This window comes from Aquarana catesbeiana, linkage group LG13 (genome assembly GCF_042186555.1).
Source record: "Aquarana catesbeiana isolate 2022-GZ linkage group LG13, ASM4218655v1, whole genome shotgun sequence".
Classification (NCBI taxonomy): Eukaryota; Metazoa; Chordata; class Amphibia; order Anura; family Ranidae; genus Aquarana; species Aquarana catesbeiana.
The window spans coordinates 195,294,141-195,366,229 of record NC_133336.1 but is presented as its reverse complement, the minus strand read 5'-3'; the positions used below and the strand labels follow the sequence as shown (position 1 = coordinate 195,366,229).

General features: G+C 42.3%; 1 protein-coding gene across 1 annotated transcript; it reads right to left on the bottom strand.

Annotated features, from left to right (window-relative positions):
• Nucleotides 1–35,818: 35,818 nt before the first annotated feature.
• Nucleotides 35,819–63,373, bottom strand: LOC141116647 (low affinity immunoglobulin gamma Fc region receptor III-A-like). The gene is made up of 4 exons (XM_073609039.1): nt 63,321–63,373; nt 59,933–59,953; nt 39,558–39,812; nt 35,819–35,994 (listed from the first exon to the last, which is right to left on the bottom strand). Exons 1-4 carry the CDS (start codon nt 63,355–63,357, stop codon nt 35,819–35,821), a joined length of 489 nt encoding a protein of 162 aa, XP_073465140.1. The 5' UTR covers nt 63,358–63,373.
• Between the last annotated feature and the right edge of the window lie 8,716 nt (nt 63,374–72,089).

Genomic DNA, 72,089 nt, shown 5'->3' with positions numbered 1-72,089 from the left:
TGACATGTCTGGTCTCTCCCACCCAGGGTCAACCTCTCTTCATTTCCTCACCTCTCCCTCCCACCTATCCCCGGAGTCACTCAGGAGTCAAACGAGGCAGTTGCTACTAGGAATCCCAGGAACTCAGGCCGTGGAGGCTTGGACGCATGTATATATCTTGAAATCCCAGGTAAGCACTAGTTGTGTGGGGCGCTCATCCTCCCTTCTGATCCATGCACTCTGACACACTGATACCCCCCCATCCCCTCTGTATAGCCACGCACAATGTGCAGGGAATGAATTCTCCAGTCAAAAGACGCAAACTATTTAACCTATACAAATCACAAAAAATAGCAATTCTTTTATTACAAGAAACTCACTTCCCATCCTCATACAATCCCTTCTTCCTACATGGCCACTACACTCAGTTTTTTCTCTCCAATGCTGACAATAAGACAAAAGGGGTTGCTATTTGCTTCGCAAAACATCTTAAATTTTCTTCCACAGAAGTTATTAAGGACCAAGCGGGCAGGTTTCTTTTAGTAAAGGGCACGATTGAGAGATCAATGCACTCATTTATTTCTTACTATGCCCCGAATAAAGGCCAGGCTTCCTTTATCTCCACAATGATGTCCACACTAGGCCCAAAACTTGAAGGGAAAATCATAATGGGAGGAGACACAAATCTCCCTTTTGACATTTCACTGGACAAAGCGGGCTCTGGTCCTCCTCGTCCTAGAAAACCTCCAAAACAAAGCACTAAAATAGCCTCCACACTGTGTTCGCTGGGCCTTGTGGACATCTGGAGGGAAATGAATCCTAGGTCCAGGGACTTCACTCATTATTCCGCCCCGCACCACCTCTACACAAGAATCGACCATATTTTTATTCAATCACAAAACATTCCTAGAGCTCTCAAAGCAATTATGAGGGACTCCCCTATATCTGACCACTCGATGGTTGTCTTATATATGCAGCAATCTCCCAACCCAGGCAACAAATTTATATGGCGCCTCAATGAAGGGCTCCTCAGTGACCCAATACAATGTTCGATCTTAGCAAAAGAGATACAGGAATACTTCCGTTTAAACGATACTGAAGAGGTCTCTCCGGAGACGCTGTGGGCTGCTCATAAGGCAGTACTCAGAGGAAAAATTATTCAAATCTCCACCAACGTACAGCTGATATCAATAACCTTCGGTTAAAATTCCAATCTCTGTGTGGAGCCCACAAACGGAACCCCACCAAAGATTCTCTAGAGGCGCTGGAGAATGCAAGGACTTCTCTAAACCTGGCCCTTACCTCCGAGGCTGAGAAACAGCTCCGGTGGTCAGGTGCCCGCTTTTATCACCAAACTGGCAAAATAGGAGCTAAATTAGCAGCCAAATTGTCACCAAAACCGAGATCGATCACCTTCCCCAAAATTCGCACCCCATCAGGCGATCTCACCCAAAACCCAAAACGGATAATGGAAACATTCCACGATTTTTACACTTCACTATATAAAAAGGAAAAAGTATCATCTAATCATTCCATATCAGAATTCCTAGACAACCTACCCCTTCCCAAATTATCTCTGGACCATTCGGAACTTCTAGAGGGTCCAATCACTGAAACCGAAGTACTCGCGGTAATTAAACACCTGAAACAAAACTCAGCCCCGGGCCCTGATGGCTTCTCCGTTGGCTATTATAAAAAATTCGGTCCCATATTAACCCCGTACTTAGTCAGATTCTTTAATTCCCTCAGGTCTGACTCTCCCCTGGATAAAGCCCTAAATCTTGCCTTCATTTCGGTCATTCCAAAACCCGGCAAAGACACAACTATGGTTGCTAATTATCGTCCTATCTCCTTAATCAACAACGATTTAAAAATCTTAACTAAAGTTCTCTCCAACCGTCTAGCGTCCTGTATAGCTCTCTATGTTAATAAGGACCAGGTGGGCTTTATTCCGGGGAGACAAGGACCTGACCAGATCAGGAGAGCAGTCGATATCATTTCTTTACTCAATTCTCAATGGGATGGGGGTCCCCCACAACATGGGTATCTGTTGTCCGTTGACCTGCAGAAGGCTTTCGACACAGTTACCTGGCCATACCTATTCCAGGTTCTAGATCGGTGGGGTTTTGGTCCACGATTCTTGAGCATCCTCAGGGCCCTGTACTCTGGCCCAAGTGCACAGGTCAGATTGCAGGGCTTTTACTCCGAGCCCCTTACTATAGAAAGAGGAACTAGACAGGGTTGCCCTCTATCCCCCCTTCTATTCGCCATAGCCATGGAATCCCTGGCTGTTGCGATTAGGAACCATCCCGACATTAAAGGGGTGATGTGTGGCAAACAGGAGCACAAATGTGGCCTTTTTGCGGATGATTTATTACTCTTCGTGACATCCCCTCTGATCTCCACTCCTAATATCTTCTCTTTACTTGATAAATTTGGTGAAATATCGGGTCTGCGAGTCAATGTATCCAAATCCTCCGCCCTGAACATTACGGTCCCCCCCAATACCCTAAGTAGCCTACAAAACCACTTCCCATTTTCATGGAATGAGGTCTCTCTCCCTTATCTGGGAGTACATCTCACGGCAAGTATAGCCTCCCTCTATTCCTCCAACTACCCGGCCATCTTCCGCAAATTGATATCGGACCTTTCCCTCTGGGATAATCACAACCTATCCTGGCTGGGCCGTATTAATGCGGTCAAAATGACTCTCCTCCCACGCATACTTTACTTATTCAGATCCTTGCCCATCCCAATCCAAAAATCGCAAGTACACCCACTCCAATCCAAAATCATAAAATTTATTTGGAGCCCGAAGGGAAGTCGCTGCGCTCAAAATATCCTTTTCAGGTCTAAATCACAAGGGGGTCTAGCACTTCCCAATATTTGGTGGTACTATCAAGCAGCCCAGTTAGCTCAAATCTCCGTCGTATACTCAAAAGGCCCAAAGCCTGATTGGGTTACAATGGAACGTCAAGCAGTCCCTCTCCACACAATTGACTTTTTATTGTGGTCTCCTACTAAATCGAGACCGCCCATACTAGCCCCCACGTTGTCTCATTCTCTGGCCCTATGCGACCGACTTTATAAAAGCCCCTCCTTGATTTCCTCCCTCAAACCCCTTACACATATTTTTCATAACCCCGACTTTCCGCCAGGAATGAACATCTTAGCGTTTAGTTGGTGGCTGAATAAGGGATTACTCAGAATAGGGAACTATTTCTCCTCCACAGGTCCTCTCACTCTGGCTTTCTGCACTAGCAAGCTGGAAATGCCTCAGGCTGAACGTTTTCGCTTTATGCAAATACAAGATTTCCTTCATTCCCTCTGGCCAAACAAATCAACACCCCCCTCAATATCTAACTATGAGTCTTGGTGTGCGGGTGCAATGGATCAGAGAGGGGGGATTTCCGTCATATATGCATCACTGGCGTCAGTAGCATCCAAGCTTCCATACGCCTTATCCTGGGAAAAGGACCTGGACTTTTCGTGGGAGAGTGATCAATGGTTTTCCTGCTTCCAGCGCTCTTTTAAAGGTATATTAAATGTTTCTCTCATGGAGGGTAGCATTAAGGTACTCATGAGGTGGTAAAGGGTTCCTTCTCTTCTTGCAAGGATATACCCTGATGCTTCCCCGCTGTGTTTTAGAGGCTGTGGCCATGTAGGAACAATGTCTCACGTATGGTGGGCTTGCCCCCGCATACGGAGTCTATGGAACAAAATTTTCTCGGTAATACGTAAAATAACCTCTGTTCATATTCCCCAATCCCCAGAGATAGCTCTACTGAATATGAAAGTGGAAAAAGTAGATAAATATACACAGAAATTGATATTCTTCATCCTTCTGGGCGCCAAAATCACAATTGCCTCTTGTTGGAAAAAACGCAGGGTTTCTTTTGCAGCGGTGAAGCATAAAATATCCTGGATTATGGCGCAAGAGAAGATTGTTAGCATTATACAGGACAAAACCCATATTTTCGAACTAACCTGGAAACCTTGGGCTAACTTTTGCCATATCTCCTTATGCCCTGGCGTTAGTTTTTCAGGGCAACAGGCTCTCTGAGTGACTCCACGGATACTCCTCCTCCCTTGTGATTTTCCTCTCATCCCCCTCCCTTCCCCTATCCTGGTCCCCCTTCCCCTTCTCCTACACTCCCTCAGATTCACGGTTTTAAAGTAGCTGTAAGAAGTTTGACCTGGTCTCTTACCTATTAATACTTACCGGGAGAGTTTAAATAATACCTTAATGATCCCCGGGCTTCATGAGGCTAGGGCTTGTCTGTAGTATATAGCTCTCCCTCTGTTTGAGGATACGTAGCTAAGGTGGTTTGACCACTTGACAATAGAAACCAATGAAGCAGGGAATACATTGTTCCTACAATGGAACAAAATTATTTGACGCCTCTGGTGGGGGAGGCTGAGATTGAGGGTTCGGGAGGGTGGGGCGGTCCCTCGCCCACAGTGTGTTCCTATTTGGGGTGGGTGACGGATAGCCTTGCCTGCTCCCTGAACCCTTGTGTATACAAGATAGATCCTTCTTTTACATACCAGTATCCCTCTCCCCCCAGCTCTGCTATAACCCTGCCTCCTCTGGTCTTCTGACCCTGCGGTAGGATCTTCTTATCTCGTTCTAGCAACTGGGACCTGACATCCCAAGCTGATTCGCCAGTCTTGTTTTAAGGATTTGCACTAACGTTGCTTTATTTTATTTCTTTTACTTATAAGCCCTGCATTAGGAGGCTAAGCCTCAGATTTTTTTGTACTTCTAATTTCCCTTCTACCTTTATTCCATGTAATGTTTGATGCAAATTTTGTGTCTGATATATTTTTATTATTAATAATAAAAATGTATTGAAAGAAAAAAAACAAAAACAAAACAAAAAAAAAAGAAAAAATATTGTTGGATTGACAATGATATCAAGCTGCTATCAATTATATAGTGGTCAGAATCCCCTAAAAATTAAAACATATAAAATAGATTGATGCGCTCTGATACAAAGTTCAATCAATGTGACAAAATCATTTTTTGTGCTAAAAAACCAATGGGAAAAAAATTGCTACCAAATCGCTAAAAAATCGCATATATATAAAATCGCAAATATATGAAAAAATCGCAAATATTTAAAAACTGTGTTCCTCCAGTTATACAAATCCACTGGAAGTGGTGCGATATCTCCAAAGTAAACTAAGCAACAATTGTGTATAGATATACTAAAAATGCGTTTGCAAATAGTAATCAATCCAAATTAGTGCCAATAAATAAATAAATTAGATATATTCCCTGTGATAAGTGTTGAATCCTCCGTAATAAAAAATAAATAAATGATATGCTTATAAAGGTGCAATATATATACAAGTGATGAGTATAAATATATAAATAGTGCCAATAGAATCTGATTAAATATAGATATTGAAATTAATGAGATAGGATAAGTAACAGGTGACAGTTCAATCCTCAGTAATCTGGGATATCTGGATTCCTGCAGTACTTATTTGTTCACCCTCTGAGCTATTTCTTCCACAGCCACAATGAATGGTAATTTTCTCAGTATCAAGTGGTTTTATGTAAAATAAACAAAGAGAGAAAACATTGCGCAATATTGTTACAATAAAAGTTCACAGGCAAAACAGCACAGTGATACACTCACATGTGCCTGACTTGTTTTAGGCATGCAGATAAGCAGATAGGCAGATCTCAGCTGGCTTATAAAGACAAGGCTTACTACGCAAGCTGCTGCTGCTTGATACAATGTATTCAGCAGACTGTGTCCTAGGCTCCTCCCACGCGTTGCATCACTGACACGTGACTTTCTCAAGGCACGTGTCAAGGGATGATGAGGTCACTGACTCAACGTGGGTGCCTGTGAGGAGAGAGGAGAAGGAGGAGGAGGAGGCACATCACCAACGAGGCAGGATGCATTCCAGGGGCCAGCCTAAGGGCAGCACACTGACTGCATCACACCGCAGAGTTCCACATGTGCAGGGCGCTGCTGTCTCTGCACGTTATTCCAAAAGTTCTTTGGTGTGGGCCTTTTTTGAGATGAGTGCATCAGATCGCACCGCTGCTATTTGCAACATATGTCTCAAGCGTATCTCGCCTGGCCAAAACATCTCCCGCTTGGGCACCACATGCTTGACCAGACATATTTTGACCTGCCATGCATGCAGTTAGTTGGCAAGCGTACCTAAAAGACCCACACCAAAGAACAAAGAGGACCTCTTCTTGCTCCTCATCAGCTGGGATCTCCAACCCCACTATACCTTCAGTCCTCTCTGAGACCTGCACTGAGAGGAATGAAGGTGTAGAATGAAGGCAATTCAAGTTCTCTAGCGGCATGTGGAAGGCAATGTCTTGGCCTCGCTGGACAGGGCGGTCAGCGATAAGGTGCATCTTACTGCTGACTCATGCTCCAGCAGGCATGGACAGGGACGTTACCTAAGTTTCACACCACATTGGGTGACTCTGCTGGCAGCTGGGAAGGATGCAGGACAAGGTGCAGTAGTGTTGGAGGTTGTTCTGCCACCACGCCTCCAAAATGCCACTACTGGTGATTCTGACACACCTCTCTCCTCCACCCCCTCCTCTTCTTCTTCCTCCATGGCCTCTTCCTGTGCTTTGTCCTCGGAACCAACAGTGCTCTGTTCAAGGGGCTACGCAAGTATGCAGGCCAAAAGATTCCATGCGGTGCTTGATATGTTGTGCTTGGGGGGCATGAGCCACACTGGGGCAGAGATTCTGTACGCTCTGCAGGGGCAGGTTCAGAGGTGGTTGACGCCACGCCAACTTAAGGCAGGAATGGTGGTTTGCGACAATGGCACCAACCTCCTCTCCGCCCTTCGACAGGGACAACTGACCCATGTGCCCTGTTTGGCTCACGCCCTTAACTTGGTGGTGCAGTGGTTCTCGGGAAGGTACCCGGGCTAACAGGATGTCCTGAGGCAGGCCAGGAAAGTCTGTGTGCATTTCTGCCGGTCATATAATGCCAGTGCTCAGCTGGCTGACCTCCAAAAGGAATTTAACCTGCCCAAGAGCCGCCTAGTCTGTGACATGCCCACCAAGTGGAACTCAACGTTGGCCATGCTGCAGCGGCTGCACACGCAGCAGAGGGCCATCAATGAGTACCTGTGCGAATATGGCACCAGGACAGGGTCAGGGGAGCTTGTTTTTTTTCCCCACTCCAGTGGGCCATGATCAGGGATGCATGCACTGTCCTGTCACCATTTGAGGAGGCCACGAGGATGGTGAGCAGTGACAGTGCATGCATCAGTGACACTGTCCCCCTTGTCCACCTGTTGGAGCACACGCTGCGTGGAATAATGGACAGGGCACTTGAGGCAGAACAGAGGCAGGAAGAGGAGGACTTCCTTAGCTGTAAAGGCCCCCTTTATCCAGACAGTGTGACTGCGTGCCCGCCGATCACACAGGAAGAGGAGGAGGAGGAGGATTATGTCAGCATGGAGGTGCAGCCTGGCACTCAGCATCAGCAGCAGTCTTTAAGGGATCATTTACAGTCCCAAGAAACCCTTGGACTTGTACGTGGCTGGGAGGAGGTGGCTGCGGATCATGTCGTCCTTAGTGACCCAGAGGACTCCGGACCGAATGCCTCAGCAAACCTACGCTGCATGGCCTCCCTGATCCTGCAAAGCCTGTGGAAGCATCCTCGTATTCATGGTATTAAGGAGAGGGATCAATACTGGATGGCAATCCTCCTTGATCCACGTTACAAGGGTAAGGTTGCGGACCTTATCTTGCCGTCGCAGAGGGAGCAGAGGAGGAAACATCTTCGGGAGGCCTTGCAGAAAGGTCTGTGCAACGCGTTCCCAGAGACTGGGAGGTTACAAACTCCTGTTCCTGGAGAACGTGTTGCTGAGGCTTCGGTCAGTCAAAGAAGGAGCGGTGGAGAAGGTGGCCGTCTGACCGATGTGTTCAGACAATTTTTTAGTCCGCAGCCCCAAGGTATGATCGGTTCCAGCAACCATCGCCAGCGTCTGTTTTACATGGTGCAGGAATACCTAGGGGCAAGATCTGACTTGGACACCTTTCCCACCGAAAATCCTCTGGGTTACTGGGTCTTGAGGATGGATCACTGGCCAGAGCTTGCACAGTATGCAATTGAGCTACTGGCCTGTCCTGCATCCAGCGTTCTTTCGGAATGCACATTCAGTGCTGCTGTAGGCTTTGTAACCAATCACAGGGTGCGTCTGTCCACCGACTCGGTTGATCGACTGACCTTCATAAAAATGAATCAGTCTTGGATCACCACCAGCTACCAAGCACCTGATGCTGATGTAACCGAATAATTTTTTTTAAATGTCAGATCCCTTCAAGACTGCCTATGCTGATGCTGAGTGACTATCCTGTTATGCTGAGTGTTTGTCCTCTTCCTCCTCAATGATCAGGCTGATAGCTTGTAAGAAAATTTTTGGTTCTGGGCGCCGCCACCAGTGGCCAAGGCCCAATTTTTCAGCCCCTGTTTAACAGGGGCGTGTAATTACAATTTTTGATGCAATACTTTGCAGCAGGGCTCATTCCTGTGCTCCAACTAGAGTAACTGGGAGGACTTACAGTGTTGTGGCACCAGCACCACCACCACCAAAGGCCCAATTTTTCTGCCCCTGTTAAACAGGTGCATGTAATTACAATTCTTGATCTATTATTTCACAGCAGGGCCCGTTCCAGCGCCCACCAAGAGTAACTGTGAGGACTTACAGTGTTGTGGCACCAACACCACCACCATCACCAAAGGCCCAATTTTTTTGCCCCTGTTCAACAGGGGCATGTAATTACAATTCTTGATCTAATATTTCACAGCAGGGCCCTGTGAGGGCTTATGCCGCGTACACACGGTCGGACTTTTCGTCTACAAAAGTCCGACAGCCTGTCCGACAGACTTCCGGCGGACTTTCGGCGGACTTGCAGCAGATTTTCTAACGAACGGACTTGCCTACACACGACCACACAAAAGTCTGACGGATTCGTACGTGATGACGTACACCGGACTAAAATAAGGAAGTTCATAGCCAGTAGCCAATAGCTGCCCTAGCATGGGTTTTTGTCCGTCGGACTAGCACACAGATGAGCGGATTTCGGGGTCCGTCGTAGTTACGACGTAAAGATTTGAAGCATGTTTCAAATCTAAAGTCCGTCGGATTTGAGGCTGAAAAAGTCTGCTGAAAGTCCGGAGAAGCCCACACACGATCGGATTACCAGCCAGCTTTAGTCCGTCGGCGTCCGTTGGACTTTTGTAGACGAAAAGTCCGACCGTGTGTACGCGGCATTACAGTGTTGTGGCAACACCAACACCTAAGTCCACAATTTCTGCAGAGTATATAGGGCAGGCCTCTAATTTAAAACATCCAACTTACAAACGACTCTTACTTGCAAACGAAAGGAGACAACAGGAAGTGAGATGAAATCTACCCCTAGGAAGGGAAATCCTGTAATAGTTAATATGGGAAAAACTTTTCTCCTTTCCACTGATGCTTTATCACCAATCCTTGTTTCACAAAAAACATTTGTCATTGGGACAAAAAGTGAGGTGAAATTTTCTGAAGAGGAGCACAGACAGCAAAACAAATGTCACAGGGGTGATAACCCTTCCCTATGTTTTCCAAAAAGCCTAAAATAGATTTTTTGTCTGGAGCTAAACACGTTAAAAATGTAACAGTTCAAAATTACAAACAGATTATACTTAACAACAAACCTACAGTCCCTGTCTTGTTTGCACCACCTGTATACTGCTGTTCAGAGTATATAGGGCCTGGTGGCCCCACGCCTTTCCTTTTTATAATTTGGGTGCGGGGTTCCCCTGAATATCCATACAAGACCCAAAGGGCCTGGTAATGGACTGGGGGGTACCCATTCCGTTTGTCTCACTGATTTTCATACATATTGCCAGGACCTGACATTACATCAAAGCTGCAAGCAGTTTTAAATGACTTTTATTCCTTTAAAAATGTCATTTTGTGCAGGGACTGCACATTTTAACCACTTCAGCCCCGGAAGGTTTTACCCCCTTCCTGACCAGAGCACTTTTTACAATTCGGCACTGCGTCGCTTTAACTGCTAATTGCGCGGTCATGCAATGCTGTACCCAAACGAAATTTGCGTTCTTTTCTTCCCACAAATAGAGCTTTCTTTTGATGGTATTTGATCACCTCTGTCGTTTTTATTTTTTGCGCTATACAGGGAAAAAGACCGAAAATTTTGAAAAAAAATGATATTTTCTACTTTTTGTTCTAAAAAAATCCAATAAACTCAATTTTAGTCATACATTTAGGCCAAAATGTATTCGGCCACATGTCTTTGGTAAAAAAAATGTCAATAAGTGTATATTTATTGGTTTGCGCAAAAGTTATAGCGTCTACAAACTAGGGTACATTTTCTGGAATTTACACAGCCTTTAATTTATGACTGCCTATGTCGTTTCTTGAGGTGCTAAAATGGCAGGGCAGTACAAAACCCCCACAAATGACCCCATTTTGGAAAGTAGACACCCCAAGGAATTTGCTGAGAGGCATGTTGAGCCCATTGAATATTCATTTTTTTTGTCCCAAGTGATTGAATAATGACAAAAAAAAAAAAAAAAAATTACAAAAAGTTGTCACTAAATGATATATTGCTCACAAAGGCCATGGGCATATGTGGAATTGCACCCCAAAATACATTTAGCTGCTTCTCCTGAGTACGGGGATACCACATGTGTGGGACTTTTTGGGAGCCTAGCCGCGTACGGGGCCCCGAAAACCAATCACTGCCTTCAGGATTTCTAAGGGCGTACATTTTTGATTTTACTCCTCACTACCTATCACAGTTTTGAAGGCCATAAAATGCCCAGATGACATAAAACCCCCCCAAATGACCCCATTTTGGAAAGTAGACACCCCAAGCTATTTGCTTTGAGGCATGTTGAGTCCATGGAATGTTTTCTATTTGGACACAAGTTGCAGGAAAGTGACAACTTTTTTTTTTTTTGCACAAAGTTGTCACTAAATGATATATTGCTCACACAGGCCATGGGCATATGTGGAATTGCACCCCAAAATACATTTAGCTGCTTCTCCTGAGTATGGGGATACCACATGTGTGGGACTTTTTGGGAGCCTAGCCGCGTACGGGACCCCGAAAACCAATCACTGCCTTCAGGATTTCTAAGGGCGTACATTTTTGATTTTACTCCTCACTGCCTATCACAGTTTCGGAGGCCATGGAATGCCCAGGTGGCACAAACCCCCCCAAATGACCCAATTTTGGAAAGTAGACACCCCAAGCTATTTGCTGAGAGGCATGGTGAGTATTTTGCAGCTCTCATTTGTTTTTGAAAATAAAGAAAGACGAGAAAAACATTTTTTTTTTTTCTTTTTTCAATTTTCAAAACTTTGTGACAAAAAGTGAGGTCTGCAAAATACTCACTATACTTCTCATCAAATAGCTTGGGGTGTCTACTTTCCAAAATGGGGTAATTTGGGGTTTTTTTCTGCCACCTGGGCATTCCATGGCCTCTGAAACTGTGATAGGCAGTGAAGAGTGAAATCAAAAATTTACGGCCTTAGAAAGCCTGAAGGCGGTGCTTGGTTTTCGGGGTCCCGTACGTGGCTAGGCTCCCAAAAAGTCTCACACATGTGGTATCCCCGTACTCAGGAGAAGCAACAGAATGTATTTTGGGGTGTAATTTCACATATTCCCATGGCATGTTTGAGCAATATATCATTTAGTGACAACTTTGCGCAAAAAAAAATAAAAAAAATAAAAAATTGTCTCTTTCCCGCAACTTGTGTCACAATATAAATTATTCCATGGACTCAACATGACTCTCAGCAAATAGCTTGGGGTGTCTACTTTCCAAAATGGGGTCATTTGGGGGGGTTTTGAACTGTCCTGGCATTTTATGCACAACATCTAGAAGCTTATGTCACACATCACCCACTCTTCTAACCACTTGAAGACAAAGCCCTTTCTGACACTTATTGTTTACATAAAAAAATAATTTTTTTTTGCAAGAAAATTACTTTGAACCCCCAAACATTATATATTTTTTTTTAAAGCAAATGCCCTACAGATTAAAATGGTGGGTGTTTCATTTTTTTTTTTCACACAGTATTTGCGCAGCGATTTTTCAAACGCATTTTTTGGGGAAAAAACACACTTTTTTACATTTTAATGCACTAAAACACACTATATTGCCCAAATGTTTGATGAAATAAAAAAGATGATCTTAGGCCGAGTACATGGATACCAAACATGACATGCTTTAAAATTGCGCACAAACGTGCAGTGGCGACAAACTAAATACATTTTTAAAAGCCTTTAAAAGCCTTTACAGGTTACCACTTTAGATTTACAGAGGAGGTCTACTGCTAAACTTACTGCTCTCGATCTGACCTTCGCGGCGATACCTCACATGCATGGTGCAATTGCTGTTTACATTTGACGCGAGACCGACGCTTGCGTTCGCCTTAGCGCGAGAGCAGGGGGGACAGGGGTGCTTTTTTTTTTTTTTTTTTTTTTTCTTTATTATTATTATTTTTTTTATCTTATTTTTAAACTGTTCCTTTCATTTTTTTTTTTTTTTTAAATCATTTTTATTGTTATCTCAGGGAATGTAAATATCCCCTATCATAGCAATAGGTAGTGACAGGTACTCTTTTTTGCAAAAATTGGGGTCTATTAGACCCTAGATTTCTCCTCTGCCCTCAAAGCATCTGACCACACCAAGATCGGTATGATAAAATGCTTTCCCAATTTCCCAATGGCGCTGTTTACATCCGGCGAAATCTAAGTCATAAAATGCTCGTAGCTTCCGGTTTCTTAGGCCATAGAGATGTTTGGAGCCACTCTGGTCTCTGATCAGCTCTATGGTCAGCTGGCTGAATCACCGGCTGCATTTTCAGGTTCCCTGTTGAGACAGGAGAGCCAGAGAAAAACACGGAAGACGTTGGGGGGGGGGGGGCATTCCCTCCCACTGCTTGTAAAAGCAGTCTAGAGGCTAATTAGCCGCTAGGATTGCTTTTACATGAAAGCCGACCGCTGGCTGAAAAGAATGATACCAAGATGATACCTAAACCTGCAGGCATCATTCTGGTATAACCACTCAAAGTCGTGAATGGCGTACCTGAAGACAAAAAAATGGTTAACAATAAAGCACAGTAAACGGTAAGGTATAAAAAATTGCATACCTGAAAAGCAAACATGATAAAACATAATAACAATAAAACATTGCAGAATAGAATACAGTAAAAAAGAGCAGAACAATAGAGAGAATAGAGAGAGAAAGAACAATAAAACGACAACTATTTTTTTTTTATTTTATATTTTTGTATGTGTTTTTTTATTTTTTTTTTTTACACTTTTTTTTGTAACTAACTTTTATAACTGTAACCGGTTCCAGGTTCGGGTCTCTCAAAATGCGATGGCATCTTGGGAGACCCTGTGAAAGTGCGCCTAGTCTGTGCAATGCTGTACCCTACGCTAATAGTCAACTAGTGCATGGTAGCGTTCAAAATATTCACCAATGCAAAGACCAGGATTGTCAGGACAGGAGGGACAATAATAGCGGGTGTCACGCCTATATCCGCGCTTGCTGCAGACACGACATCTTTTTTGGGGGGGTTCGCTGGGTAGGGGTACTCGGGAGAACATAAAGAAAATGCCTCTCATGCAGCCGACTGCATTTGGTTGGGGATGTGAATGGGGGAAGTACGGGCGCTGCAGAAGCGGTGGGTTCCCAATTAGGATTGGCGAATGCAGCAGGAAGGGCACTATGGGCACGACGGGCCTGTGTTTGTCTTTTTGGTGGCAGCGGGACACTACTTGTGCTTGCCACCTCACCAGCTTGAACTGCATTTATGGGACTCGCCACGTCACCAAGTGTTACTGCAGTGCTGGTTTGACTACGACCGGGGTGTACTAGGCCGCTGGTGCTTGCCAGTTCACCAAAACACTACCAAAAAAACTGTTAGCGATCGCAGGGATCAGGCCTGACTCTGCGAACGCTGCAGTTATGCGTTTAGTGTTTTGTAAGTGACAGTGATCGATCGATACTGCACTTGGGTGGGCTGGGCTGGGCTGGGCAGAGGGGCAAAACGCAGGTGCTAGCAGGTATCTGGGCTGATCCCGCTAACACTGCGTTTGTGGGAACCCTAAACTGCTGGGGACGCTAGTATAGATCTGATCAGATCAGATATTGATCCGATCAGATACTATACCACTAAGGGAGGTGTATGCTGCGTGCGTGGGTGTTAGCGGTACTGGCGCTAACCTGACGCTGCCTGGGGCTGGTGCTTGCTTGCCAGTTCACCAAAACGCTACCAAAAAAACTGTTAGCGATCGCAGGGATCAGGCCTGACTCTGCGAACGCTGCAGTTATGCGTTTAGTGTTTTGTAAGTGTCAGTGATCGATCGATACTGCACTTGGGTGGGCTCTGCTGGGCCGGGCGGAGGGGCAAAACGCAGGTGCTAGCAGGTATCTGGGCTGATCCCGCTAACACTGCGTTTGTGGGAACCCTAAACTGCTGGGGACGCTAGTATAGATCTGATCAGATCAGATATTGATCCGATCAGATACTATACCACTAAGGGAGGTGTACGGTGCGTGCGTGGGTGTTAGCGGTACTGGCGCTAATCTGACGCTGCCTGGGGCTGGTGCTTGCCAGTTCACCAAAACGCTACCAAAAAAACTGTTAGCGATCGCAGGGATCAGGCCTGACTCTGCGAACGCTGCAGTTATGCGGTTAGTGTTTTGTAAGTTTTTTGCAAATTCGGATGTATCCAAATGTCCCGAATTACAATAGTAATTAATATAAATGAATCTGAAATAACTTAATAAAATTTTGGCCAGAATTCAAATCAAATTTGAAAACAAATTCAAAATATAAACATATTGCTGAATATTGCTGTCTTCCAACTTTTGAATTTTGAAAAGAATAGAGTAGAGTAACACAGAATAGAATATAAAAGAATAGACTATAAAAAAGAATAGAATAGAATGGAATAGAATAGAAAAAAAATAGAACAGATTAGAAAATAATAAAATAAAAATAGAAAGAATAAAGCCGTCTTCCGAAATTTGAATTATGAAAAGAATAGAATAGAATAAACCAGAATAGAATAGAAAAGAATAGAGTAAAACAGAATAGAATATAATACAATAAAAATGAATAGACTAGTAAATAAAAGAACAGAATAGAAAAGAATAAAATAAAAAAAATAAAATAGAAAATAGAATAGAATAGAAAAAAATAATAGAACATAATAGAATGGAATAAAATGGAAATAATTGAACTGTCTTGCAAAATTCAAATGCAATAAATTTGAATTTGAATCTCGATTCGATACTGTGCTTTTCGGTCAAATTCGAATAAACGGAAATAAATGAAACCCGAAAAAGATATAAACACATTAAATTAATTTAACGAAACAAAATTATTTAAATAACACATTGAAATGAAACCATTCTTTTCATTCTGCACTTGTCTAGTGCTGACAGCAATGATTTTAGGGTCATCCTTCATGGTTAATTCTAAACTCTTGATCTGTAAAAATTTGGGGTACCAGCATTTTTTACCATATCACAGGTGTGGGCTTATAGCTTCGTATGTTTGGTATCTATTTGATTGACATAACCCCATCTTTTATATGTTTCCAAAAATTGGATAACATATTGTGTGCACTAAAATGAACATATTTTTACTGTAAAATTATGAAATTGAAAGTTCTACTATTTTATTCTCCAGGGTCTCTGCTTTCAGAAAATGTATAATGTTTGGGAGTGTAACTAATCTTTAGGCCTAAAATGTGCATTTGAAAAGGGTATAATATATTTTTTTAGCTATCCAAAGGGTAGATATGTAAAGATCCCATGACTTACTGTGTATGGAGATAAAAGCTTCATCTGTGTAAGGTACATAAGTATTCCAAGTATTCGGAGCTATTTCCTTTGTACATTTGTATCTCCCGATGTCCGTCATGTTTACAATTCCTACATGAAATTCAGATGTTTCGCTCCAGTTTTGAATGACAGAATCTTCCTTGTAGAACATTGTATATTTTCCAGTGTAGTCAGAACGATGGTGACATCTCAGAGTCAGATCATCTCCTTCATGAACATTGAGAGGAACCTGCAGGATCACCAGGTCTGGAACACAGAGAAGATCACATGAGAAGATGGAGGACAGACGTAGAATTGTTCCCACAACCATTTGTAGTATAGATGTATAGTAGATGCCTCCTGTGTGTAACCTCCAGGACTTATCATAAATCTTTTATTTATCAATTAGTCTGAATTAAAGTGATCCCATCACTAGGATAACAATTTAGGAGAAAAGGCTGTAAGAGAAGATGTCCAATACTTACCATATATACTCGAGTATAAGCCGAGTTTTTCAGCACATTTTTTTGTGCCGAAAATGCCCGCCTCGGCTTATACTCGAGTCAAGCACTTTTCTGCAGCAGAGAATGACATTTTCCGAACCGACTTTGGGGCACCGTATCTCGGGGCCACTTGGTGCTAGGAACCCCAATTTGGTGTGCAAACCCAGTGGAACTAGCACTACAACATACTGTATCTGGGGTTTCTAGCACTAAGTGGCCCCGAGATAAGGGGTCCCAAAGTCAGTTCAGAAAATGTCATTCTCTGCTGCAGAAAAGTGCTTGACATTTTCTGAACCGAATTTGGGGCCCTGTATCAAGGGGCCACTTGGTGCTAGGAACCCCAGCTTGGTGCTAGTTCCACTGGGTTTGCACGCCAAATTTGGGGTTCCTAGCACCAAGTGACCCCGAGATATGGGGCCCCAAAGTTGGTCAACTGTGTCCATCTGCAGCAATGTCATTTTGGGACCCTTTGGGGGGCATCTAGGAACCCTTAACTACAGAGTTTGATGTTTGGGGGACCTATGGCTGCAAATGGGCACTGTTGACCCTCTTTTCCACTTACAGTAGCTGCGTATTTCTCACCCTAGGCTTATACTCGAGTCAATAAGTTTTCCCAGTTTTTTTGTGGTAAAATTAGGTGCCTCTGTCTATATTCTGGTTGGCTTATACTCGAGTATATAAGGTATCTGTCTGGCAGGCAGTGAGTCCAATCTTCTCTTCCAGGTGTTGCTACATGTTGTATTGGCCAGCAGGGGGCGCCCCAGAGGGCCGCAAGGGGCTTTACCGAACACGACTGGAAGTGCCAGATAGCAGCAGTGCCCATTGCTCTGGAACAGCTAAATAGTGATGAACCAAACTGCCCTGGGCTCAGTTCAAGCAAGCTTCAGCAAGATTCAGCAAGGTTCTGCAAGTTTCAGCAAGATTCAGCAAGATTCAGCAAGGTTCTACAGGGTTCAGCAAGGTTCAGGAATGTTCAGCAAGGTTCAGCAAGATTCAGCAAGATTCAGCAAGGTTCTGCAAGGTTCAGCGAGATTCAGCAAGATTCAGCAATGTTCTGCAAGGTTCAGCGAGATTCAGCAAGATTCAGCAAGATTCAGCAAGGTTCAGAAAGGTTCGGATGCTGAGCCCCATTGAGATCAACAGGAGTCAAATTTGTCAAATAAAAAATGCCAAGTTTTTAGTCTAAATGGCAAGGGGGTGTAAGAAAATATCATGGGGTTGAGCACTGCATGGGGAACATGTACAAATACAAAAACTATTTTTAAAAGTTTCATTTGGGCAAGAGCAGTGACTTTTGTTTTTAAAGCACTGACATATTCACCGACATTTCCCTCCCGTTTTCTTATTTTAAAGCAAAAATAAACATTTCTCTTTTTTTTGTTTTTAAACGAGCCTGCTCCTCTACTCCTACCACATGCCCTGGCCGGTGGTTGTGGGGGTCTGTGGGTGAGGGGCTTATCAGAGTGTTGTAGCCCCCTTTAAAAAAAAAAGAATAAAAGGACCCTAAAATACCCCCAAAAAATTAAAATTCAGAAAAAAATCCCCAAAAAGTCTGTCGTTGTAAAACATCATCAAAAACCTGACGTCATGGTGCACACATCAGATCCTGACAGTACTTCTAGTTGAATGACTGCTCCATGAGCTGTCACCAGCAATATAAGAGAAGAAGAGGGGGTAGTGGTAATATTTGGTCAGATTCGGCCAATGTTATGTACAAATATGCCCAGTGTCCATATTTCTGCAGTGATGTCACCTCTGTCCCCGCCCCTTTGGTTACATGTTGGAGATTCCCGGTGATGTAAGCGGTTCCGAGGAACACAGAAGCACCCCCTGCTTCCTTATCATCCACTGACCATGGGAAGCTGTCATATATAGAAGAATAACAGACATGTGCATAACAAAAAAATAGTTTTGCTTCGATTCATTATTTACAGTGTAGTTAAATTTGTTTAGTTTGTTTCATTTATTTGAATTCAAATCGATTAGCATTTTCAGAATTCGGTCAAATTAAACTTAATTCAACCGAATTTCGAAAATTCAAATCGATTCAATTCGAATTGCATTCAGTTTCCAATCGCATTCCATTCCAATTGCATTTGCATCGAATTCTATTCTAAATCGAATTTACTGTATTCTGTTCAAAATTCTAATTTTGGAGGACTTCTTTTTATTCTATTCTATTGTTTATTCTATTCTATTGTTTTATTTTCTTTCTATTCTAGTCAATTCTATTCTTCTATTCCATTCTAATTTATTATTTTCTATTATATTCAAATTTGAATTTATTCTATTCAAATTTGGAAAATGGTTCTATTCTATTATTTTATTTTCTATTATTTTATTTTCTATTCTGTTCTTTTCTATTCTATTTTATTTGAGTTTGAACTTATTCTATTCAAAATTCTAATTTTGGAAGAAAGTTATATTCTTATTATTTTATTCTAGTCTAGTCTAGTCTTTTTCTATTCTATTTTTTTCTATCATATCCAGATTCAAATTTATTCTATTTGAAATGGGAATTTCAGAAGATGGTTATATTCTTTCTATTTTATTCTATTTTGTATTCTATTATATTCCTTTATTTTCTATTTTATTCTCTTCTGAAATTTGAATTATATTCAAAAACTATTCAAATTTGAATTTCGTCCAAAATTTTGTTTCGGTATTTTGGATTTGTTTAAATGCATTACTATTGTAATTGTATTGTACAAAAAATTTGTCCAAATTTTAATTCAGAATTTTACGAACCGCATAAAGTATAATACCATTCAACTGGATCAACTATAGGATTGGGTATATGGGATTGTATGATATTTTTTATTTTATTTTTATTTTTTTATATATCTATTTTTTTATGCTTGAACTAGATGGACTTGTGTCTTTTTTCAACCTGACTAACTATGTAACCATTTCTATATATGATCCTCAGTTCCCACCAACAAGAAGCTGAACATGCAAACGTTTTGGCATTTATCCGAAAGGAGCAAACCATCATCTTATCTCTAACTAATACCGCATACACATGACTGGATTTTCTGACAACAACACCGTGGAATTTTGTTCGAAGGGCGTTGGTTCCAACTTGTCTTGCATACACACAGTCACACAAATGTTGGCCAACAATTATGAACGTAGGATGTTCAATAGTCGTGCGCCACCCTTTGGGCTCCTTCTGCTAATCTCGTGTTTATCTTGTGTTAGTAGAAGTTTGGTGAGTGATGATTCGCGCTTTTCAGCCTTGTGCTTTTCAGTTCGTTCAGTTCAGGTTATGCTTGCCAGTTCATATCTGTTTTTCAGTGCAAGCTTATCAGGTCGTATCTGGGTTTCAGTGCTTTCTAACTTAGTGCATTCTGTTAGTTCATTCTGAGCATTTACTAGATATGTGGCGTTCTCATCTGAGAGATCGTGCTATTGTTGGGCTTGGAGTTATTGCTATGACCCAATCCCAGTCCAGGAACAGGGTTAGGAGGAGTTCTTGGACCGAGAATTGGTTGCTTAATCATGACCAATTCTGCCATATGCCTTTTCTCCAGGAGAATAATCCTGATGATTTCAGGAATTATCTCCGGGGGGTGACGGACCCCATCTTTCACCGTCTATTGGCTTTGCTGTCCCCTTATATTACGAAGCAGGACGCCTGCATGTGGCAAGCCATCTCTCCCAAGCAAAGGCTCGTTGCCACCTTGTGGTGCTTGGCCACGGGGAGAAGTCTCCAGGACCTGAAGTTCACGACTGGGATCTCGCCCCAGGCTCTGGGAATCGTTATTCCAGAAACCTGTTCTGCCACCATTCAGGTCCTGCAGAAGGACTATATTAAGGTAAGTTTTATCCATTAACATCATATTCTATGTATTTAATGTTTGCTAATGTTTTTTATTAATTTCTTCATTCCATAATTACCATGATTGTAATATGCTGTGAATTTCCTCTTTGTCCTCATGCATGCTGTAAGCTTTTAATTCTCCTTTTTTGTCCTTCATGTATTTTTGCCTTCACTAACCTCCCCAGCATGCTATCCCGAGGCCATACACACCTAGCCTAGTAACTTAACAATGTATTTTGTCAGCTCCATTTTAGTGCTTAACCTAAACACCCCCTAAAATGTGTCCATATGTTATTGTTGTCCTTAAATTCAGGCAGAGTGCAAGAGGCTATTTTTTTGGGGCCCAAACTCATTTGGAACCCTCCCTCCCCCACAACCGCTAAGTCAACCGATACCAATCCTCTATCTGCTGACTTTGCCAAACCCATGCACACTTTACCTCTTTTGTGGTCATATTTATGGATGAATTCACCAAAGCATGTAGTGCAAGTGCCTCTCTGAATACTTTCAAATGGTACTGTGTAAAGTTTTGTTCTATTATCTTGATAGGTAATTGCAGAATGTAAAAATGTGCTTCAACTTGGACAGTGTGTATTCATATTTTTGGATCATGACACTTCTTACCTGTCCAGTGGGCTGCCAATGGTGTAAGTAAGGAGGGGCTGGCCAAAGTAACACACATTATTTATGCATTCAGCTCTCAATGAAGTGGAGAGGGTTACCTGTCCAAAACATCTACCCACCCCCCCACCATAAAATGTTTCCAATGAGCCATCAGAGGGATTGAGGAATTTGATAAGTTGACCTTATACTTTTGTCTTTAACCACTTCAGCCCCGGAAGAATTTACCCCCTTCCTGACCAGAGCACTTTTTGCGATTCGGCACTGCGTCGCTCTAACTGACAATTGCGCGGTCGTGCGACGTGGCTCCCAAACAAAATTGGCGTCCTTTTTTTCCCACAAATAGAGCTTTTTTTTGGTGGTATTTGATCACCCCTGCAGTTTTTATTTTTTGCGCTATAAACAAAAAAAGAGCGACAATTTTGAAAAAAAAAGCTTTATTTTTTGCTTTTTGCTATAATAAATATCCCCAAAAAATATATAAAAAACATTTTTTTCCTCAGTTTAGGCCGATACGTATTCTTCTATATATTTTTGGTAAAAAAAATCGCAATAAGTGTTTATTGATTGGTTTGCGCAAAAGTTATAGCGTTTACAAAATAGGGGATAGTTTTATGGCATTTTTATTTTTTCTATTTTTTTTTACTAGTAGTGGCGGCGATCAGCGATTTTTATCGTGACTGCGACATTATGGCGGACACATCGGATAATTTTGGCGTGATTTTGGGACCATTCACATTTATACAGCGATCAGTGCGATTAAAATCGCATTGATTACTGTGTAAATGTTACTGGCAGTGAAGGGGTTAACACTAGGTGGCACTGTAGGGGTTAAATGTGTCCTAGGAATGTGTTCTAACTGTAGGGGGGATGGGCTAGCTGTGGCACACACTCTGCTCCTGATGACAGGGAGCAGAAATCAGTGACACTGTCACTAGGCAGAACGGGGAGATGCTTGTTTACATTAGCATCTCCCCGTTCTTCCTCTCCGTGAGATGATCGCGGGTATCCCCGAGACGATTGAGTCCACGGGACCCGCAACCCGACTCATGGACCTCCCGGCCGTGTACGCAATGGCACGGCGGCAATTTCAAAGGGACTTACAGGTACGCCCTTTTGCCTAGCCGTGCCACTCTGCCGACGTACATCGGTTAAATACTCATTTAAAAAAATGTAATGTAACTTATGTTGGCCAAGAATGTTTGTGTCTAATCTGCTTGCAATGTTATGTGCAAAAGTAATAATTATTTTTTTCTTGTTTGACTCCACAGTTTCCTTCAAACCCACAGGAATGGCAGACTGTGGCTTCCAAGTTTCATCACCAGTGGGACTTTCCCAATTGTGGTGGTGCTATAGATGGGAAGCACGTAAGGATTGTACCATCACCCAACTCGGGGTCTTACTACTATAATTATAAGGTGTTTAGTAATATTGTGATGTTGGCGGTGGTGTTGGCCAATTATGAATTTCTCTACCTGGATGTTGGGAAGAATGGCAGAAACTCTGACGGAGGAGTGATCGCCCAGACCGAGTTCTACAGGCGTCTTCAAAATGGCACATTGCGGTGGCCACCTCCGGAGGAGAATGTCAAGGGCCTCAATTTTGTATTTGTTGCGGATGAGACCTTTGCTCTGGGGTTTTTAATTACCGGCTGGCACATGCCAGGTCGAATATAAACCTGGCCGAATATAAACTTAACCACGTTGTGTTGAGTTGCTGCATTCTGCACAACTAACTAAGAAAGAATGCAGCCAGCTATCTAGCCTCCGACTGAGGCCGACTTTTCATCAGAACCTGCAGCAATGACGGTGCTCGAAAGTGGCCGTCCTGGCTTATCCCCCCCCAAAGTGCCCGCAAAGTCAGGAAAAAATATGTAGAGTACTTCGTGGGTAGGGGGGCAATTGCTTTACAACAAAATCTTGTGGATGTGCAATAAAATTTTTTGGAAAAACTAAACTCATATTTCATTTGAATTAATGTCTGTGTTTCTTATCTGTCTCCTGGGTTCTCAAATGGCCTTTTAATTTTGGCCATTTTCTTCAATAGTTCAAAAGTAACTTATTTGATACATGAGGTGACAATCTCTTCTTCAGTTAAATATTATGTTGTGCTGTGATTGTGCTACACACACACAATGTAATTGTTGTTAATGCATTAATGATAAAAATATTCATCCTTTTCAACTCCATGAATTAATTGCTTGGAGTCCCTAAAATGGCCTGATTTTGGCACATTTTACAGCACAGTGGAGGTTATTTACTAAAGGCAAATCCACTTTGCATTACAAGTGCACTGCAAGTGCACTTGAAAGGGCATTGTGAGTGCACTTGTAGTACAAAGTGGATTTGCCTTTAGTAAATAACACCCATTGTCACTGTAACTACACCAACTTAACAAACAAACTGGTATTGAGCATTAAAATAAGAAGCCACACATTGTTGAGTATAAAACATTTTACTCCAAGTACATTCACATGTGTGTTATAAACGGTTTTGGAAGAAACCAACATCTTGGTGTATAACATGTATGTTTGACATAAATTTGCCTTTTTGGGGCTAAACAGGCATGTTCAAAAACATAACATACACACCCCCAAGTCAGGAACTTACAAAGTTCTACTTTGCTAAAGTGAACACCATATGAGACATTAGTATGTCAAAACTGTGTTGATATTGCCTTCATCAGATGGGGTGATCTCATCCCTCTAAAAGCCAAATTTTGACTCAAAATTTGGATTTCCCTCATGATCCCATGCCTAAAATGTGTGTCTTTTTACTACATCTGTTTTGTTAAAGCCACAAAACACACAGTGTGTCAACATGTGCTATCTCCCATCATGGGATATCAATGTACGCATTTTGTGGGTGCAACCCCTTCCTCCAAACTAAAGTAGGTGAGAGGAAGGGGTTGCACCCCCAAAACACGTCCATTGACCCCACATGATGGGAGCTAGCACATGTTGACACACTGGTGCTTATTTCAGAAAGGACAATCCACTTTGCCCTACAAGTGCACTAGCATTGCACTTGTAGGGCAAAGTGGTTTTGCCAGTGTGTCAACATGTGCTAGCTTCCATCATGGGGGATCAATGGACATGTTTCGGGGGTGCAACCCCTTCCTCTCACCTACTTTAGTTTGGAGGAAGGAGTTGCACCCACAAAACGCGTACATTGATATCCCATGATGGGAGATAGCACATGTTGACACACTGTGTGCATCTTCAAAATTTGGCCTTGCAATCCATTTAAAACAGGAAAAACATGTACACCATAACGACAACTTTAAAATGTTTTTTTTTTTGTTTAGATTTTGCCTAAAATATCTATGATGTTGCTCAGCCTTTTTGAACATCACGGATGTTTTGTTTCATCTTTTCCAAATCACGATTACAAATCATGATCTCACTGATCAGGATTTGTGCACTTGCACTGCTGAAGTGAGTTTCTTCTTCCACAACATCCACATCACCTAAAAATAAAAAAACTCACCATGTATTATAAATATGCAGGCATCCACCTATTACCTGAAGCTGTGGTCTCAGACACTAACCTGTTGTGGACACCATTTCTACCACTTCACCCAGTACTTCCTGAACATCTGCATCCACATCTTCAGGGTGTGTGGTGAGTTGCCTTTATTCATTCGGTGTGGGGTTACTGGTGTCCTCAGATGTCTCTATTCTTTTCTCCCCTATGTGAATACAAAAAAGGTATACTTTGCAGACAGATATGTTAGGCTAGAAATAGTAATATGAAACATTGCTGGGAAGTGTCTTCCAATTGTCTGTTTTGGCAGAGTTCCAAGCTTTTTCCCTTTCAAAAGCTGGAATACTTACCTGTTTTGTGCAAGTTTCACACATGGAGAGACCCCTAGTATCCACTGGAGCACATGCGCGGGACACCATAACAAGGTTGTTATGCTGTCTCACACTAGTGCTCCTGCGTCCAGATGTGTAAACAGCTGCTGAGTGTCCTCTTCTGACACTGAATAAAGTTATCATTTCATTATAGTTTCAAACACATCAAATGTAGTTAGCCTGCATCTGCCAAAAACGATGTATTAGTGGTTAAACGAACGATGTTTAATACAAACGATTCCTGTGCCCACGAACCTCAAACTTGGTAGCACATGGACCAGCATGAAAGTAATAATAATAATAGGAACACAGGACAAATACTAACTTTTTTGCAGCAATTTCTGATCTTTCTATACTGATCTTGCTCCCTCAATTTCAGGTCTGACCAGCGTTTCCTCAATTGATCCTTGGATCGTCTTACCCCAAAATTCCTGTGCAGACTTCTCACAACTTTAGCCATGATCTTGGCCTTTCTGACATTTGGGTTTCTGTAAGGTCCATGATTCCCATCATAGTCTGTCCTCTTTAAGATGTCCACCATCTCCACCATCTCTTCAAAGGACATATTTGAGGCCTTATATCTCCTCCTGGATGGGGAACTGCCTTGCTGCGGGCTTTCCTTGTTGCTGATAACAGCACGCACCTGCTGTATCTCCACCATGTGCTCTCCCACTGCCCGGAAAGAGAAGAGGCGGGGAATACACTAGAAAGAAGGACAGGGGCGGAGTTTCACGCATGCGCATTGTATATAAAGCCATACCACACGGGCGATGTAACGGACGTACATACGATCTGTGACTAGAGGACGTAGGATCGTTATCACCGATCATTCAAACGAAGGTACAATTGTAAATTGTGGCATCAGTGGTTAGTGGCCTATACTGCTTATAGATTAAGGCCTATATTGGGACAAGATTATGAGAGTTTAGCCTGACATTAGGGTTTGTCTTGTGTTGTGTCTTGCAGATAAAATGGTTGATAAATTTACAGCCCCAGATTTCCTGCCTGAGTTTATCGAAAAATACCGGGAGCTGCCATGTCTCTGGCAAGTAAAATGCAGGGACTATTCAAACAAAATAAAAAGGAGGGCAGCAATGGAGAAACTGCTGGAATTGGTGAAGCCTGTGTATCCCACCGCAGACATCAACTATTTGAAGTGCAAAATTGGTAGCCTGAGGAGCACATATAATGGTGGTACTACAACAGCCTGTGTTTTTTGTCCGACCAGACAGAACCCAGCCCATTGCTCTCAACACTTCCTTCCACATCAACTGAGGCTCCTGAGGTCCAACCTGGGCCTTCCACCCAGGAAGAAGATGTGGAGGAGCCCCAGGTATAGCATTGTTGAACATATTTATTGTCAAAAATGTAATGATGTTAACTAGATGTTATTGATCACAAATTTATGATTTAACAAAGTGGTTTACATATCAATAGACAGTAGTGGCCAAAAATGATTGGGACAATAATGAAAAAGGCTGGGGTCAGAATGATAGTCTTTTCTATTTGTTAACATTCAATTTGCAACAGTCATGAGCTCAAAATTGTTTGTGATTGATGACCAAAAAACTAAAAATATGTACCATTTTCATACACAGGAATGTCTCAGCCTCAGCCCAGAGGAGGACATGGCAAGCAGCCTGACAGAATCACAGGTTTCTGCCCTCCGCCCTCCAACAAAAAGGGCCAGGAAGTCCAGGAACCTGGACGATGCCATGGCTGCTTTTATTCGCAAAGCTACAGCTGCTATTAGCACGGCCCCTGATGGCCAGGAGGCATTTGGATGCCTGACAGGCAATAAGTTGAAACAGATAGAGGAGGACCAGCGCACTAGGTGCAAGGAAATAATTCTTCAGGCACTAAACAAGGGGACTAAGGGATGAAATCAACCGGAAAATGCACCTCTGCGAGTTGGACCATGCTCCTCCACCCCCTCCACCAACAACACAGCCACCCCACCCACCACAGCAGCATGGAAGGAAGGGTGGAAGGAAGTGTTGAGAGTGATGGCCTGGGTTCGGTGTGGTCTGGCAAAAAACGCAGGCTGTTGGAAGAGCACAGCCTCGGGACATATGTGTCATCTGCTGCTGTTCCTGATCTCTCTGAGTCCTGGACTGTATTGTGCTCCCTATTAAATGGACTCCTCAGGTTACCAATTTTGACTGTCAAATAATTGATGTCTGCCCTGGGGTACAAAGGCTTCACCAATTCCAACTGTTTCTCCATCGTTGCCTTCCTCTTTATTTTGATATGACCTTGTGCTCCCTATTGAATTAAATATTTTTGATTTGACAAATACTTGGCTATGTGTTTTACTTCAAAAAGGACAGTTTGTTTGTGAGTAGGCAGGTACATTTCAAAAATACAATGTCAAATTAATAAGGGACACCAACATATTTGTATCTTTGAGGTTAAAAAATACAAGATAATAATGGTGTTGTGGTAACTTGACACACAAAACAAAAAAAAATAAAAAAATTATTCTGGGGATCACTAGAAAAATAAAAAATTATTCTGGAGATCACTAGAAAAAAAACAAAATAAAAAATATTATTCTGGAGATCACTAGAAAAAAAAGCAAAACAAAAAATATTATTCTGGAGATCACTAGAAAAAAAACTGAAAAAAAACATATTATTCTGGAGATCACTAGGAAAAAAAAATATGTTTGTCAGAACTCTGTGAATATCACCAGCAAAGCAGCTTCATTATTATAACATTATAAAGAAGAAGAGAATGTGCTGCATTGGGAGATTTCATAATTTGCAAGACCGAGCACTTCTGGCTCGTCCTTGATTCCGAGCATGCGTGTTTGTAGTTAAGACTTTTGTCCGACAGACTTGTGTACACACGATCGGAAAGTCCGACAACACACATTTGTTGGCGGAAAATTTGAGAACCTGCTAGCCAACATTTGTTGGCGGAAAGTCCGACAACAATTGTTCGATTAAGCATACACATGGTTGGACTTACCGCCAACAACCTCACATCCAACATTTCCCATCGGAAAATCCGATCGTGTGTATGTGGCATTGGTATTCATCATCTTCTTTTACAGGGTTCTTCTATATCAAATGTTTTATCCTAGGTACAGGGCCATTGTAAGGGCCGTATCCATTGCGATGCACTTTTATATAAATACACCAATGAGCCATAACTTTTATATAAATACACCGATCAGCCATAACTTTTATATAAATACACTGATCAGCTATTAACATTGATTATCTTGTAACAATGGCATCTGAAAGTGGGTGGGATATATTAAGCAGCAAGTGAACATGTTGTCCCTGAAGTTTTTTTTTTTTAATTCTTTATTTATCATTTTTTATTAAACAAATGCAGATCAACGTTATTAACCATGATTACCACACATCATTGTAAAAAAAAAAAAATACAAAAATTACTCTACAATGCTAATACCCTCCCACCCCCCATACCCCCCCCCACCTGCAGGTGGATACAGCTGAACTAAAGAAGTTCTACCTCTCACATCTTACTCACCCAGAACCCGAACTCAGAGATTTAGCTGGTAATCTCCACTAAGTAACTCCATGATCTCTTGAAATTCCTCCACCCTGTCCACTTGTCCCTGACGTCTGTCCCCTCCTCGGTCTCATCTCCTAAATAGTCCTTGGATCCTATATTATATATTTTATTTATGCTAAAGAGCCAGTCTCGTTGGTTAGGGCTCTCCGGCCGCAACCAAGACCTTGATATCTGATTTTTTGCTACATCCAACAGAATTGGAACAATTGATGATAAACATTGCTTAATCGGCTTATTAGTTCCATGAAATAAACATATCCATGGATCTTCCACTAAGGTTTCCTTGGTTATTTCATTAATTAATTGTATAATTTTCTTCCAGTAAACCTTGATAACCGGGCACTCCCACCATATGTGTGCCAATGTTCCAAGGTTAGCGCACCCCCTCCAACATCTGTCGGAGGCATCCGGGTATAGTTCACTAAGTCTGTCCGGCGTGGCATACCATCTCGCTAAACACTTAAAATTAGTCTCTAACCGCATTGTATCTGCTGAAGAAGCATGTACCATTTTCAAAATCCTCTCCTCTGTGAATAAACTACAGTGTGACCCCAACTCCCTTTCCCATTTTTAATATATGGAGGCGCATCCAGTTCTTCCCTCGCAGAGAGAATTTTATAGAGACGAGAGATGACACTGCCCGGTTTGTCCCTACTACATAGCAGTTCTAATGGCCTGTATTCATCCTCTCCTCTAATTGGTTTTGGTAATTTCTCGACAAAGCGAGATAACTTCATGTACCTCCAAGCATTGACCACCATAAGGTCCGTCTCCGCTTTCAATTCCCGATAGGGGCGTATTTTCCCCTTTTTAATAATATTTTTCAGTTGGATTCTACTATTCTTTATCCAGTTCCCTCCCACCTCCCGCATCCCTGGTTCAAAAAATTTGTTGTCCTTGATATAAATCAAGGGTGAATTATAACTCCATTTGTTCTGTGAATGTACCTGATCCCATAGTTTAAGCGTGTTTCTTGTAAGTGACGATGTCTGAGTGCTAAGTGTCCTAAATTTTGGCGGATTCCAAATTATGTGACCTAAGACCGTGCTACTTAAACTGTGTTCAATATTCACCCACCTCCTATCAGTAACTTCCTTTGACCATTCTATCACCCGTGAAAGCACTACCGCAGTGTAGTATCTATTGAGGTCTTTGGAGGGCTAGACCTCCTTTTTTTTTTCCCCTATTCAAAACTGAGTGAGCTATTCGTGGCTTTTTGCCGCGCCAGACAAACTTCGACAACAACCCTCATAGAGCTCTTAGGAAATAACGAGGAAGGGGAATAGGCAGCATCTGGAATTTATGTTATTTTAGGGATTAACACCATTTTAGCTGCATTAATGCGACCGAACCATTAGATGGGCCGCTGCGATAACCTACTTGTTTCTTGTCTAATTTCATCTAACAAAGAAATATAGTTAATCCAGTACAACTTTTTTAATGAATTGGCCAATTTGATTCCAAGGTACTTGATTTCTTTCTTCCAAAGGAAGGGGAAGAATTTTGACAAGCTCTCTACTTCTTGTTTCCCCACGTTTATATTTAGGACCTCTGATTTGCTCGGATTTATTTTAAAGCCTGAGATATCTCCATACCTCCTCAATATTCCGAGCAAATTAGTTATTGTTATCCTGGGGTTCGTTATGTAGATGATCACATCGTCGGCGAATGCCGCTAATTTCTGTTCATCTTGTCCTACCCTAACCCCTCTACAGTCCACACTATTACGTATGGACGCTAATAGTGGCTCCAAGGACAAAATGAACAATAGTGGGGACAGGGGACATCCCTGCCTCGTACCGTTCCCCATTGTGAATGGCGTAGAAAGAACCCCGTTTACCCTTACGGAGGCAGAGGGATGGTTATATAGAATTTTCACCCAGTCAATAAACCTAGGACCGATCCCCATCGCTTCCATAGTTTTAACCATGAAACCCCAGTCTACCCTATCAAACACTTTTTCGGCGTCTATTGATAGGAATAGAGCTGGGGGTCCCCCTGTTTTTATGGATTCCAGCAGGAGTAGCGTTCGACCTCCGTTGTCCCTACCCTGCCTACCTGGGACAAAACCAACCTGGTCTGGATGCACCAAATTGCTCACTTTTTCCCTAAGCCTGTTGGCCAACACCTTTGCGTACAATTTCACATCAGCGTTTAACAAGGCGATAGGTCTGTAGCTTGAACAAAGCGTGTTATTTTTCCCCTCTTTTGCAATCAGTGATATAGTAGCTACAAGGGCCTCCTCCCCCATAGGGCAGTTAGGGCCCAGTTTATTCCAATACCAACATAGTTTAGGTACTAAAATATGTTTGTATTTTTTCAGATAAATGTTGGTGAAACCATCTGGATCAGGGGCTCTTCCCCAATGGCATAGTACTCAAAGCAGCATATGTTTCCTCTTCCGTTATAGGGCTATCTAAAACTAATTTTTCCTCTTCTGTAATCCCACTCAACTCTGCACCCTTCAAAAATTCATCTTCAAACTATTTAGTTGGTCTCCCCCACCCCTTTGTCTAATAAAATCCAGGGTTTCAAAAAATTTCCTGAACTCCTCTGCTATCTTTTTAGTGGCCACTGCTATTTCTCCTTTTTTATTTTGTATTGAAATTCCTGTCTCTTTTCTTTCTCAACAGTGGCGGAAGTATAGGGGTCGCTGAGGTCGCAATGGCGACTGGGCCCCATGCTGCAGGGGGCCCTTGAGTGCCCCCCTGTTTATCTTGATAGGAGGAGCGGCTGAGATCGATCTCCCGATCATCAGCCGAACTGTAATCGGCACTGTGCAGGGAGCTTGTCACACTGATCTAAAGTGAAAGCAGTGTGTGCTGTGCTCTTTGTCTCCCCCTACAGTGCAGTACCCGGCAGGAAGAGGTAAGGTAAAGCACTGCCGTTTCTGAAAAGGCTTTCTGTATGTGTGTATGTGTGTGTTCTTATGTGTGTTTATATGTGTGTTCATGTTTGTGTTTGCATGTGTTTATGTGTGTATTTATATATGTATATGTGTTTGTGTGTGTATATACAGTATATGTGTGTGTATATTATGTGTGTGTTTATCTATGTGTATGTGTGTTTAGATGCAGTGGTGGCCCGTGCATTAAGCGCGCACGGGCGCCGCCCTCTCTCTCCAGCCACCCCTCTATCACCAATAGATAGATTCATGCATTGCATAAATCTATCTATGGCCGCCGCTGCCACCCCCTATTCAGGCGCCCAGCCCCTTTTTGGGCGCAGGGAACCTGAATTACAGCGGCGGGGGGTGTTTTTGAAGCACCGGATTAGAGCCATAGGCTCTAATAGGCATCGAAAAAGGTGACCTCACAGATCACTTAGCTGTGTTAGAAAAGCGAATGACTATTCGCTTTCCTAACACTAAACTGCCTCTCCGCCAATCAGTTGCTCGGGTCTGTTACCCGTCACCTGATTGGCTGAAACGACAGGGTCCGCTATTGGACGCCTATCAGGAGGAGAGGACAGGAGATGAGGACAGCAGGAGATGCATGGAGGTCCCCACTCGTCGCAGTTACCCGCTGCCCTTCCAAGACAGGGTAAGTGCCGATGAGAGGTCAGGAGTCACACTGGGGGCATTCAAGGGCACACTGGCAGCATTTAATGGGCACACTGGCAGCATTTGATGGGCACATGGGCAGCATTTGATGGGCACACGGGCAGCATTTGATGGGCACAGTGGCTGCGTTTGATGGGCACAGTGGCAGCGTTTGGCACAGTGGCTGCAATTGATGGCACAGTGGCTGCAATTGATGGCACAGTGGCTGCGTTTGATGGAACACTGGCAGCATTTAATGGGCACAGTGGCAGTGTTTGATGGCACAGTGGCAGCATTTGATGGGCACACTGGCAGCATTTAATGGGCACACTGGCAGCGTTTGATGGGCACACTGGCAGCGTTTGATGGGCACAATGGCTGCGTTTGATGGGCACAATGGCTGCGTTTGATGGGCATAATGACAGCGTTTGGCACAGTGGCTGCAATTGATGGCACAGTGGCTGCTTTTGATGGCACACTGGCAGCATTTAAGTGGCACAGTGGCAGCATTTGATGGGCACAGTGGCAGAAATTGATGGCACAGTGGCTGCATTTTAAGGCACACTGGCAGCATTTAAGTGGCACAGTGGCTGCGTTTGATGGGCACAGTGGCTGCGTTTGATGGCACACTGGCAGCATTTAAGTGGCACAGTGGCTGCAATTGATGGCAGAGTGGCAGCGTTTGATGGGCACAGTGGCTGCATTTGATGATTTTTTTTTCAAAAAATGTTTGCGCCCCCAAAAAAATTTTGAGCACCAGCCGCCACTGTTTAGATGTATGTATGCACTTTTTATGTATGCACGTTTAATCCTGACACCCTATATGTGTACAATCAGGAGTGATTTTTTTTTTCTTGCTCGTTCAAAGTACCAACAACAAAATGCTGTTCCATGCTCAGATCACTTTTCAGAGGCATTTGACAGCCGGTAAAGAGGCAATATGTTGCCTCCTGACCACCTGTTTTAACCCCTTAAAGTGATTGTAAAGGTTTTTTTTTTTAAATAACAAACATGTCATACCTTCATTGTGCAGTTAGTTTTGCACAGAGTGGCCCCGAACACTGACTTCTGGGGTCCCTCGGCGGCTCTCGCGGTTCCTCCTCTTATCAGACATCCCCCTAGGAAAAGCGCTGTCCAGGGGTCAGGGGGGCCCTTCATGATTTCTTGCATCGGGGCCCTGAAGGTTTTAGTTACGCCACTGTTTCTCAATATCCTTGCTAGGTGTTTACTAGATTTATTGCCCTTATAGTATCTTTCTCTTGTTATTTTAGTGAATACCCTCCTAGCGTCCTGTTTCATGCTATCTTTTAACTCCTCCCTTTTAGACACTAAGAGGCGGCAACAATCCTGCCTTTGTCCCCTAGACTCTTTGTGGTTAGCTTCTAAAGTAGCAATTTCGTCTAATAATCTTACCCTTTTTTCTTTTCACTTTTTTTTCTCCCCCGCCCCGATGGAAATAAGAAGACCCCTAATGTATGCCTTATGAGTTTCCCATAGGGTAGATGGAGAAATATCATCTGTATCATTAACCTTGAAAAAGAAATCGATTTCCTCCTGCAGTTTTTCTGAAACTTGGGGAATTTTAAGGAGGTTTTCGTTTAGTTTCCAGGAAAATGATTGTCTTTGCAACTCAGGAAGTTTAACCACCATCGTGACCGGGGAGTGATCAGATATTGATGTAATCTCAACTTTAGTATCCACTACATAATCTAGTAAACTGTGGTCTAACATTATGTAATCCAGTCTTGTGTACGTCCCGTGCACAGGGGAGAAGAAGGTGAAATATTTTTCCTTTGCATGAAATAAACGCCAAGCATCCATCAGATGGCATTGGTGAAACCTTCTCATAATCTTTCTTAACTGGACCTTCTTTGTCCCCTGTGCCCGGGACGTGCTATCCACTGAGGGTTCCATGAGAAGTTGAAATCCCCCGCAAGCACCACCTCCCCTTCTTTAAACTCCATCAGTTTCGCCAGGACCTGTTCCAAAAAAACAGTCGGGTTTCTGTTCGGGCAGTACACATGTGCCCATGTAAACATTTTACTCCCCACATTGCCCTTAAGAAAAAGAAAGCGTCCTTCCGGGTCAGACACTCTACTAACCAAGGAGAATTTTAAAGTTTTAGAAAAGCCGATTGCTACCCCCTTAGATCTCTTTTTTGGGGTATCGCTATAGAACCAAAGGGGAAAATTTGGGGAGTAAAGCTTAATATTTGAATCCAAGGTCAAATGTGTCTCCTGGAGAAATATTATATCTGCTTGATAGTCTTGGAGTTCTTTTAAAATTTTATGCCTTTTACTCGATGAGTTCAGGCCCTTCACGTTGTAAGATAAGAACTTTAACTCTGACATTATACTTTAACAACATTTAACCATGGTCAACTGTCACCCAGTGCACAACTGTCACCTCCCCTGCAGCTTTAATTCCCCCCACCCCTTTGCCCACCCTCCCGGCCTTACTATGGCCCTAAGCCCGATAGTCTGGAACATATCGATTCCCGACTGCAAACTTCGAAATATTGTTTTCTAAGGGTGTGACTCCGACGGCAGCAACCAGTGTCCCGCCCACCTCCATATACCGAGGTAGTAGGGATGAGGGTGCTGGAGACAGACCTCCCCAACCTAATTTATGCCCTCCCCCTGCTCCCCCACTCAAGGAATAATACCCTCATGTATTAATCCAAATTTTAAACAACCCCCCCTACCCCCTACACCCCTTCATATCCCCGTTAACTTTTAATTATTAACCCCAAAGTGCTCTTCCCTTCGGACATTCTGGAGGGAGGAAAAAAAAAAAAACACCCCTCCCCCCCCAGTCCCTCATTTCATTCAATGGGCTCAGTCCTCATTTTCTTTAAATTCTTTTCCTTAATCTTGGGGGGCCCCTGTTAAAGTGGAATGTCCAGGGTGGGAACACCCAGCTTTTCGCAAAAGTCCTTTATCTCTTCCGGAAACCTCATCCTCAGTGATCTCCCTTCCTTCGTCACTAGTAGGGATGTTGGAAACCCCCAAGTATATTTTATGTTGGCCCTTCTGAGTTGTTCCAGTAGCGGTCTAAGTTGCCTTCTCCTGGCCAAAGTGCCTGCTGAAAGATCAGTAAAGATCTGGAGGTCTTTATTTTCAAAGCGGACCACGGGGGTACCCCGTAAGTTGCTCCATATCTTCTCCTTATCCTCAAATGAATGAAATTTTACTATAACATCTCGAGGGATATCTACCCTTAAGTTGGGGGGTTTTCTGATCCTGTGTACTCTGTCGATCCTTAATGTCGCATCATCCACTTGGCCCAATATTGGGTTAAAAAATGTTTTCATCTTAGAGAACAAGTCCTCATTTTGCTGTTCAGGCAGGGACCTAATGCGCAAATTCTGCCGGCGACTTTGATTCTCTTGTTCTTCTAGCTTATATGACAGCATGCGATAATCACGCTGCAATTTGGTCAACTGCGATTTGAGCTCTAAAATCTCCTTAACATGAATACCCGAAGTCTCCTCCACCTCCTCAACTCTACTCTACGCAATTCTACAGATTGGTAGATGAAGCGTATGCCACTGGCATACTTAGCAAATCTGAACATGACTATGTTAGGACCAACCAGCCCCGTGCCCCAACATTCTATGCTCTTCCAAAACTTCATAAAGACTTACGTAACCCATCGGGACGACCAATTATTTCTGGTAACGGCTCTCTAACTGAGAATCTAAGCCAATTTATAGATGGCCACTTACGATCACATGTATTAAATATACCCAGTTATACTAAAGATACTTTGCATCTTTTGCAAACCATAGATAATATCCAAGTCCCACCTAAGTCATTATTGGTAGCGCTGGATGTGGAAGCTCTTTATAGTTTGATACCCCATGACAAGGGGCTGGCATGCATCCGGCATGTGCTGTCACGTGATAGCCACCTCGATGCAAAGAAAAAGTATTTTTTGATTGTTGCCCTGGACTTTGTCCTTAATCACAACTACTTTGCGTTCAATGGCAGTTTTTTCCTCCAGGTACAGGGGGTTGCGATGGGGACTTCTTGTGCCCCATCGTATGCCAACCTGTACCTGGGGGAATGGGAGACCATGTTAAAGCAATCTGAATCCACATGCATGGACAATGTAGTCCTGTGGCCTCGCTACATTGACGACGTGCTGATTGTATGGGATGACACTCCAGACAACCTTCTGAGATTCCTGCAGGAACTCAATAACAATCCCTTCAACCTCACCTTTACCATGACGTTCCACGAATGGGACATTACCTTTTTGGACGTCACAATCCATAAACAACAAGATGGTTCACTCCTCAGTTCACTATTCCGCAAACCAACTTCCGGCAACTCCATCTTGCATGCCACCAGCTTCCACCCTCAACCCCTGATTCAATCGATTCCCTACAGCCAGTACCTGCGTGTCAGACGTAACTGCACCAGTGATGAAGTCTTTAAACGAGAGGCCGATTTGCTGATGGAGAGGTTGCTGACACGCGGGTACTCAAGAAAATGCCTAAAGAGGGCCTATAAACGGGCATGTCTGAAGACCAGACATGAACTCATCTTTAGTACGGAATCAAATAGGAAAAAAACAAACCCTATTTGTATAATCACCAAGTTTTCAAACCAACACAAAACCGTTAAAAACACCATTGAACGCTATTGGCACGTTTTAAAATTAGATCCCACTATTGGCCCATTCATACAAGACAAACCGTCTTTCACGTTCAAATGCGCCAGGTCCATCAAAGACAACTTGGTATCCAGCGAGTATGTGGGGGGTGGGGCAGGAAAACGGGACCCATGCAAACGCTTGGGAACCTTCCGTTGTGGCGGATGCCCGTACTGCCAGTTTATGAATACCAAATCAAACATCAAACTACCTGATGGTAGCAAATACACACCAAAACACTTTGCTAACTGCAAAACAATTGGTGTGGTATATTTACTTATGTGCGACTGCGCAAGCTACTATGTCCGTAAAACGAATCAGGAATTCTGGCGGAGAGCTTACCGCCATATAATTTCCATGAAAACGTGTAATCCCAGTTTACCACTGGGCAGACACAGCCTCTGTGGGGTTAAGTGTAGCTCTGTTGACTTGTCGTGTATATCCTGGTTGTATTACCATCATTTGTAAATTTTGGCATCCATTTTTGTTTTCACTTGTAGCTTTCTATTCAGTATGTGTTATACTTTTAACCTTTTGATATAATAAAATTTGATACTTTCTTATATTTTCTGTTATACTTTTTTGAGACTTCCGCCCTTTAAAATCCCACCTAAGAGGAAAAAACCTTCTATTGTACAACTCTACGCAATAGGAGACCCATATCCGTCCTCGCATTTGATATTTCTGACTTTATGGCGGTTTCAAGATTTGAAAACATCTCCAGCATTTCTGTCTTGGTAGGCAGTGCGTCCGTTTTTCTTTGGTCTTCCATCTCCCTAGCACTAGGACCACCTTCACTCTCAGGGTTTTCTCTGGGTACCTCTGCTTGCCCCCCTTCTGCTTCAGCTGTTCTTTCTTTTTATCTTTTGTTCCCCCTTGTTTCGACTCTGTACCAGGGCTTTTCGCACTCGTCTCTTTAAGATATTTTTGAATCGAACTCGAGTTTAGGCTCTTCCTAGGGGTCTTGGGCTCCGCTGATTTTTGGTTGCGACTTCTCATGCTTAGCAGAGTGTCTTGCCGCCCGCTGGCTCTCAGTCATATGACCTCTGACCTTTAAATTTTGTACTGAAAAGTGTTATAGTTAACTTATAGTCCCGAACTCACAAAAGGGGTATCAAGGTCCTGCATGTGACAATCCTATCTCGGGTATTCCTGAGCTTGATGTTTTGACAGCAGTAAAACTATCCATCGCAGTTTGTTGTGTATGGGGCTGTGTATGCGCCAGACCAGTCGGGGTGCCCATGCTGACCCGTGTCCAAAGCTAAAAGCACCCACAATGGGCACATGAGCATCAAAACTGGACCCTGGAGCAGTGGAAGAAGGAGGCCTGGTCTGATGAGTGACATTGTCTTTTACATCATGTGGATGGCTGGGTGCGTTACTTACCTGGGGAAGAGATGGTACCAGGGTGCACTATGGAAGAAGGCAAGCCGGTGAAGGCAGTGTGAGGCTTTGGGCAATGTTCTGCTGGGAAACCTTGGCTGTTGCCATTCTTGTGAATGTTACTTTGACATATACCACCTACCTAAACATTGTGGGTGACCAAGTACACCACTTCATGGAAACAGGATTCCCTGATGGCAGTGGCCTTTTTCATCAGGATAGTGCACAACCCCCCCCCCCCCCCCCCCCCCTCACACACACACTGCAAAAATGGTTCAAGGATGGTTTGAAGGACAAAACACAATGAGATTAATATGTTGACTTGGTCTCCCAATTCTTCAGATCTCAATCCGTGGGATGTGCTGGAAAAACAAGTCCGAACCATGGAAGCCCCACCTCCCAACTTACAGGATCTACTACTGGCAGCTTGGTGCCAGAAACCAGTATACCTTCAGAGGTCTAGTGGACTCCATGCCTCAATGGGTCAGGGATGTTTCTGGGCAAAAGTGTGACCTATTCAATTCTTTCTGACTAACAACACCACTAAACAACTTATTTACTCCTTGGTCATTTCCTGCCTCAACTATTGCAACTACCTCCTCACTGGCCCACCCTTACACAGGCTACCCCCCCTTCAGTCTAGTATAAATGCTGCTGCTAGACTAATAGACCTCACTAACCAATCCATGATCGCTGTTCCTCTCTGCCAATCCTTTCACTGGCTTCCCCTACCCCACCATATGCACCCCATACAAGGCCATCCACAACATCGCCCCTAGCTACATCATCAACCTCATCTGCAGATATCGCCCAAATTGTCCTCCGCTCCTCCCAAGACCTCATGCTCTCTATCTACCTTGTTACCTCCTCCCATGCTCACCTCCAAGACTTCTCCAGAACCTCTCCCATCCTCTGGAACTCCCTACCCCAGTATGTCCGGTCAGCCCCTACCCTGTCCACCTTTTGGAGATCCCTGAAAACTCACTTATTCAAGGAAGCTATCCCTACACCCACCTAAGAACTGTACCTACGCCACCTCCATCAGATCATCTCCCGCAGCTATTACCTTTTGTACCACCTCCCCCTCTCTTTAGATTGTAAGCTCAACGAGCAGGGACCTCCTGTCCCTTCTCTATTGAACTGTATTGTAATTGTACTGTCCCCCTCTACATTGTAAAGCTCTGCGCAAACTGTTGGCGCTATATAAATCCTGTATAATAATAAATACAGTATTAGGAGTGTTGTCATAAAGTTATGGCTGATCGGTGTAAATCATATAAATTCAAAAAGTGTAAGTATCTGAATTTTACTTTGTATCAGACTCTTGCGGTTCCTGTACAGCTAAGCTTTGACTGAGGAAGGGAAAAGCAGCACAAAGATCTGCAGTTCTAACAAAGATCTTGCTGATAGGAGGAGAGCAGAGTGACAGAGAGATGAGCTCATCAGTCTGCTGCTTCTCAGTCACTAGCTGGGGGAGGGACAAGACCTGTAGGTGTTACTGAATTGCAGCAGAAAAAAATAAGGTCTCCTGTCCTGCCAGACAGGACTGTATTGTGTGACAGAGCTGTGCAAATCTGAGCCCTGCATAGACAAAATATGAATCCTTTGGCAGGTAAAACAATTCCTATAACATGAGAGCCCCTAAGAAAGCCAAGAGCTGGCTACACTAAGTAGAAACATGTGGGTACTGCTTGATAATAGGTTTCTTTTATCGTGTCTGGAATGTGTGAAGAACATAGTAAATGGTAAATTTCCAAATATGAGATAATGAACTGACCTTCAACAATGTCCAGTCTGGTTGTGTCACTTCTTTCTGTACCGGCTTGGCAGCTGTAGTCCCCGCTACTCGAAGTGTTTGCAGATCTAATGGTATAGATTTTTCCTTCATTCACCCTCTTATAATCCTTGTACCAGACATAGTTCAGATCTCTTCCTCCAGAGGACCCCACATCACACTTCATTGTTATAGACTCTCCTATGAAGATCTTCTTCCAGTTTGGGGTGAAGGTGACCACAGGACTCACTGCCGATCCTGAAGAAGAATAAAGTGGAATTGTAACTTCTGCCATGGTAATTCCACACAATAAAATGTAATATCTTCTAAGAAAGTTGCATTACATGGTACTGCATGATATAGTTGCATGACCTGGCCAACTGAACCTTCACATTATTATTATTATTTCATGTACTTATATAGCGCTGTCAATTTACACAGCACTTTACATATATATTATACATTCACATCAGTCCCTACCCTCAAGGAGCTTACAATCTAAGGTCCCCAACTTACAGGGCCAAGTTTTAGACAGGATCCAATTAACCTACCAGCATGTCTTTGGAGTGTGGGAGGAAACCGGAGGAAACCCACGCAGGCACAGGGAGAACATGCAAACATCCAGGCAGGTGGTTGGGATTCAAACCAGCAAACCTCTTTACTGCTAGGTGAAAGTGCTACCCACTACACCACTGTGTTTAATTCATCTACATAGCTAGTAGGGATGAGCCGAACACCCCCAAACAGACAAAAAGTTTGTGCAAACACAAAAAGGGTTTGGGGACAGGGGACATGTATCAATGCAAAAAAAGATTTTAAAACAACCGTTTTTTCGGGAGCAGTGATTTTAATAATGCTTAAAATGAAACAATAAAAATGAAATATTCCTTTAAATATTGTGCCTTGGGGGTCCCCCCTAGAAAAGTACTGACAGCAAAATGACATTTCTAAAGGAAAAAATTTAATTTAAAACTACTCGCGGCTGTAATGTATTGCCAGATCCCGGCAATATACATAAAATTTTTTTTAAAAAACAGCGTGAGTCCCTCCCCAGTCCATACCAGGCCCTTCGGGTCTGGTATGGATATTAAGGTGACCTCCACGCCCCCCCCAAAGGGTCTGGTATGGACGGGGGGAAGCCATTCTGTTTTTTTCTTAATTCTGTCATAGGGCTCCCCTTAACCACTTCAATACACTATATTATATATTGTACACTGCAATATATACCCTACACTGTATTATATATACTACACTGATGGCACTATATACTCTGAACTGCAGTATATATCCTATACGGACTGCACGATATACTCTGAACTGCAGTATATATACTATACGGACTGCACTATATACACTGAACTGCAGTATATATACTATATGGACTGCACTATACTCTGCTGAAAAATTGGGCCTTAGGTGTTGGTGGTGCCAGAACAATGTAACCCTTCACAGTTACTCTTGTTGGGCACAGGAACAGTCCCTGCTGTTAAATAATATTTCAGAGGCTGCTTTCCCTCTTTTAGTGGCCTGTGAGCGTCTGCCTCTCCTTGGAGGCCTACCGGACATGATGGGTATTTTTTTTTTAACACCGCACTACAATGTATTATATACTGTGTGCATTGCCTGCACTGTATTCAAAACTGTACACCACCGAATGCACTGTATATATAGGCTACGCTGGATGCAGAGTATATATATATATATAAATCATCCAGGGGGTGAAGGGCACTTCAGTCTCAGATGGTTGTGCTTAGCAATCAAGCCTTCCCACAGGCTTTGATATAGAGGAAATTCAGAAGATGGGATTGCTGCACAAACGTTTTATTTAGAAAATATTAATCGAATGGATATCAACATGACATCCAACAAACAGACATACATAACATAAATGTTTTCGGGCTATTCTGGATCATGCCCTTCTTCAGAAAATCATGCCTACCTAGTGAACCTACATACAAAAATATATAGTCCACTACTGATTAATTATTCAATCAATTAAATCAATTAATTCAATTAGGCAGCACAGTGGTGTAGTGGATAGCACTCTCGCCTAGCAGAAAGAAGGGTTGCTGGTTCGAATCCCAACCACGACACTACCTGCCTGGAGTTTGCATGTTCTCCCTGTGCCTGCGTGGGTTTCCTCCGGGTACTCCGGTTTCCTCCCACACTCTAAAGACATGCTGGTAGGTTAATTGGCTTCTGTCCAAAATTGGCCCTAATATACGAATGTGAGTTTGGGGACCTTGGATTGTGGGCTCCTTGAGGGTAGGGATAGTGAGTGTGCGATGTATGTGTGGAGCAATGCGTAAAATTGACAGCGCTATATGGGTACCTTAAATAAATAGGGATAATTGTAGACACGCTCACTCACGCAGGTTGAACTGGATGGACTGGTGTCTTTATTCAACCTTACTAACTATGTAAATCATCAATTAGAGCAAATTTCCCTGAAACCAATCTAACATAAAGGCATCAAAAAAATCATTAATTCTAAATACAAATTCTTTCTGTGATCTTGGAATCAAAAGTCACGGGTTGGAGTCAGAGGAGCTCACACCTTATGGAATATAACAATCAGGTATCCTAGGAAAACATAAAATAAAATAATAAAATAATAAAAAATAAAAAACAAAAAACAAAAATACAAATAAAATAATTATATTAATAAGTGGCATGGCCATCAATATGCATGTCCGTGCATGCGCACCCCCATGCACATGACAATACACACGGATGCCATATCACTTGTAAGATAGTGTCTGCCAACATGTATATGTGCAACCCCGCGCATATAATCTAGACCGGATCGTACCATCCGTCGGCCACACATAAAACGATCCACACGAGAAAATAGTTATAATACAGAAAACATTTTATCTGAAAAAAGTGTATTATATAAAAAATATATAAAAGACATTCATCACCATTTAAGAATATTGTTTCTTCAGAGAAATAGATATAAGTCAAAGTTGGAGTTTAACCCCTTCAGCTGGAGTGTATCCAATCGATGGATCCAGCTGACTTCTCTCCTTCTCAGAACCATTTCCCTTTCACCTCCACGTCTGTTCTTAGGAATAACATCTATCACCATGAATCTTAACTGTGACACTGCGTGTCCTTGCTCAACAAAATGTCTGGCCAGAGGAAGCTTAGTTTATACCTAATCGAATATTTATGGCGAGCTATGAGGTCCTTTATCTTTTGTGTGGTCTCCCCTACATAGAGGAGACCGCACGGGCATTTTATTATATACACCACATAGGAAGATTGGCAAGTGTAATGTTCTCTGATCGGAATATCATAACCTTTAAATGGGTGCAAAAAACTCTTCCCTTTTATCATACATGAACATTGAATGCAACAAAGGCATGGAAAATAGCCTGTGTATGTAGAATTACATTTTTGAGCCCCAAGAACACTGGCTATCCGGTCTAGATTGTATGCGCGGGGTTGCACATATACATGTTGGCAGACACTATCTTACAAGTGATATGGCATCCGTGTGTATTGTCATGTGCATGGGGGTGCGCATGTACGGACATGCATATTGATGGCCATGCCGCTTATTAATATGATTATTTTAATTGTATTATTTTATTTTATTTTTTTTTATTTTATGTTTTCCTAGGATTCCTGGTTGTTATATTCCATAAGGTGTGAGCTCCTCTGACCCCAACCCATGACTTTTGATTCCAAGATCACAGAAAGAATTTGTATTTAGAATTAATGATTTTTATCTTTTCAGGCAGCCAAAAGAAAGATTTTGTGGATCATGTCCCAAGAAAAACTGGTCAGTACTATGACGGACACCACTAAATCCTACGAGGCAACATGGGAGCCCTGGGCTAGACATATAGGCATATCCCTTATTCCTGGAATACAAACGACACGGACGAGTTAGTGAAAGACCGGACCTGGCACAATTCTACTCAACCCTTCTCTCTCTCTCTTCTTTCCTTCTTCTCTATCCTTTATTCCTTCTACTACTATGATTCGCTATCACAACCGCAGTGTACCAGTACTATTTCTCTTACTATTCCTCAAGGGAGTAGAATAACTAAAGTCAACATAAGCTTTTGAGTCTGGCGTAGGAGTCATAGACTCAAAGCGGGTCATCTCCAGTTAGAGAGGAGCTGTTGGAGAGGATCGTATGCCTATCTAGCAGCCCCTACAATCTCCTCAGGGAATATTGTGGGTCATTGGACGCGGGGCCAGCAGGGGTCCCTGGGGAGCCAGAACTCTTTCCCTGGAGATGGGGGGGCACCTGACACAGTGTGAGCCCATAAGGGGTGTTGGGAATGCCAACCCACTCAGGGGTCATGAGATACCGCTTTTCCTACATCTCCAGTTGCATTTATAAGTCGTTGTGATTAACATTACTGTACATTTCGATTGCTATTCCCTTACTGGTACGGGATATGTCAGTATGTATTTTGATTTATTTACACTGTACTGCACTGCTCTTTAAAAAAGCTTTTTTTAAAACGAAAAAAAAAAAAAAAAAATTAATGATTTTTTTGATGCCTTTATGTTAGATTTCAGGGCAATTTGCTCTAATTGATGATTTAATTGATTGATTAATTAATCAGTAGTGCACTATATATTTTTGTACGTAGGTTCACTAGGTAGGCATGTTTTATATATATCAAATATACTGCCTGTACTGACTGAATATAGAGTTTACACTGTATATATAGGCTACGCTGAATGCAGAGTATGTATATATACTAGTCTGACTGTATATATATATCAAATACACTGCCACTAACTAACCTGCCTGCCTAATCTAGCTCAATCTCTCTATCTCCGTCCACTATAACACACTATATGGGCGCTGTGTAAGCAGCCTTCTATAGTGTGGGACGTGGACTTAGTCTTAGACTTAGCCGTTCAGCCATTTGGGGTGCCATCATCTACCTCTTGTCATCAGGTACCAAGGGATGTAGCTGTGACTGCTAAGATAAGCCTGCTTTTCACGCTCGTTTGTGAGTAGTACCATTGTTTTTATACTTTTAATAAAACTTTTACATTGGTAACGCACTAGGTCGGTGCGCCCTCTTCTCCTTTCATTTTCTTCTTAGTCCCCCTGAGCCAAGATTGGCCAAATGGACCCTGCCTTTGGTCAATTATTGCTCTCGCTGAGGAGCGTGCTGGGATTGGCCAAAGCGTGCAGGTCAGGTGTATGCTTTGACCAATCATCATACAGCAATGCACTGCGATCTTGCAGTGCATTATGGGGCACCTGAATTTGCCGCGAACGCCCCATAAAATTCGCTGTTCGGCTCAAACTCGAAGCTCATCCCTAATAGCTAGTCATCGTACATCACATTCAGAAGGATTTGTATGGCCAAGTACATTTTTCCCACAGTTAGTTAGGGTTCCTCTCTGCAGCCTGCTGGCCGGGGAAAGGTACTGCTACTCAGGCTGTGGTTGCCTTCTTAGGAAAACAAATCTACTATTGACATATTGTAAAAAAAAAATCCATGTGGTGGACATCTGTTTCTGTAGCTCTGTTTATAAACATCACTCCAGAAATTTCCCTATTAATGCCTGTAAATTGAGCTGTTCTTGGACAGCTCCAGTCACACACGGTGTACAGAGGTGATCTGAGCAGCTCGGTACCATGTGATCGCTGTGATGACCAATCGCCATGATCAAATACGAATTAAAAACTGCGTTGCAGCCAAAAAGATGAAGAGAAGGGTGAAGACCTTATATCCTAATATCTGATGTAAAACGTATGTATACATAAAGAGGCAGCGCTAATTTTCCCCACATACATAATGAAAATCAATATGTAAAAATATTTCCCTTATACAATGCTGTGAAAAATTATTTGCCCCCTCCCTGTTTTTTTTTTTTTTGCATATTTGTCACACTTAAAGTGATCGTAAACGATCACCATGTAAAACAACCCATTCAGTTTAACCACTTCAGCCCTGGAAGATTTTACCCCCTTCCTGACCAGAGCACTTTTTACAATTTGACAATTGCGCGGTAATGCAATGCTGTACCCAAACAAAATTTGCATCCTTTTTTCCCACAAATAGAGCTTTCTTTTGGTGGTATTTGATCACCTCTGCGGTTTTTATTTTTTGCGCTATAAACAAAAAAAGAGCGACAATTTTGAAAAAAAAACAATATTTTTTTACATTTTGCTATAATAAATATCCCCCAAATTTAAAAAAACAAAAACAAATTTTTTCATCAGTTTAGGCCAATATATATTCTTCTACATATTTTTGGTAAAAAAATCGCAATAAGTGTATATTGATTGGTTTGCACAAGAGTTATAGCGTCTACAAACTATGGGAAAGATTTATGGCTTTTTTATTATTATTTTTTTTTTTTACTAGTAATGGCGGCGATCTGCGATTTTTAGCGGTACTGCGACAATACGACGGACAGATCGGACAATTTTGACATTTATACAGCGATCAGTGCTGTAAATATGCACTGATTACTGTGTAAATGTCACTGGCAGGGAAGGGGTTAACACTAGGGGGCGATCAAGGGGTTAAATGTGTGTTCCCTCAGTGTCTTCTAATGCCGCGTACACGCGGTCGGATTTTCCGTCGGAAAATGTTCGATGGGACCTTGTTGTCGGAAATTTTGACCGTGTGTAGGCTCCATCGGACATTTTCCATCGGAATTTCTGACACACAAAATTTGAGATCTGGATCTCAAATTTTCCGACAACAAAATCCGTTCTCGTAAATTCCAATTGTGTGTGGACAATTCGGATGCACAAAGTTCCACGCATGCTCAGAATCAAGTACGAGACGGAAGCGCTCGGTCTGGTAAAAATAGCGTTCATAATGGAAATAGCACATTCATCAATCTGCAATTTTTTACATCTTTTAATGCAGGGCATTCTCTTCTTCTTTAGAATTCTAGAATAATGAAGTTGTTTTGCTGCTAATATTCACACAGAGTTCTGAAAAAATGATTTCTTTATTATTTCTCGTGATCTCCTGAATATTTTTTTTTTTTCGTCAGATCTTCATAATAATGTATAACATTTTTATTTGTAGTGTTTTTTTTATTTTTTATCAAGATCTCCTTGTTTTTTTTTTTTTCTAGTGCTCTCCATAATATTGTTTTTCATTTTGTGTGTCAAGTTACCACAACACCATTATTATCTTGTATTTTTTTAACCTCAAGGAGGTTGTTTGGTGTTGGTGTCCCTTGTTAATTTGATATTGTATTTTGGAAATGTACCTGCCTACTCACAAACAAACTGTCCTTTTTGAAGTAAAACACATAGCCAAGTATTTTTGAATACAAAATAGATTATTATGGGTCATAATAAAATAAAGAGGAAGGCAATGCTGGATAAACTGGTGAAATTGGCGAAGCCTTTGTACCCCAGGGCAGACATCAACTATTTTACACATAATAGTGAGCACAATCCAGTCCCGGACTACAAGACATCAGGAACAGCAGAAGATGACATATTTGTCCCCAGGCTGTGGTCATACCACAGCCTGCGTCTTTTGTCAGACCAGACTGAACCCATGCCATCACTTTCTTGTCTTACTTCCACTCTTCCTTCCAGGCTTCCTTTCAAGCTGTGGCTGTGGTGTTGGAGGTGTGGCAGGAGGTGGAGGAGGAGGAGGATGGTCGAACTCACACAGGTGTGTTTTGGTTGTGAGTTGGCCCCTCAACCCCTTATTTAGGGTCGTATACATTATTTCCTCACACAAGAGGCATTGGCCCTCCCCCATTTCCTGCATTTTGCTCGCAGTCATGCAGCCAAAGGCCTCTTGAGAAGTGGGGGTGGCTCTGAGGGCCGCCTTAGCCTCCCGAATCAGCCCAAGCACTGCCTCCTGCACATTACTCCCCTTCCTGGGCCTTTTGATTGGAAGGCGGAGGGGAGGGACCTGGGATTGGGTCAGGCTACGGGGCCTGGCCACCTCCTGGCTGCCACCTACCCCCACCACCTCCTGGCTGCCACGTTCCACAGCCTCACCCTGGATGCCACATTCCACAACCTCTTCCTGGCTGCCACATTCCATGCCCTCCTCCTGGCTGAGGCTTTAATGTGTATGAAAAAAGAACATAGTTTTATTTTTTTGTTCATCAATCACACACAATTTTCAGCTCATGACTGTTGCAAATTGAATGTTAACAAATAGAAAAGACTATCATTCTGACCCCAGCATTTTTTCTTCTTGTCCCAAACATTTTTGGCCACTACTGTCTATTGATATGTAAAACACTTTATGAAATCAGCAATTAGTGATCAATAATAACATCTAGTTAATATCATTAGTTTTACGACCAGAAATATGTTGAACAATGCTATACCTGACTCAAGCCGGGCTCCTCCACTTCTTCTTCCTGGCTGGAAGGCCCACATTGGACATCGGAAGCCTCAGCTGGGGTGGAAGGAAGCATGGAAAGAAGAGTGGAAGGAAGGGTTGAGAGTGATTGCCTGACTTTAGTCTGGTCTGTCAGAAAACGCAGTCTGCCATAGTACCACACCCTGGGGACATAAATGGCATCTGCTGCTCCTGATCTCATGGAATCCTAGACCTTATTGCGCTCCCTATTATAATTGCTCCTCAGAGCACCAATTTTGGCTTTTAAATAGGGGATGGTTGCCGTGGGGATCACCGGCTTCACCAACTCCAGCAGTTTCTCCAGCGCTGCCTGCCTCTTTTGTTTATGATTATAATGCGGATGTTTCACCTGCCACAGACAGGGCAGCTCCCTGTACTTGTCTATGAATATGGGGAGGAAGTTGTGGTCATTGAAGCCATCCATTTTCTCTGCAAGACACAACACAAGACAAACCCTAATGTCAGGCTAAACTCTCCTAATCTTGTCCCAATATATGCCTCAATCTCTAAGCAGTATAGACCACTGATGCCCCAAGTACAAATTGTACCTTCGTTAGAACGATCGGCGCTTCCGATGCTCCTTCCTCCGCTCACAGATCATACGTACGACGCATGCGTGTTACGCTTTATTTACACTGCGCATGCGTAAAAACTACGCCCGCCCCTGACGTTCTTTCTAATCTATTCCCGCCCCTTGTCTTTCGGCGCAGTGGGAGAGCACATGGCGGAGACAGAGCAAGTGCATGCAGACAGCATTGATGAAAGCCCAGAGCCACGAACGTCCCGATCCCGGAGGAGATTTAAGGCCTCAAATATGTCCTTTGTAGAGGTGGTTGAGATGGTGAACATCTTGAAGAGGGCCGACTATGATGGGAAGTATGGACCTTACCTAAACTCTAATGTGAGAAAGGCCAAGATCATTGCTAAAGTTGTGAAGAGTCTGCGCCGGAATTTTGGGGTCCGACGATCCAAGGATCAACTGAGGAAACGTTGGTCAGACCTGAAATTGAGGGAGCACGATCAGTACAGAAGGATCAAGAGAGTTCTTCAAAAAAGTAAGTTGTTGTCGTGTGTTCCAATTATTATTATTACTTGCATGCTTCTCCATGTGCTTTTCTTTACTGTTGTACAGTTTAAAATGGTAACTTTCAGGTTCGTGGACACAGTAATTGTTCGTAGTAAACATCGTTTGTTTGCCCACTAATACGATGTTTGGGGCAGATCCAGGTTAAGTACGTTTGTTCATGCCTATTTGTATTAAAAGAAGTTTAGTACATTGTTGTCTAGATGGGTTTGTAACTAGAATGAAATGCAAACTTGATTCAGTGTAAGGAGAGGACACTCAGCAGCTGTTTGCACATCTGGACGCAGGAGCACTAGTGTGGGACACCAGAACAAACTTTTTAGAGTGTCCCACACAGGTGCTCCAGTGGATACTAGGGGTGTCTCCATGTGTGAAAATTGTACAAAAAAAGGTAAGTATTCCAGCTTTACAAAGGGTAAAAAAAAATGTCTTCAGCTTGGAACTCTGCCCAAAAAGACAATTGTAAGACACTTCCAAGCAATGTTTCAGATTCCTATTTCTGCCCTCAAATATCTGTGCTAAGTATACATTTTTTTTTCACATAGGGGAGAAAAGACACGGGACATCTGAGGACACCAGGGATCCACAACTCCTAAAGAAGGGGAAATACCACCAACACAATCAGTGTGGAGGGAGACATTTATGAAGTTGGTGAAATAGTGACCACAACAGGTGAGTGTCTGAGACCACAGCTTCAGGTAATAAATGTATGCCTGCATATTTTTAATACATGGTGTGTTTTTGAATTTTAGGTGATGTGGATGTTGTGGAAGAAGAAAGTGCACACGTCCTCATTGGGAAGGTCATGGTGTGCAATTGTGATTTACAGAAGATCAAGGAAGACATCAATGATGTTGAAAAAAGACTCAAAAACATCATTGATGTTTTAAGCAGAATCTAAAACACACCAAAATTCTTCAATTTGTTGAGATTTTCTAAATATTTTTTAAAGTCTATTGAAAGCCAAATTTTGAAGATGCACGCAGTGTGTCAACATGTGCTATCTGCCATCACAGGATATCAATGTACGCATTTTGTGGGTGCAACCCCTTCCTCACAACGAAAGTAGCTGTGAGGAAGGGGTTGCACCCCCGAAACACGTCCATTGATTCCCCATGATGGGAGCTAGCACATGTTGACATTAGGCATGGGATCAGGAGTGAAATCCCCATTCCCTGGTGCATCATGGCAGCATACATATGGGTTGTGACTCCGCCCCCACAACCTGATAGGACTGGTTAACTATAAATCAAAGACAGACCCGGCTCACAGCATTCTCCTTTTTTTCCTCACCTGATCAAGACTGGAGTCGCGAGGTATCCCTTACCGCTTGTCGCCCCAGCCAGGTTCAGCCTCTCCTGGGTGGAAGTCCTTCCTGTACAGCCTCTAAACTAAGCTATATGGTTGGAGCCCCATTCTGGTGGTCTGGGGGGCATATTTCAGCCTCTCCTGGGCAGAAGTCCTTCCTGTACAGCCTCTAAATGAGCTAGATGGTTGGAGCCCCATTCTGGTGGTGTAGGCTTCTCAAAGAAAGCTTTAAACAAGCTTTGACGTAAGTGACAGCGTTTCCTTTTGCTTTCCATATGCTTTTTACTTCTTTTCTCTGTGTTATGGGCGTTTGCCATTTCCAAGATGGCTGCAGCAGTGCAAGGACACTCTGAGCATGAGAGGCAGGAAGTGATGCGGCCTCTGTGTTTCCTGGTTAGAGCTGATATCATCGCTAATGGCAAATGTGAGTTCTAAATGGTTTTATGGCATTTTTGGGCAACAAATGGTGGTGCTCTCTACTCATGCATGCTGGATGCTTATGTGGTCATTGTTTGCAGGAATGTTTTTCCTTTTTAGGGCATTCACCTGTGTTTTTCTTATCTCCTTCTCAGTGTTGCTCTAGGATCATTATGCTATTTATGGCCTTCACCTGGGCTCTTCCTATCCCCTTTTCTATGCTTTCTCTGGGATCGATGTGTTGGGCTCAGTTTCCACTAGTGCGACTTGTCACTGCAAAGTCACATGACAAGCCGTACCCCATGATTTCCAATGAGTACCGTTCATATCTGTATACATAGACCTTAGGAATACACAGGCATTGCTTCAAGTCGCATCAAATTGCAGCAAAATCTTGCGATGTTCAGGTCGCAATAGTGGAGACTTAGCTTATACTGTTTTTCATTTCAGTCTGCTGCTTTGCTCTGTTTCTATGGGAAACACTGTCCAGCCAGACCACCCATTGCTTTTAAGGTATAGGGATTAGGTAATTAGTGAAGATTGAGAAAAAGAGAGTCAACATCTATAGTCCTAAAAGGACTACAAGATGGAGGGAGCCTACTGACGGTCAAGACAGTCACCATCTAAGAACAGACATCGAGGCAATGTTGATTAAACTCATCAACTCACCCCTCATTATCATTGCTCCCCATATACAAACATCACAAGTTACCAGCCCTAATAGTTGCTGCATTTGTGGTGGAAGGTCATTTGCCTGCCAAGCTAGTATGTCAAATCTGCCTGGAGCAAGCACTATACAGCCCTGCAAGGACCTCAAGGTGAAGAGACCCTGCTAAAAGCCAGAACAGCCACCGTTCAAAGCACAGACATACAGGCAACATTGATCAATGTCATCTTCTCACCTCTCATTTTGTTTGCTCCCCATTTACGAACACCGCAGATTACCAGCCCTAATGGTTGCTGCATTTGTGGTGGAAAGTCATTGCTTGACAGGCTACAGTGCATAAATTGCCTACCACTTCCAACCAGAACCAATAGGTGGTGTCCAAATAGGGAAGCTTGCACAAGCTTTGAAGATTTTCCAATAGAGACTTTTTTTGCAAGGACCGCTAAGGACCCAAATGCCTGGGTTGAAGTAGAGGAAACTCTCCACAAGGTTAGAAAGTACCAATTTCCTTCACTGAACAACTGGAAGAGTTAATCCAGGAAGAATTGAAGGGGTCAGAGAAAAATGCCCTTATAAACAGGCTGTCAAAACTGTATACCCTGAAAAAGCTAAAGGTCAACCTGCTGCAGTCTTCTCCGATGATGGATGCATCATGAGTGTAGCTGGCAAGACATGGCACATTCAAGGAGGCTCTAGTCCGAAAATTAGATCTAGATCTGAAGTGCTACTTCATACTGTAGCATCTGCAGGTGCTGGCACACCACACCACACCACACTCATGCACTAAATGAGTCTTAATGGGAGTGGTTTCATAATTGTCAACCAGCTGCTGTACCTGCAGGACTCTGTGGAAAGTGGCAGGGTCTGCATTCCTTTAGACGTGATTCCCTTTTTGGCATATCTTATCAAAAATGAAATTTTTGTTGTGGTGGATGCCAAGGAATCTGACTTTTATCTTGGTGCAGACTTCTGGGAAATTATGTTTAGGGGGTAGTTATGTACACATTCTGTGTGCAGAGCACCTCCAGATGGTCATGTTTAATTGCAATTTACAGAAAACTGCAGCCAAAAAAAAAAAAGTGGTGTAACCCTTTAAATAAGCCCGTCTTGAAGAAGTGAAGAGACAAGGTGGTAACAGCTTTGTAAGAGCTGAAATTGGTGGCATACTCCTGTGGTGGATGTGTCAGACATTAATTGATGTTTTTCAAGAGCGGTGTTCCCCGCGGTCATGGCAAGAAGTGCATTATGGCTAAAGCCATAATGGTTGGTGAATCCCGCCAAAAAAAAAAAAATGGTGGAAGACACCAGAACACAGATCCAATCTATTTGGGAGTAGACAGGATACAGCCACCTCAAGGGTAACCATTAGCAGGTCAGGGCGAATATCATCTGACAAAAAACTGAAAATTCAAAGGTCCAGCATACAGGTGGCGACTCCCAAGTAGACACCAGGAGGCAAGATCCTACAGACCGGGAAAAAGATTAGTAAACGAACCGGAGAAGTACTCAATCTTCATTATTGAAGCCTTAAAGCTCTAAGGCTCCTGTCTTAGAAGAACAGTGGAAGTCCCTTTTAAGGGTGCACTAATCCAGGGGGTGCCTGTGCAAAGCTTTATGCACACCCCTGGAGGGAAAACCTTCAGGATCAGTGGGCCATATCAGCTATATTGGCATGACATTGGCGGAAGTTTAAGGGAGGTCCGCTTTTCTGGTACAATAATTTTTTATTGAAAAAGTATAACATGACAAACTCACCCATGCAGAGGCATAATTCAGTGAGCATACCGATCATATAACATTGACAGGTGGGAAGTCCACCTTTCAATCTCTTCCAGTCAGCCAGGCTACCAGAGTTGATGGGAAAGTAAAAAATTCTGTTCCCGTTTGTAGCTGGATAGAAAAAAAAAAAGCAATCGTGAAGGTTCCAGTTACCCATGGGAGATGAGGATTTGGTTCACCTCTGTTCCTAGCAAAAATAAAAAATGAAAACCAGGTAATCTGTGCCCAGTGCTAAAGTTTAAAAAAAAAAAAAAATTGACAAGCAGCACAGGAAGTTAGAGTCGTGCAAGATGGAAAACCTCCAATCAATTATAATATTCATAAATCTGGGAGACTGGATTCACCTGTAGGTTTATCAGACACCTACTTGTCCCAATTCATCCTCAAGGGAATTTCCATCGTCTGATAGAGAAAGCCAAAGGTACTTTGGGAGTGAAGTCTCTTCCAGCAGAACAGTGCCGGAATATCCTTGGCTCTTCGTAACTGACCAATTATTTTCAGATGGAACATTATCACATCAGACCACAGCTAGAAAGGTTGGGGGACTCATTTCAAAGACCAGGCTGCTTAAAGTCATGGGATGTTAAGCTTATGAGGAATAGTATTGAATTTCTTGAACCGAGTAGTGTTCAAAGCACTTCTGTCATTCACTCCTTTTAGCAAGAGGAGCAAGATTTGTAGTGTGCCTAGGCAGCAGTGGAAGGGTAGAATTCTTGGGCTGTCAGTGGAGCTTCCTGTATCAATAATTGCAAATGTGCCATTTTGGCTTAGGAGGTTCTAGTGTCTCTCTCTCTCCTACTCTTAAGCATTGAATCACCACTGCCCTTTTCAGTGATGACAGATTCGCTTTCTCATGGACAGTTTTGCCATCCAGCTCCAAGAGACTACTTTTGATGGCATGGAAGTTGAGAGGCATTGGCTACCAAGTCAAGTATGCTCAGTGCAGGTAGTGCCTACCTTGTGTCAAACCAGAGAGATCTTCATGAAGATTTACCTAAGAATATGGGAAAATTATGCAGATCTCACACAGCAAAAGCCTGGAGTCCTTTATTACCTTAACCAGCCAAGGTTCCACAGTTCTTACAACTGGGGCTGAACAGGGGCCTAGGTTCAAATATGTTTAAAGTTTGAAGTTCACCTTTGTCTGCACTTGCAGGGGTTTAAGGAGTCCTTAACCCTAAGTGATGCAATTCTTAAAAGGCTTGCATGAAGTTATAGGCCTACCAGGAAACCATTGTTCCCTATGTGGAACTTGCTTATGTATCCCCATTTCTATCAAAGACTCATTTCTATCCTACAGATTTGACTACACTCTGCAAACCCTAAAGGCCGTATTTCTGGTTGCTACAACCTCTGTGAAGAAGGATGTCAGAACTACAGGCTTTGCACTCAAGGAGCCTCACTTAACATTATACCCGGACAGAACAGATAAGTCCTAAAACTCCAGACTGCTTTTATCCATGGGGTGTCTTTCTCCTTCCAATTTAACCAGGAAGTCAATTTCCCGTCTTTCTGGGTTGAGTGGGAACAACATCCCCGTAGGTTGAGCTAACGCTGGTGACCTGCTTGGCAGCTACCCTTTCATTCAGGAAAGCTGAAATATGTACTTGGTTCCAGCATGGCTTAAGGAAGGGTCAGCCAGCATCAACACGTTCAGTCACCTCCTAGATTGTTCAAACAATTAAAAGAGCCTACTCTTCAAGGCCTTCCTGTTTTGGAGGTCTTAAGAGCACATTTAACTAGGGCAGTGCCAGCTCCGTGGACAGCTTAGCGCTGAGTGTCTCCTGAGGTTATTTGCAAGTCAGCAATATGGTCCTCCCAGGACACCTTCATTATACTTCTATAGGTGAACCCGGCTCGTGACAGTAAAATTTGGAAAAATTCATGGTGCATACTTGCGCTACTGATGATTACAAAAATTTTTTTGCACCCTCCCGTATGGCGAGTTAGTCCCCATATGTATGCTGCCATGATGCACCAGGATAACGGAAAATTGCATACTCACCTTTCTGTAATTTTCCTTTCCTGGTGCTTCTTCATGGCAGCATACAGATACCCACCCAAATGGTGAGAGTTACAGAGAATGCTGTGAGCCGGGTCTGTCTTTGATTTATAGTTAACCGGTCCTATCAGGTTGTGGGGGCGGAGTCACAACCCATATGTATGCTGCCATGAAGATGCACCAGGAAACGAAAATTACGGAAAGGTGAGCATACAATTTTCCGTTTTTGACTCTAAATTTGTGTTCATCTTCAAAATTTGGCTTTCACAGGGGTGACATCACCCCATCTGATGGAGGCAATATCAACACAGTTTGGACATACTAATGTCTGATATTGCCTTCAATTTATCAAAGTTGAACTTTGTAAGTTCCTGAGTTGTGTATTGTTTTATGGTTTTAAACATGCCTGTTTAACACAAAAAAGGCTATTTGTGTCAAACGCAAAAATGTTATTCCAAAAATATGTTGGTTTGTTCAATACCCCTTTTGTAAAGCACATGTGAATGTGCACAGAGTAAAAAAAAATTAAAATCAACAATGTGTTGCTTCTTTTTTCAATGCTCAATAGTTTTGGTACTAAGTTGGTGTTTACAGTGACAATGGGGGTTATTACTAAAGGCAAATCCACTTTGCACTACAAGTGCACTTTCAGTGCAGTTTCAAGTGCACTTTTGCAGTGCACTTGGAGTGCAAAGTGTATTTTCCTTTAGTAAATAACTCCCACAGTGCTTTTTAATTTGCAACAATCAGGTCATTTTCATCACTCCAAAAAATTAATTCATGGTGCTGAAAATGATGAATATTTTTTATCAGTAATGCATTACATACATTAACAACAAAAACAAGGTTTGTGTGTAGCAGATCCACAAAATAATAGTTCACTGAAGAAGAGATTGTCACCTCATGTATCAAATAAATTACGTTTGCACTATTGAAGAAAATGGCCAAAAAGAAAAGCCCATTGGTGAACCTAGGAGACAGCTAAAAGAATCACAAGCAGTAAATCAAAGGAAATATTATTTCAGTTTAACTAAAAAATGTATTTTAAAATGTTTCTTAAACATTATCTGGCATATCAATGGCCCCCCTACCCACAAAGTACTCTAGATACTATTCGTGAACTTCGCGGGCGCTTTGGGGGGGCAAGCCAGGACGGCCAGCTTCAAGAGCTGTCAGATGTGTTGGATCCGGTAATAAGCCGGCCTCAGTCCCAACTAAGGCCACATAGTTTGATGCATTTTTTCTTAAAAAGTTATGTAATATGCAGCATGCAAGAATGATGTGATTGATTTTATATTCCGCCATGTTTATTGCAGTGAGGAATAGGCGGAATCGGCTGGCCATTTCACTTCATTCACTTTGCTTCATAAGCGACAAAGACGAATGGGAGTCCTTCCACGTTCTCTTCAGCAGGTGGCAATCCCAAGCTCCCATTCTGGAGCCATCTGTAAATCTCGGTCTGGGCGATGACTCCACCTTCCGACATCCGGCCATTCTTCCCCACGTCCACATAGAGAAACTCATATGTCGCCAACACCACCACCAACATCACTATACTATTAAACCCCTTATAGTTGTAATAGTATGACCCCGAGTTGGGGGGTGGGACTAAGTGGACATGTTTCCCATCAATTGCCCCTCTGCAGTTGGGAAAGTCCCACCGCTGGGCAAATTGGGAAGCCACAGTCTGCCATTCCTGTGGCGTTGAAGGAAACTGTGGAGTCAAACAAAAACAAATTAGCAATTTTGCACATAACATTGCAAGCAGATTAGACACAAACGTTCTTGGCCAACATCAGTATAACATTTATTTTAAGGAGTATTTAAAGACAAAAGTATAAGGTCCACTTATCAGATTACTCACCCCCTCTGATGGCCCATTGTAAAAATTTTAGGGGTGGGTAGATGTTTTGGACAGGTAACCTTCTCCACTTCATTGAGAGCTTAATGCATACATAATTTGTGTTACTTTGGCGAGCCCCTCTTTACTTACACTATTGGCCGCCCACTGGACAGGTAAGAAGTGTCATAATAAAATAAAAATAATACACACTGTCCAAATTGAAGCACTTTTTGACATTCTGCAATTACCTATCAAGATAATAGGTTAACAAAACTTTAAACAGTACCATTTGAAGGTATTCTGGCAGGCCCTTTCACTACATGCTTTGGGGAATTCATACATAAATATGACCACAAAAGAGGTAATTATAGTGTGTATGGGTTTGGCAAAGTCAGCAGATAGAGGATTTGTATCGGTTGACTTAGCGGTTTGGGGGAGGGAGGGTTCCAAATAATTTTGGGAACCCCAAAAAAAAAGCTTCTGCCACTCTGCATGAATTTAAGCACACAAAAAACATTTAAACACATTTTAGGGGGTGTTTAGGGTAAAGCAGTACTATGGAGCTGACAAAATACATTGTTAAGTGACTAGGCTAGGTGTGTATGGGTCCAGGATAGCATGCTGGGGAGATTAGTGAAGGCAAATATGCATGAAGGACAAAAAAGGAATTTTAAAAACTTCCAGCATGCATGAGGACAAAGGGGACATTCACAACATATTACAATCATGGTAATAAGGGAATGATTAAAGAAATGCAATACATTAGCAAACATTAAATACATAGAATGTGATGTTAAAGAAGAAATCTTACCTTAATATAGTCCTTCTGCAGGACCTGAATGATGGCAGAACAGGTCTCTGAAATAATGATCTCCAGAGCCTGGGGAGAGATGCCTGTCGAGAACTTGATGTCCTGCAGACTTCTCCCTGTCACCAAGTACTACAACGTGGCGACTAGCCTCTGCTCGGGAGTGATGGCTTGTCTCATGCAGGTGTCCTGCTTCATAATATAAGGGGACAGCAAAGCCAACAGACGGTGAAAAACGGGGTCCGTCACCCGGAGATAGTTCTTGAAATCATCAGGATAATTCTCCTGGATCTCCCGCAACAAAGGCATATGAGAGAATTGGTCACGCTGGAGCAACCAATTCTTGGTCCATGAACTCCTCCCCGCCCTGTTCATGGACTGGGCTTGGGTCAAAGTAATAAGAACCCCAACACCAAGCCCCTGCATAGCACGAATTCTACAAGGAGTACGTAACCGCAACATGGCTTTAAAATGGTCGGCTGGTCAGAACAAACTAACAGTACGCACTGAAAAACAGAAAGGCCTGAGAAGAGCGAGCTTAAAATCAGAAACTAGCGGACAAGAACGCACTGAAAATCAAATACGTACTATAAAATACGCACTGAAAAACAAATGCAAACTGACTATACGCACTGAAAACCAGATACGACCCACAAGCACAAACTGAAGAGCAGTAACGATCTGAAAAGCACAAGGCTGAAAAGCGTGAATCATCTCTCACCAAACTTCTACTAACATGAGATAAACACAAGATTAGCAGAAGGAGCCCAAAATGTGGCACACTTGGTATTGAACTTCCCTTTTATAGTGCCGTCGTACTTGTTGTACTTCACCGCGTTCTTGATGTTCAGAATGTCCGACAACATTTGTGTGACCGTGTGTATGCAAGACAAGTTTGAGCCAACATCCGTCTGAAAAAATGCATGGATTTTGTTGTCGGAATGTGCGATCGTGTGTACGCGGCCTAACTGTGTGGGGACAGGACTGACTGGGGAAGGAGACAGATTATTGTTCCTACTTAGTAGGAACAAACTATCTGTCTCCTCTCCCCTGACAGAACAGTGATTTGTATGTTTACACACACAAATCCCCGTGCTGGCTCTCGTACACTCGATCGCGTGTTGCCAGCGGCTATGGTGCCCGCCGGCCATGCGCATTGCATCGTGCAGCGTGCGTGCCCTCTGGCGGCTCCTAAAGGAAAAGCCATACCCGTATGGGGTTTTTGGCCAGGAGAGCCATTGTGCCGCAGTATATCTGCGTGAGCTGGTCGGGAACCGGTTAAAATGTAAATGAAAGGCAAAACATTGGTGTATAGATATAAAAAAACATTATAAATACATTTTTTCCCTTTTTAACAGTGATCACATTCCCTCTTTTCTCAGCTGCATGGAGGGGGGGGGGAGCAGCAGTACACTCAGCTTCCCAGTGAAAGGCTGTGCGGGGGGTGCATGTCAAGATAAGTCTGATCATTGGAGGAGAGCAGGCTAAGTTCCCAGCATAGCTAGAAAACTGACCAGGCTGTGCTCTCATGCTTAGTGTGGTCAGTTATTAATATGTGGTCAGTTATTATTAGGAAAGCAGGGGGATTGGCAGGGACACCAGGAATTTCACACAAATGAAGCAATACAAAGAGTGTATGATACTTTCTCATACAAGTACATGGTACAGCAGAGACATATCAGGAATATGAAATGTTGGGGTAACAAACACTTTAAATGATTCAGATCTACAATCAAATTTTAATATTACACAAAGATAACATGAGTCAATACAAAATGCAGTTTTCAAATGATGATTTCATTTATTAAAATAGAAGTATGGGGCGTTTTTTTGTTAGAATTATACTTACCTAGGTGGATGCAGCATCTGTCCCCCGGCGACACTGAGAACCAAGTGATCAAACACCGCCGATCGCTCGGTTCTCACAGCTCCCTGAGAGGAGAGCTGTTGTCAGTCACCCGCTCTCTGCTCTGCCTCCTCCTCGCTCACTGGAGTGCTGGGCTTTGGAGGGGGCAAGAGCATCTGGCTCAGGCTCTCAGTTTCTATCCTTTTACTACAGTGATTGATTGATCAATTTGAATAATTGATTGATTGTTTGATTCAATGATATAAAATAAAGACTCACCTGTGTGTCCCAGTATTGTGGCTGTAAAATAAGACAAAAACTGTTACATGTCTGAAATACAAACTGCAATCTATGCAAAAAATGCAATATTGTGTCTAGGAGAAGAACAATTCAATATAAAAATATATAAATATAAGATGTATTAATAATTGTGAATGAATAAGTATTGATGCGCCATATGGTAATATTAAAGATCCAGACATAAGATTTTTTCCAATGAAAAAATGTTTGGAAAACCAACACACTTTGGGGGTTGTATCTCCACCTCCTTTATCAGGGCTTGAAATAATGATATATTGTAACAGTGTATATGGAGGTAAGAATCGGTTTATAGTTGTATATTGTTAGTGTGAGTTTGCACAGCTATCCTTCAGCAGCCGGCTTAAGCATTCTTTCATAACCTGATAAAGGGGGAGGAGATACAGACCCCAAACCTTATTATCTAAATTAGCTACCAACAGATTGTCGTAGAAAATCAAACTAACAATACACAACTATAAACCAATTTTAGTCCATATAGACCGTTACAATGTATTATTCTTTTAAGCTCTGATGAAGGGTATACAGCTCCCAAAACTCTTTGGCTTGACAAACATTTCATCATTGGAATAAACTTGTATTTCAACTTTAATAATACTGTCAGGCACTGCAGTTCTTAAAGCGATTGTAAAAGGTAGAAGGTTTTTTATCCTTAATGCATTTCTGCATTAAGGTAAAAAAACCTTCTGTGTTCAACCCCCCTCCCCACCACCCCCCCCTAATCTCATCTGAGCCAGATCTAGATCCAGCCCAGTGCCCAAGAGCAGCAGCTCTCCTTTACATTATTGGACAAGGAGGCAGCAGTGGAAGCCATTGGCTCCTGCTGCTGTCAATCACAGCCTTAGAGGAAGGGGTGGGGCAGGGCTGACCCATACTGTACGAGTGTCAATAGACACAAACAGACTGGCTTGGGATCGAGCCCATACCAGTGCCCCTATAGCAAGCAGATTGATATAGGGGCACTCAGAAGAGGGGAGGAGCCCCAGCAGGAGACCCCAGAAGAGGAGGATCGGGGGCAGCTCTGTGCAAAACCATTTTTCAGAGCAGGTAAGTATAACATAATATATATATATATATATATATATATATATATATATATATATATATATATATAATATATATATTTTTTTTTAAATCTACCTTTACAACCTCTTTAATCACTCATCCTTACCACAAGCTAAGGTCATCGTGGAAGTCATAAAGTGTGAAGAAGCCACCAACCCAACACTCAGATTCTTTATACAGTGGGTATAGAAAAGAATCACCCCCCTTTAAAAATAATCACAATATGTTGCTTTGTAGCCTGAAATGAAGACAGACACCATTTTTGTTTCATCCAACTGTATTTACTTAGTGTATCTTATAACATCCAAGTAAAAGATATAACATTGACATTTAAAAAAATCAAAAACAGAATTACTGAGTTGGAAAAGGGATCACCCCCTCCTAAAAATGACTCAATCAGATGTAGCTAATCACCTTCTCAATGGCACACAAAGCCATTTGATTTTCAACTGTGATCAGCTGTGGTCATTTTGATTAGCTCAGCATGAAGAGAGCTTTCCTGGAGCATTCCTGCAACTGAAGCAAACAATCAACTATGGGTGGCAAGGCACTGTCACCGGGATCGACGGGATAAAATTGTGGACAGGCACAAGTCAGGAGATGGATACAAAAAAAATTCAAAGGCTTTATCAATGCCTAGAAGCACACTGACATCAATTATTAAGAAGTGCTACAACACAGACCCTCCCTAGATAAGGAAGTTGTTTCAAACTGGATAAAAGAGCCAGGAGGAAACTGTTCAGAGAGGCCACCAAGAGGTCTACAGCAACTCTGAAGCAGTTGCAGGAATTTATGACAAAGAGTGGTCATTGTGTGCATGTGACAACAATACCCTAAATTCTCCACAAATGTGGCTTTTTTTGGGAAGTTGCAAGAAAAAGGCGCTCCTCGAGAAAGACCACATGCAGTCACCACTGAGTTTTGCCAAAATGCATCTTGGAGATTCTGAGGCCACATGGAAAAAGGTGTTATGGTCAGATGAGAATAAAATTGAATTATTTGACCTTAACACTATGTCTGGCAGAAATCCAATACAGCTCACGATCCAAATACCACCATTCCTAAAGAAAAGCATGGAGGTGATAATACCCTGTTATGAGGGTGTTTCTCTAGAGCGGGAATGGAGCACTTGACAGGATAGAAGGAAAAATGAATGGGGAAAAATACCGTCAAATTCTTGAGAAAAAAATCTGTTGCCTGCTTCCAGGAGGTTATCAATGGGAAGAAGATTTACCTTCCAACATGACAATGACCCAAAGCACACAGCAACAATGACCATGCAGTGGTTGAAGGAAAAAAAAGGTGAATATCCTTGCATGTCCTAGTCAGAGCTAAGATTTAAACCCCATTGAAAATCAGTGGAATGACTTGAAGACTGCAGTCCACAAAAGGTCACCATCACATGTAACTGAACATGAGCAGTTCTGCAAAAAAGAGTGGGCAAATATTGCGAAGTCTAGATGTGCAAAGTTAGTAGAGACAAATCCCAACCGACTAAAGGATGGAATTAAAGCAAAAGGTGGTCCAACAAAATACATAAGGGGTGATCCTTTATCCAACTCAGTAATTGTTTTTGAATTTTTTTAAAACATTTCTGGCATGTTGGTGTTATATCATTCACTTGGATGTTATAAATTGCACTGAGTAAATACAGCTGGATGAAACAAAAACGGTGTCTATCTTCATTTTTGGCTGCAAAGCAACAAGATGTGATTATTTTGAAGGGGGGTGATTATTTTCTATACCCACTGTACCTACACTTTAATGCTACACTTTGTGATAATAATAACAAGGATACAAAGCAATCGCACAAAGAATCCTCAGAGTTCCGGCACCTTCCATCCACTTTTCTAAGTAATAAAAATGTTGTCTTGGTTTTTACTAGAAATGTTTTTGTTGCCTCGTATGAGGTGATTGTGGCTGTACACAACAGTTGAGAAATGTCCATGATACTTTTTTATTAGCAATAAAACCAAAATTTTCAGGACAAGTTTTCAGGGTGTACCCCCTTCTTTAAGGTCCATACTGGTATTAGTACGGCTTGGACCTTGAAGGAGACACACCTATTAGTGCAAATAAAAAAGTATCACGGACAATACTCAACTGTTGTTGCCTCGCAGCATTTTCAAGTAAATAGGTCATCTTTTTTGCAGTTCTTTTGAAAATAGTTACTAGTTAACTGTTCATTGATTAAGTAACTAGAATAAGTAACAACATTTGGTAGATATGGAAACAAATAGGTAGATAATTTAATATATTGACAATATTCAAAGCAGATACTTACAGATGAAGACTATCAGAGCTGTGGACTGAACCGTCATTTCAGCTTTGTGGTTCAGTATTAACAAGTGTAGAAATAACAAGGACTTTAATAAGTGTTGGGTTTTCCGGGACACGTGGAGGGTTCATGTTATTAACACCCACAAAGAAGATTAAAGAAACTAACAACATAACTAAAAGTAAAAAAACAGGAACTAAGCAAGTAACATGTTGTAGAGATGTTCTCTCTCTAAAGCTTAACTCTGTTAAAAAAAAGCTTTACCCCGGATTCCTGCATACTTACATGTGCCTGTTTTAATCATCAACCATGTGAGTTGCTAAATGTTGTACCTTCATTAAATGTAACCATATTGCTACACTTGGAGGCGTCCCTCCACTCTTTTATGTGACTTGACGCTACTTGTATATCAAGAAATCGCTCATTTATCAAGTCAAAATTTATAAAAAAAATGTTCCTTGTCTTATTTACTTAGTTTTAGACACCTTTTCATGTCCCTCCCAAAATAAAAATTAAAATGGGTTATACTCGTTTAGATGTTCTTTTTTTACAACTCTCAACCTCAACCCGTGTTAAATTTTTCTGTCTATTTTACTTGTAGCGGTGTAGTTGCCACTTGTTGTTACTAACATCCACCAAATCACCTCCCTGCCAGACTCCTTTACATCACCTGCAGAGATAATGAACAGTCTTTTGCTGGTTTTGTTTTTTTGTTTATTGGGGGGGGGGTACAACTTGGTTGGGGAAAAGGGTATATGGGATGTCCATAGGATAGTTGATTTTGCCATCATACTTTAAAGATTTGACTCACTAGCACATAGTTAGAACCAGAAGAGACGATGTGCATGTGTTAATTGCTATGATCTTCCTCCTGCATCACCATGCAGACTGTTGCTCCTCCTTTGCTTAACTCCCGCAGACTATTACCTCCAGGCATTCCCCATCCATTACTGTGTAAGGGAGGAGGACATCACCTCTCCCTGGAGGCCTAGTAGTTTAGAAGCAGATGTTGATTGATGGACCACTGTTCCTAGCCAGCCTAGCTTACAAATCCTGTGCCATCAGGCCACATCGAATTGACACATATCTCTCCTCTAATCCAGGACTCCCCATCATTGACAGTGTAATGATGAAAACTTTGCTGATGACTGTGTAAAAGCAAAGTTCCCTCACAGAATAGACAATACCAGATGGGGATTGGTCAGGGCTCCCACATGAGCTGCCTGCCACTCCAGTTCTAAGCCCAGCCCTCTTCCAGAACATTCTCCCTGGAAGAAGGGAAGGTGCCCCAGAACTGGAGCACAGGTGGTCACACCCACTGCTACTCTGACCACTCCCAGCCCCCAGATCAAAACAGACAGGCCTAGCTTGCAGCATAGGCCTGCCTAAATTTGCCTGTGCCAACAGTTCCTAGTAAAAATCTATTACTAGCACCTACCTATTGGTAGAGGGTGCTACATACTATTTTATATTCTGTTATATTATATGCAAAACTTTGATATGTCAAAATATTTGTTATGCGGACATATTGTATATTGAATTCTTTAAAGAGTGATCAAGTATTGCGCAAAAGAACTTGGTGACCCTCCACTGCGCTTAGGTGTAAGAAGTGACTGCAGCTGCCGACTTAAAAAAGAAACCAATGTCAAAGTATTCCAAAACAGATCAATGAAATAGTGGCGCTGTATATAAACTAGAATAGATCCTAAAAGTGTTGATAATGATTAATTGTGAATAAACCACATGATCAAACTGTCAACCTTATGCCAGACAATCAACCACAATTAGTCAGCTATCTCAATCGTGGTTGATTGTCTGGCATAAGGTTGACAGTTTGATCATGTGGTTTATTCACAATTAATCATTATCAACACTTTTAGGATCTATTCTAGTTTATATACAGCGCCACTATTTCATTGATCTGTTTTGGAATACTTTGATATTGTATATTGAAGACCACACTTTCACATATATATGCTTTTTTGAGGTTTGTTATACTGCCTATGCCTATGCCTAAGATTCTTTAGTTATTATTATATTGAAGACCAGTTTACAATTACTCGCAATCTCATTTATTGAGACATGTTAATTTTCCTTACCGATTGTAATGTTAATTTTACAATTTCTTTATCATTTGAATGTAACCCTGTCAAAATTATGATAAAAAATGTATTAAACAAAAAAAAAAAAACATTTGCTACATATAAAAAAAAAAAGGCATGAATTCATTTGTAAATGAATGCAGTGCTTTGTACCAGAAAGTATTTTTAGTGTCACTAAAAACAGTAGAAATGGTTGAATAACAGTGAAACTTTTATTTAAAGTAAAACTTTTATAAAAACCCACCACTGGTCAAAGTAGAAATAATCTGAATTTGCTTTTTTTGCATTTTTTATTTTTTTTTTTGTGTAGAAAATAAATACAATGCAAGACAATATTGACAATATTACTAAATAAAAGCCTCATTTGTCATTAAAAAATACAATATATGTATTATGTTGTTATCCTAAGTAATGACAAAGTAATTGCCAAAAAAAAGACTCATAGTAGTAATGTAAAGAATGTTCTGGTCTGTAGGGGGAATAGAGGTGTTGGAGCTGGAGAGGTTAAAGACTATAGATTGTTTTTTTCTATGTTGAGGTGTATAGTGTACCACGACCATCAAACACCCGACTGCTACATATCTATATGTGAGAAACTCTCATGTCTACAGGAAATGACTGTTGATGTCTCTTAACATTGCAGCCTCTGCCTAATTCATGTGTACGCAGAGCTGGACATAACGTATATTAATTAATTTAATATTAAATTTATTATTTTCCATTATATGTACAAAAAGGTGAGGAAAGGTTTCTTTCATGGGAGGCACAGATAAGAATAAAGTCCTACAGAGTTTCTAACCCTTGCTCTTTATGCTGGAAAATGTTTTAATTTCTGCCTGTGAGAATTTCCTTATACATCCTGTCCCATCTGACATCAGCACACAAGAAGTAAGGAGAAATCTCCCAAATGGGGACAAAAGTGATAATGAACATTTGAAAGAGGTTCTAACCCTTACTAACTGTTAATTGGATTAAAACATTTTTGGATAGGGTTGGGCTTAAAAACAAATCAAATCAGCAATACAGTTTGTTTGATAAAAGCTTTATTGCCATTTTTTACAAAAATATAGACCCAAGTGGCAGTACCATGATTTGCACCCGGTATAAAATAAAATGATTCTCTATGTACAGATCTGTTATATTTTCATACTTTAGCCTATGACAAGAAATAATTTTGATGAAGCTAAGAAAGAATACGTGGTCTACCACTGTCCAAACATTTTTTTCCCTAGTCTGTGGTCTACACTGCCACATATGGGGTAAGCGATGGCTAAAGGGAATTACAGCTTTGCCTTTTTAAAATTGTATTTATGTCTAGAGTATATAGACCTACATTGTAATATATTACTATAGATTGCCAGAAATAGTTACATAACTATACTTAGAGCCAAACATAACAAGATATAATCGAATAGCCTATTAAAAGATGAGGTAAAAAATAAAATAAAATAAAATTCTGCAATGTTCATCTTCAATACAAATATTTTCTCCACAGTACTTATTTCAACCCACTTCTTCTGATCCCAGGTAATCCCGGACCAGCCCCCAGCTTGTGACTGGACAGTGAATGGAGAAGCAGCACAGTGATGAGCTCATCTCTCTGTCACTCTGCTCTCTCTTTTACCATGCCAGAACATGAACTGATTGGCTCTCACATTCCAGGCACTACAGTTGGCCTATACCAATCACATTCAGGTACTGACTATACACTATTTCTATTTATAAAAAGTATGTATTTGATGACATATTAATGATTAGAGAGCTGCAATAATTTGTGTCTTTCATATCTGTCTAGAAATCAGTTTTAAGGATAAACCTGTTAACCATCATGACTTATTCTTTCCCATAATTACCTATTACTGACAACATACAGTATAGTTGGTGCTTTATAGTCATAGGGAAGAAATCTGGTTTTCTTCCACTCTTTCCGTGGTGTCTTCACCATTCCTGGTCTTGGAAACCATTACAGTCTTCATGTGACAGTAGACAATAAAGGCCCCTATAAGTTATATGATCCCAGACGCCAACAATCGAGGTATGTTCTGTAATATGTAATTTGTGGTCTTTTCACCTTAAAAAATTAAAAAAGGAACATATGAAATAGCTATCACCATGAAAGTATAACTAAAGACAAAACTTTTTTTAAAGCTTTGTATAGAGTGGAGAGGGGTTAGAACCCCTGTCAGGTTTTCATTGCTGTCTGTGCCCCATTCAGGAGATTCACCCTTTTTATTTGTTCTGTTTATTGTTATCACTGACAATGTAAGTGAAAGAAAATCCCAAATTATGGGTTGTCCCCAGAACAAGAATAGAGAGGAAAATCTTCCAGGGGGGAATTCCCTCACTTCAAGTGGAAAATCTCTCTAAACGTTAATGTAAAGTGGATGATCTCTACTAACTCTGAAAGCGAATTGTAAAGTGAACGAACAATATGAACTTTAATGCACAGTAGACAATATCTCTGAATTCAAATTTAAAGTGGATGATCCCGCTGAATTGTAATTTAATGTGGACCATACCACTGACTTCTAATGTACAGTGGACCATTCTTCTGAATCAGTGGCGGCTGGTGGTATATTTTATGGGGGTGGCAAACAATCCACCCACTGCTACCACCCGGTTAGTCAGATCACAGGCACACACTCCCCCGGTTGGTCAGTCAGACTGTTACCAGCATCGCACTTACCCTTGCACTTCCTCCGGGCAGTGGACGGCGTCTCCTCCTACTGGTGCTTCACGGTGGCTTCCCCTGCATCTCCTCCCTCCTCCTCCTCAGCAGCCAATAGGATCGCTTCTCCTCTCAGCCAATTGGGTGACGGGTCTCAGGACCTGCTTCCTGATTGGCCAAAAGGAGAAGTGTTCCGCGCCCTGAGCGCACCCTTTTTTCAAGCCTATTAGAGCCTCTGGCTCTAATCACGTGCTTCTAAAAAAAAACGCCACTGGAATCCATGCATCCGGTGCCCCGCCCCGCATGTAGATTAGGGGGCCGGACGCATGGATTAGAAGGGCAGCACCATTGCGCCCCTTATGGATGGGCCGCCGCTGTTCTAAATGCTAATGTAAAGAAGAGTAGTCATGCTAAATGATAATGGAATGGTAGAAATGCTAATAGAAAGGTGGACTGCTTAAGGCACGTTTGATAGAAAGCAGAGAAGTTAGACGGTATGCAAGGCATAATAACCCTGTCATAAATGGTAAAGTCATAAATAGTCTGCAGAGTAGTTTGAGGCATGCACATCTGTCAGACTGTAGACTATGCTGACCTAATGCTAAACTTTTATTTGTACAGTACCTCTCACATTGTTAGCTTGCATCCATATTCCATACCTCTTACATTATTTGTAGAATCCTGTCCATCTTTGGTGTCTGTGGCAGGAATAGTGCCCCATCATTGGTGTCAGTGGCAGGAATAGTGCCCCATGTCAAAGGGGGGAATAGTCCCTTACATCAGTAGGAGGAACAGTGCCACAGGGGCCTAATAAAGGCAAGTAAAGGGCCACATGGGCCAACAATTTGGAGACCACTGGCATAAAGGATAAGTGCACATTAAAGCAAAGTGCAATTATCCTTTTTGTCCCTTATCCTGACCTAACCCACCCTCTTCCTCCACAGATACATACTTACCTTAATTCCATGGCCACAATTCTGCTGTTTTTTTTGTTTTTTTTATATCCAGCACCTCTAGTCTTTACTGCCCTGGCATTGCTGTACATTAGACCTCCAAAAACTTCAATAATAGTCATTATTATTATTATACAGGATTTATATAGCGCCAACAGTTTGCGCAGAGCTTTACAACATCGGGGAAGACAGTACAATTACAATACAATTCAATACAGGAGGGATCAGAGGGCCCTGCTGGTTAGAGCTTACAATCTAGAAGGGAGGGTCAAGTGGAACAAAGGGTAGTAGCTGTGGGGGATGATCAGATGGACAAAATGAAAATGCAGTTGTTAGGTGTGGATAGGATAGGCTTCTCTGAAGAGGGGGGTTTTCAGGGATCGTCTAAAAGCTAATAGAGTAAGAAATAGATTGGGGTAAGGTGTTCCATAGGTTTGGAGAGGCTCTGGGAAAGTCCAGAGTTGCGGATTGCTTTGTAGGAAGTTAGTATTTTGAATTTAACTTGGGTGAGCGGAAGCCATTGGAGGGATTGACAGAGAGGAGTAGCAGAGACAGAGCGGTTGGTAAGGTGGATGAGTCTGGCAGCAGCATTCATGATGGACTGAAGGGGAGATAGAGTATGCAGAGGTAGGCCAATGATGAGGGAGGCAGTAATCAAGGTGAGAGATGACCAGGGAGTAAATTAAGAGCTTTGTTGTGTCATTGGTTAGAAAGGGGCATATTTTGGAGATGTTCCGGAAGTTGAGGCGGCAAGATTTGGACAGTGATTAAACGTGGGGCTTAAAGGAGAGTTAAGAGTCCAGGACTACTCCTAGGACCTTGGCATGTGGGGATGGGCTGATAGTTGTGCCATCGATTTTTACAGAGAGATCAGGGGAAGAGGCACGTGGGGAAGGAAAAATGATAAGTTCGCTTTTGGATAGATTAAGTTTGAGGAAGTGATGCGACATCCAGACTGATATATCTGATAGAAAAAAAAGTGATACGTGAGGCGACTGAAGGAGTGGGTTGAGGGGTAGAGAAATAGATTTGAGTGTTGTCAGCGTAGAGATGGTATTGGAAGCCGTAGGAGGCTATCAGCTGACCCAGGGAGGAGGTGTAGATTGAAAATAGGAGAGGTCCAAGAACAGAACCTTGTGGGACCCCAACAGAGAAAGGAAGGGGAGAGGAGGAAGTAGAATTGTAAGTAACGCTAAAGGTGTGGTTAAATAAGTAAGTAGAGAACCAGCGAAGAGTACAGTCACGGAGACCAAAGGCATGGAGTTTTTTGAGGAGGAGGGGGTGGTTAACTGTATCTAAGGCAGCAGAGAGGTCCAGGAGTAGGAGTACAGAATAGAGTCCCTTCGTTTTGGCCATTAGTAGATAATGAAGCATGGCCAGCTTTACACTGCTGGATGTAATCAAACTGCGGATCCAATGCTGCCAGATTGAGGTAAGTATGGATCGTGGAGAGGTAGGGTGAGTTAGATTAAGTCAGGGGAAGGGGCAGTGGCGTCTCCAGCTTTCATATTTAGGGGGGCACATGGGGGGGACAGGGACAAAAGTAGGGGGCCAACCATAAAATGCAATTTTATATATATATATATATATATATATATATATATATATATAAAAATACATATACTGTATATCAGTGCCCTTCAAAGCCCATCAATGCAGCCTCACCAGTGCCCATCAATGCAGCCTCATCAGTGCCCATCAATACAGCCTCACCAGTGCCCATCAATGCAGCCTGATCAGTGCCCATCTTTGCAGCCACACCGGTGCCCATAAATGCAGCCTGATCAGTGCCTATTTTTGCAGCCTGATCAGTGCCCATCAATGCAGCCTCACCAGTGCCCATCAATGCAGCCAGACCAGTGCCCATCAATGCAGCCAGACCAGTGCCCATCAATCAAGCCTCACCAGTGCCCATCAATGCAGCCTCACCAGTGCCCATCTTTGCAGCCTGATCAGTACCCATCAATGCAGCCTCACCAGTGCCCATCAATGCAACCTCACCAGTGCCCATCAATGCAGCCTCACCAGAGCCCATCAATGCAGCCAGACCAGTGCCATCAATCAAGCCTCACCAGTGCCCATCAATGCAGCCTCACCATTGCCCATCTTTGCAGCCTGATCAGTGCCCATCAATGCAGCCTCACCAGTGCCCATCAATGCAGCCTCACCAGTGCCCATCAATGCAGCCTCACTAGTGCCCATCAATGCAGCCTCACCAGTGATCATCAATGCAGCCTGATCAGTGTCCATCAATGCAGCCTCGCCAGTGCCCATCAATGTAGCCTTATCCATGCCCATCAATGCAGCCTCACCAGTGCTTATCAATGCAGGCTCACCAGTGCCCATTAGCTCAGTCCAGGTATGGATTTTATTGCACAGTTTCATTGGTCCAGCTTGGAACAATGTAAGTATATATGCATATGCCATACTTGCACTACCACTGTGGAAACACAGAATCTGTGTAGTAATAACCACTACTACAATGCTTGCTGCTGTCCTCTGTGTCCTGTGCCCTGCTGCATAGTGAATACAGGGTTTCGCTCACCTGGCATGGATGCCATTCAAAGGACACTCTGCATTTTTATAAAATAATGCAAGGCATTCTATAATTGGATAAGGTAGAGAGGAGGGACTGTGACATCATGGTCTCCACCTCATCCAATTTCTTATAGTGGACGAAAAATATATAAGAATATGGTGGCAATGGTGCTGTCAAAGGTTAGTGTATTTATTTAAAGTCACATGTGCTGTCCAATACACAATGTGCAAATCCCAAAGCAATAAATATATAAATAAGTAAACCTGCTGTGTAAAAGTGGCTCGTGCTGTAGACTAGTAATGTCCTCCAATAACAAATCAAGTGTTCCATAAAAGGATATATATGGTGCAACCTGTGTATTAATGTGACTTAGTGCTATTAAAATAATGCCAGTGCTAATATCATATAATCAAGTGTTCACAAACTGAAAAGTTAATTGATAATAGGGAAAAATATATAAAAATATAAAAATACAAATGTAGATGAAAAATTAAAGATTAAAAATAAAAATTT

Excerpts from the sequence above, each read along its gene's own strand:
- LOC141116647 (XM_073609039.1), bottom strand. The coding sequence starts at position 63,357 with ATGACGGTTCAGTCCACAGCTCTGATAGTCTTCATCT. Across the intron at positions 59,954-63,320 it reads AGCTCTGATAGTCTTCATCT|CCACAATACTGGGACACACA; the intron begins GTAAGTATCTGC and ends CTTATTTTACAG. Across the intron at positions 39,813-59,932 it reads CACAATACTGGGACACACAG|GATCGGCAGTGAGTCCTGTG; the intron begins GTGAGTCTTTAT and ends ATTCTTCTTCAG.